The 69445-nt window shown below is 35.8% G+C and overlaps 1 protein-coding gene across 1 annotated transcript; it reads left to right on the forward strand.

Annotated features, from left to right (window-relative positions):
* Window positions 1-3760: 3760 nt before the first annotated feature.
* HOOK1 (hook microtubule tethering protein 1) lies at window positions 3761-57175 on the forward strand (the record flags this gene model as incomplete). The annotated part of the gene is made up of 22 exons (XM_080690634.1): window positions 3761-3811; window positions 10506-10591; window positions 17487-17559; window positions 19196-19246; window positions 20154-20286; window positions 22947-23014; window positions 24706-24768; window positions 25634-25717; window positions 34367-34533; window positions 36464-36604; window positions 37533-37734; window positions 38213-38323; window positions 42747-42834; window positions 42910-42970; window positions 44072-44212; window positions 46076-46169; window positions 47970-48004; window positions 48499-48581; window positions 49174-49274; window positions 52313-52414; window positions 55372-55440; window positions 57005-57175. 22 exons carry the CDS (start codon window positions 3761-3763, stop codon window positions 57173-57175), a joined length of 2175 nt encoding a protein of 724 aa, XP_080546760.1.
* Between the last annotated feature and the right edge of the window lie 12270 nt (window positions 57176-69445).

Genomic DNA, 69445 nt, shown 5'->3' on the forward strand with positions numbered 1-69445 from the left:
CCGTGAGGCAAGGCCAGTGCTGGGGCCTCTGAGGCTGGGATCGGAGCCTGCCAAGTGGTGAGGCTGATTCTGGGGTCAGTGAGGTGGGATCGGAGCAGGCCATGAGGCAAGGCCAGTGCTGCGGCCTCCGAGGCCAGGATCGGAGCCTGCCGAGGGGTGAGGCCGGTACTGGGGCCAGTGAGGCTGGGACTGAAGCCTTCTGTGAGGCAAGGCCAGTGGTGGGGCTTCCGTGGCCAGGATTGGAGCCTGCTAAAGGGTGAGACCAATGCTGGGGCCAGCGAGGCTGGGATTGGGGCCTGCCGTGAGGCAAGGCCGGAGCTGGGACTTCTGAGGCCGGGATCAAAGCCTGCCGAGGGGTGTGGTCGGTGCTGGGGCCAGCGAGGCTGGAATCGGGGCCTACCATGAGGCAAGGCTGGTACTGAGGCCTCTGAGGCCTGTATCGGAGACTGCTGAGGGGTGAGTCCAGAGCCAGGGCCAGTGTGACTGGGATTGGAGCCTGCTGTGAGGCAAGGCCAGTGCTGGGGCCTCCGAGGCCAGGATTGGAGCCTGCTAAAGGGTGAGGCTGATGCTGGGGCCAGCGAGGCTGGGATCAGAATATGCCGTGAGGCAAAGCCTGTGCTAGGGCCTCCGAGGTTGAATCAAAGTCTGCTGAGGGGTGAGGCCGGTGCTGGGGCCAGCGAGACCAGGACCAGAGCCTGCCCTGAGGCAAGGCCGGTGCAGGGTTCTCCAAGGCCGGGATCGGAGTCTGCCGAGGGGTGAGACTGGTGCTGGGGCCAGCCATGCTGGGATTGGAGCCTGCCATGAGGCAAGGTCAATTCTGGGGCCTCCAAGGCAAGGATCAGAGCCTGCTGTGAGGCAAGGCAGGTGCTGGGGCCTCTGAGGCCAGGATCTAAGCCTGCCAAGGGGTGAAGCCAGAGCTGGGGCCAGCGAGGCTGGGATCGGGACCTGCTATGAGGCAAGGCCGGTGCTTGAGCCAACAAGGCCGGGATTAGAGTCTGCATGGGGAGGGGGGCCAGGCTGGCGCCAGGGCCTTCAGGAGTGGGATAGGAACTTGCAATGCGGCATACATAGAGAAACATCATAGAAAATAGAAAGTCAGATGCTTTCCCTAATTTGCAAAAACTAGGAAGAAATGGGTAATGGGAGGAGATTTAGTTGGAGAAAGGGCCCCATGGAAGAGCAATTAAGGTGACCAATCAGAGGGGATGGAATAGGGGAAGATGGAATCTTTTTAAAATGCATGATATACGTAAACAAATGAATCAAATTTAATCCAAATCAAGCATGGGATCCAGGGAGGGGGAGGGAATGGGATATGGAGGGCATAAGGGCTAATTGGCTGATGTGTGCTTGTATACCCTCACAAATCTTATATTCCATTGTGATGTTTGACTACAATGCACCAATAAAAATATATACAAATAAAATAAAAATAAATACAAAAATATAAAAACCAACTCCAATTTAATATTTGGAAATTATAGTGAGTTTTTAAAATGTCTTTCCCCCTCTGATAAGAATGTAATAGAAGCTAATTGCCGAAAGATCAAGTGCCATAAAATATAACAGAAAATAATCACTTATCCATATGCAAACATAACATAGCTGTTTCATAAGCATTCCCTTGCCTTTGTGCTGTGTACATACTAAAATACATATTATTTACAATGTTAAAGTTACATACTTTTATTTATAAATTAAAAATTAAACATTGTGATACTTTTCTTGAGTTGTCATTTTCTAAAGCATATTTTAATAGATATTAATCTGCTATTGTTTTTAACTTATTTATTGGACATTTACTGACCAATGGAATAATATACTTTGCACTTTCTTGTTTTTGTCTGAGACTCATGTTTGTTTTCTTTCATATTTGTGTTTGAAATGTCTGTATTTCTCTTTTTTTCCCCCCTGAATTCTCTGATGACCTTCTCATATCTTTGGATCTACTATCATGAAGAGAATTGGGAATCCTTCCCTAAGGATTTACTCTTTATTTGCACAGCATGTAGAGAAAGATAACTCAGTTTTACCCTTGCCAGTTATTCTCAGTAAATAATTTATCTGAGTAGCTCAATATCTGTTGGTCTCAATGATAAATATTCTCATATGTTTCTAAGTATGTGTGATTACAGTAATTCATATTGGCAAAGTTTTCAATTTGCAACTTACGTTATCTTTACAATGCAAGTTTACATTTTAATTACAATGATCTCAAGAATGTAGAATTTGGGGGTCCACTGGAGAAAGCTAAGTTCAATAGCTAGTGGAGAAAAAAAGTCACAATTAGTATCATGCCTTCAATTTTTAGATTTTATTGCTGTCTTTAAGTCACATTATTAATGTTCCTAGTGTCCAGAATATAGTGACTCCAAACATGTTAAGAAAGTTCTGGGATAATGGTAAGAGAATCAATGGCAACTACATGGGTGGTATTTTTAGAATGAAACTGATTTACATTTGGGGGTACTTAATTACAGTCATCTATCAGTCTTCAACTTTCAGTGTTTAAATATAAAAACTCGGCAATTTAAATAAGCCAGCTGCTTTTACGCAGAGCATGCATTGATGAATTTATGAATGAGCAAAGTGATGAGAACCAACAACAGTAAGACTAAGAATATTCTAGCCCCTTTCAATAACCTAAGTCATCATCAGTACCTTGGAGAGCTTCCAATTTGCCACTACCCATCCCCAAGATTCTCAGAAAAGATTTTTAACCGCCAAAGAAAAATGCATACATTGACATCTTCATGATTTTCGAAAACTAAGCTATTTCATTTCCACTTTGCTACCTAAAATGGTTTTCCTTTTTTGCCTCATTTGAAGTGAAATTGCCTATGATATATATGATGGATTAAGAGTTTGACTTAAGCAATAACACACTTCTCTGCAACGCCTGCAAATTGAACCTTCCCTTTCCAATGAGCTCCTAAGGAGAAAACTCGTCTTTCCTCGAAAGGTTTTAGCCATAGGTCCACCTATTTCTGAAGAAACTGTGGAAGCAGAATGCATGGCTCTCCACACGTGTAGTAGCCAGGAGACTACTACTGAGAGACAGGACAGAAGATGCCTGCAGAGAGAAGATGCTACTGCTGAGAGACAGGAGGACAGAAGATGCCTGTACCCTCCTGGGGGCTCCAGGGCCCCTCCTGCCACTTGCTGTGCCCAGCTTCAGTGGCTCCAAGCCCTGCCGCGCAAGCGCGCCCTCCTTCCCGCCCACAACCTCCCGCCGCCGCCCTCACTGCACCTGCCAGGTCACAAACCTCTCCCTGCCCACACTTGCTCCCTCCAGGAGGATCAGGCTCGTCTCATGTTGATTGGTCGGAGCCCACGAGGGGCCGTCCAATCAGCATCCATTGCTGCCCAACCTATTCCCGCTCTTCCCGCCCCGCCCGCCCCTCCCGGGTCCCTTCCTTCTTTGTGACTGGTGGGCGCGCGGGTCACTCAGGGCGGCGGGCGAGGTGTGCCGGACCCGGGAGGCGGGGGCGGGGCGGGGCGGGGGCGGGGCTCAGGTGGCGCTCGGCGCGGCCCGGACCCGGCCGGGGGCGGGGACCAAGGTGGGGGCGAGACGGGGCGGTGAGGAGGGGGTCACGCCGGCGACGTCGGCAGCGTGAGGTGTCGCGCGTGAGCGGCGCGGGCGCGGGGCCTGGCTGCGAGCTTTCGGGGCCCGCGAGCAGGTCGTCGACGCCGGCTCCGGGTGGAGTCCGGGAGGAGGAAGGTGGCGGTGTCGGAGGCGTAGTGGACGGCGTCCTCGGCCATGGAGGAGGCGCAGCCCAAGCTGCCGCTCTGCGACAGCCTCATGATCTGGGTGAGTGAGGGCGCCGGGGCCTGGGAGGGAGCGCGGGCCATGTGGCTCCTGGCGCCCTAGCCGGGCTCGGGCTGCCACCTGCGGGCGCGGGCCGCGGGAGCGCGCTGTGCGGGTGGGGGTGGAGGAAGCCCCGGGGTCTGGGCTGGCCGAGCACCCCGGGCCCAGTGGCGCCAACTGTGACAGGAGCCAGGTGCCCATCCTCTTTTCCTCTCCCGCCCCATTCTCTCCTTCTGTCGGGCTCTCCAATCCCTGAACTTTCTAGATCACCTCCCATCTGCTCCCTTTAGGGACCTTGGCTTCTTTGGGGAAAAAAGATCCTCTTTCCAAAATCGAACCTTTAACCCCAACCACCTTTTTCCTTTTTGGACACAGGTGGCCAGGAAGTGGCTGTTTTAGTTTTCGGATTGGTGTTTTCTTTAGGACTCTAGGACGTCCGATTCTGTAGAAGCTGCTTAAAAGATGTTTCCAGGTTTTTCCTGTGAGGAGAAAAAGCTATGTTGGGAATAGGGGCTCTATATCCCGTTTTCTCACCGAGCCCCTTCCAAATAGCGCTTTTCTTTAAATAAAAGGACTTGGCATTTTTTTGTTTCCACTTCATCCATTTTTAGGATTTGTGTTTGTGTTGGGTTTGGACAGGTAGGATCTGTCCTCAGATTTTTCAGTATTCCAGTGAACTAAATAACTAACCCCTTAAGAGTTGTTGGCATCCAGGTGTGGTTAACACATATTGGGCAAGGGTGGTGTTTGGTGGCCCACAAAGTACTGTTGATGTTGCTCACCCCAAAACCAGTTGCTTAGTAATGTGTAGGGGAGCCTGTGCCGCATGGAATGTAAACAAACTGGGTCTGGAGGAGGCCTTAATTTGTTGATGAGATTCCTTGGCCGTCTTTTAAGACATGTAATTCCAAAGGACAAGAAATCTAAGAGACTTCTGAATTTGCACGAAGTATATTGGAAATAACCATATTTTAAAATAGCTTTTACACACTTTGGAAGTAAATAACTCTTTAAGTATAATGCAGATATTTAGGTTTCTGAGTTAAAAGAAGTTAGCTAACTGTTAATCTGTATTTTCATTTAAAATAGGTAGTGGAGTTTTGATGCCATATTTAAGACTGTCAGAAAACAAGGCCACATTACTTTTAATGATCTGTTGTTAAAACAAGTAGATAATTAAAGGGTATCCTAATCTGTTACATTGTGCTCTAAACATCACTTGACTGAAATAGTAGACTTAGTCTTTATGATGTCATTAACTTCAGTATGATGTGGTGAAGTGCAGGATTTTCTTGAACTGTGTTGTGATATTTTAAAATGTTATCTGACTATATCCATTCTCTTAACCAGTATTTACTGACTTCCTGCTTTGTGCTAGGTGCTGAGGAAGGCATATATCAGTTTTAATTAGAATAATGGGCGAAGCTGTATATAATTACAATGGGAGGCAAAATTCCTTGAAACCTGAAAAAATATTATGAGGCAGAAAAGGTATTGTAGATAAGAGAGTGCAAACAGTTACCACTACTACTGTTAGATTGCCAGATGTTTCTTTTGCCATAACCTTGAACAGCTTTATGAATAAGAATAACTAAACAGTTCTTAATTCATTTTAGCAAACCTTCATCAGTACTCTATGTGAGCCTGCAATCTGTCTTCCTCAGGTAAATGGCCACCTCCTCATCTCTGGCTCTGGCTTTAGGTTCTATTCTTTCCAACTCTTTTAGAACTTTGCTCTATCATTTATCCCCTTTCTGTATTTACAACTGTTTTCCTCCTTTATAGGCTTCTTCCTCCCTGTGCATAAACTTACTCAAATCTTCCCCATTTTTAAAAGAGCAAAGAGCCACCGTTCTACCTACTTCATATTAAAGCCACACTGTATTTCCCCTTCCTTTCCTAATAAAATTTCTTGATTTTTTAAAAAATACTTACCCTTTATACTTAAACTCCCATTAACTCCTTAGCCCCACTCCACTTGATTTTCTTTTCTCTAAGACTTTCCTTTCTTTGCCATTTTGTCAGATCCATTAACTACAATATTATCTTTTTTTGTGTTCCCTTCATGAAATTATCTTCTGTGTTGGTTTGTTTCTAGGCACCTCTCTCACTCGTTTTTTTGGCCTTTGCCAGCCACTGTGTTGTTGATCTTTCCACCTCCCCAACTTAGCCCAAATTCACCTCATGCTACACACCTCTGTGTCTACCATGCTGCATTGACTTTCTATTTATTGAAGAAACTAAGTTTATTGGTTTTTTGGGGTTTTTTTGTATATGCATACCCAGGATTTTTAACTTCTCTTCCCTCTACCTAGAATATTCTCTTAGAACCTTTAGTGTCTGGTTGCTTTTCACCATTCTGATGTTGGACTTGATGTTATCTTTCAGAGACTCTCTGTGACAATCCTTTCTAAAGTAGTGATCTACCTGTAGCCCACCTATCCCATTATAACGTGTTAACCTTTTTCTGTCCTATCTGTAACACTTAGCATCTTCTGAAGCCCTTGTGCTTGTTGTCTTTGACCTATTTTCTATACTATCCCTAGGAGAAAGAATACTGATTAGGGTAGCCAATACAACATTTAATCAAAGTTGTGGTAGTGAATATAATTGTCTTGGTCCTGACCTCAGAGACCAGTATTTTATCTTTAAGTATGATATAGATGTAGGTTTGTGTAAATACTTGGGAGTAAGTTTTTAAGTGGATCATAAAGGATTAATAGATTTTAGCAAGTAGAGTCAGGGAAATGTTTTCCAAACACAGAGGAGAGCCAATAAGGGTAATGGAGATGGTTTCATTTAGCTATAGATTGAAGGAAAGTAATGGAAAATACTTATTTGTCAGGATATTTCTGGTCTCCTAAAGTGTTAGTGATAAGTAATGTTATGTGTTGAGGAGAAATAGTGGAAGATATTTGACTTTAAAAATATGATAGGGCCAAATCAGAAAGATGAGAAGATAGTTGGAAGTAACTGTTCTTTTAGCTGTAGGAGGAAAGTAGAGCTGATCTTAACAGAATCAGAGAAGTTATCAAGAAAAGTTTACTATGTAGAGGGGTGCCTCTTTTGGTAATTTTTAAAGGTGTTTTTATGATTTTTAGAACTTCTTAAGAGAATTAGTTCTTAGAATATATTGCTACCTAGAAAATTCAGGGCTAAATGTGGCCATAATTTATATTAGGGTGTAGGAGAGTTTGAAGAAGTATTTTCATGAAGATCAATTTAATGCTGTTTCTTGTCTCTGTGATGTTGGAAATTTATTTATTACCTTTGGGCTTTATTTTCACCAATAAAATAATGAAATTGGATCAAATGTTTTAATAATTCTCTTGATTCTTGCACTCTTGACAGGCAGATAAAGGAAAAATAAAAATATAAATGCTGATTCAGAAAATTATTAAAGACTGAATTGTTTTTATGAAAATCTTCAAACTCAAAACAGTGTCTTTCTGAAACAAGGAGCTAGAGGAAGAAGGTATGAAGAGAGGATTAATCTAAGATTGAGTTTTTCTTGGCTATCAGTTCTTTTTTTCCTTAATGTTTGTGATGCTTACATTGAAGCAGTTTGGGGACAGCATTTCTACATTTCAGATTAATTGCTTTATTTGAAAATATAAATGTAAGGTGATTGTCTTGATGAACACCCTTCAAAGCTCTGTCTGGCCTCTGGGTCACTTATTAAAGATACTTTTGTTTCTTGCCTCCATGAAGACTAGTCCCTTTGCTTTGGCTTTACTCCTCATACTGAGCTTTTAAATTCACTATTACTGGTTTATAAAGTCTTTCATTTTAGCCAAATAAAATTACATTCTCTGCTATCTAAGTTACTTTGCAGCTATTTTTAGAACATCATGGAGACACTCTAATGACAATAAAGAGAAATTGATCTTAAGCTGAACATAGTGGCCAAGGAGGCAGCTCCTTAGAATAAGTATTCCTTATAGATTTCTCTTTACTATTTGTGTGTGTGTGTGTGTGTGTGTGTGTGTGTGTGTGTGTGTGTGGTACTGGGGGTGGAACACAGAGGCTTTTCTACCTCTGGGCTATACTCTCAGACCTACTTTATACTTTATTTGGAAACAGGGTCTCACTAAATTGCTGAGAGCCTCACTAAGTAGCTGAGGCTGGCTTCGAACTTGTGTGATCCTCTTGTCTCAGCCTCCCAAGCACTGGGATTACAGGCGTGTGCCACCATGCCTGGCTTCTCGTTACTATTTTGCCTAATGTTTTGTGCCTCTGGAATTGTCTTTTTAAAATCACCAATCATACCCATTTTGTAAAATATTAATAACAAAACTTTTTCTTATACTTTAAAAGTTACTGAGTAAGTAGGAAGGGTTGTAAAAAATGGGATCTGCAGCTTATTCTCTTTTAAAAGACTATCTAAGCTGGGGATGGTGGTACATGCCAGTAATCCCAGTACTTAGGAGGCTGATACAGGAGGATCACAGTTTCAGAGCTAGCCTCAGCAACTTAATGAGGTCCTCTGCAACTTAAGGAGACCCTGTTTCAAACTACAAATAAAATAGGGCTGACGGTATATCTCAGAGGTAGAATGTCTCTGGGTTCAATCCAAATATCCCCTTCCCCCCATACACATGGATGTTCCAAGCCCTGAGGTTTCTGGTCCTTCTATTTCTACCTACTTGCAAAATACTTCTTATTTTCTATAATTATAATTCTTATTTTCTATGAATAATATTCTATATATTCATCCTATTCTTTCAGTCAACATTATATTCATTTCCTTTATCCATTTATTAACAGAACTATTGAAGAAATTTTTTGAGCTCCTTGACTCAAGCAAAGCTACTACAGCTCTCCAAAATATACTAAGATGTCACTGTCTTATTTACTATTCTCAGTGATTCTTCATCACCTAGAACAGTGGTTCTCAAAAATTCATATATGTAAGAATCATTTGGAGATTTTCTGATTTAATATATCTGAAGATTCTGGTACATATTTTTTCTAAACCCCACGTACTTTTAGAAACCCTAGTTCATAGCTAATATGCAGAAAACTGTTTAGGTTATAAGACATGCCATACATGATCTGTTTTTTATTTCATTAATTCTCTCAACTGTATTGTGAGATAGAAACTGTTGTACTTAACATTACTAAGGATAAAGTAAGTCTTTAAGCTTCTTATCTTAGCCTTCGAGCATACTGACCCCTGCTGGCCTCTTTAATTAACCTCTCTTCCCCCATCCTTCTTTGTATTGTATATCCAGTATATAGAAATACGTGTTCTCTAAAAATACTGTCTTTTTATGTATCTGAATTTTATCATATTCCTATTTCTAGATGCTTTCCCTGCCCCCTTCTTTACTTAGAAAATATGCTACTCCGCCGGGCGTGGTGGCGCACGCTTGTAATCCCCGTGCTTGGGAGGCGGAGACAGGAGGATCGCGCAGGTTCGAAGCCAGCCGTGCTGGCGTAAGAGACCCTGTTTCAAAAATATAAAATAGGTCTGGGAGTGTAGCCCGGAGGAAGAAGGGCTTCCAGGAATCCCAGTACCACCAAAAAAAAAAAAAAAAAGAAAATATGCTACTCATCCCTCATGATCTTCCATCCAGGAAACATCTTTAAGAAGTCTCTTAAATATAAACCCTATTAAATTAACTGACTACTATTTATTTTAAAACATTTTGTGTATACTGCAATCATTTGTATTGACGTATCTTTTTATCCTCTCCTTAACTCTTGACTGAAGCTACTTCAAGGTTGAAACCTGATGATTTTCCTTTGTAACCCCATACCAGTTCTGCATAGAGTACAGGCTCTATGTATTTTGAAAGTAACTTCTGTCTATAGTCTGCCTATGTCATTCTTCTGTCTCGTATTAGAATAATAGAGACAGATTTGTAGAATCGCAAAATACATAGAACCAATAACAGTAAATTGTGGTAGGAAAGAATTCTAAATTCTACTAGACTGTGGTAGTTAATCAGTAAACTTAGGAATTATGAATGGTGAAGGAATTGATATGTATGGGGGGGAAGAATCATATGTTTAAGATATGGGCTTAGATTAGATTGATAGAAAGTATATGATCTGTTTTGCCTCTGTTGTAATATTTGTTCTAGAAGTTTTTCTATCTTTTATTTGCTTTTTTTCAAAAATATTACAACATTCGACTTCCCCTCTTAATGTGTGTGTGAATGTTTAGCAAATAGAGGTTTCAAGAGTCAGTAATATCTAAAGCCACACTGGACAGAAACAACTTGGTGTGATGGGTGGGCCCTTAATTCCTTATGCCTTTATGTTGTTGGGTAGGGACCAGAGTCCTATCTGATTATAGAGTCATGAATAAGCCATAAGTAGTTTTAGCTTGACATCTAGCCTATATTTTCCTATCAAATGATATGATTGGAGCTTTAATTTGCAAATGTGGGTTATGGCAAAATTTTTTTCCCTAAAAGTAGCAAAAAGAAAAGACTAATTATATTCTTGGCTTTGTATTATTCAGAATTTTTGAATTACTTCATATATGTCATCTATGTCTTTTACTATGTTAGTCATGATTTTATAAATTGTTTATTTTTATAAAAGTAATATACAGTCCTCTAAACTTATTTTGTTTGTCAGGGCTTAGTTGCTTTGACAGCATTTAGTGGTTTTAAATTATTTATTCTGTGACACTATCCTCTAGGAATAATGAAGCAGTGAGGTCATTTGCTCTATGTTGTTTTAGCTGCAGACATTTAAGACTGCCTCGCCTTGTCAAGATGTCAAACAGCTGACTAACGGAGTTGCCATGGCACAAGTTCTTCATCAAATGTGAGTAATAATCAGACCCTTTCTGGAAAGAATTGTAAAGCCAATGCTCGGGAAGAGCACTTACACTTGTACACTAAAGGTTATTGAAATGTTATTCCATTCGTTGATGTATTCAGATACCTGCCCCCGAGGTATCTTGAAAACCAGGGAACAGTTGTGTCCACACTGCTCAGTGCTTACTCATGGAAAAACAACTTAATAAAATATCAGGGTACTTGTTTATTAAAGGGATTTTGTTTTAAGCTTGCTCTGGGAATGTTCACAACATAATCATCACTATACTATAAAAAGGCTAATGAATGATATACTTGCATGTAGTACCCACAGTTGTACTATTGTCATTTTTAAGGTATCATTACACAGAGATTGTTATCTTAGAAATTATTGAAGCATACAATACTGGGTTTGGAGAAATATTAAATTTTAAAATCCATTTCTGAATTACTGCTAATAATTTATGAGTCCACTAGTAGTGAAATGATGAAACTTGAATTTATACAAGCTTGGCAGTCTCAACTAGAAAGGTGATTTTTGTATGGGTTATACCCGTTTTACATAACGTTATCAGAATTTTCTAAGTATTATTTAGTATTTGCCACACATAGGGGTTAGGTATTTAGGATATAGTATGAACTGTTCCTTAATAGGAACAAATAGGGCCAAATTAACTGATGATTATAATGACTTTGTATTGGCTTATTTTGAGACCAGAATTCTATCTCTGATCATTGTCTCATGGTCAGATTGTTTACCATCTTGTGAAGGTTGATACAATGAACATTGAAAGGCCTTTAAAACTGAATTTTTTAGAAAGCACTTAATTGCATTTTGTTTTGGTATTGTATTTTTTCAGTAAAGTAAATATACTAAGTGTGAACTGGATTTTATTGCTAAGCTCCAGGAAGCAATCATTTTAGGTAAGGTTAAACCCCCAGTAAAATTGCCACATTGCACATCTTAATGAAGTTTGAATGTTAAATAAATTGTATATTCACTTAAAAATAGACATTGACAACTTTGTAGATGAGTTTGCAAAACAATATGTTATTCTTAGAAAAATAATTTAAAATGATACCAAAATCCTAGTTAATTGGAATCTTCAGAATGATCTAATTTGAAAGCTGGGCATGGTGGCACATGCTTGTAATTCCAGCATTTGAGAGGCTGAGACCTGAGGATTGAGGTTGAGGGATAGCCTCAGCTAGTGAAGCTCTTTGCAACTCTGTGAGACCCTGTTTCAAAATAAAGAATAAAAAATAGGGCTGGAGGTGTAGCTTGAGGTAGAATGCCCCTGGGTTCCATCCCCTGGACTGCCAAAAAAAAAAAAAAAAAAGAGGGATCTAATTTGAATAGACAGATTTTTATAGTTATAATTAATACTTTAAAAGACAAATTTATAAGCTGTGCGTGGTGGCACATGCCTATAATCCCAGTACTTGGGAGGCTGAGACAGGAGGATCACAGGTTCAAGGACATCCTGGGGAAGTAGTGAGGCTCTTGACAACCTACTGATACCCTGTTTCAAAATAAAAATAAAACAGCTGGGGATGTTGCTGTGGAGGCAGAATGCTCCTGGGTTCAATCCCTGTTACCACACATACACACATATACACACATACAAAAAAAGTTAAAACTTAGCCTGTTTTTTCATGAGAAAGAGAAGCAGTCATTCTAAAATTGGTCTGACTGTCCTGTCCTGCTTTCTTAAAAATATTTCTTAAATGTCTAATTTAAAATTGGTTTTAAAATTATTCGGTTGATCAGAGCCAGGCATTTTGAACATGGTCCTTTCTTGGTGATTTGGGAAAGTCGTCATTACTTTTTGTTGTCACAGTGTACACCTTACCTCATAGTGTAATATGTTGTGGGTGGTATGAATGTAGGACTGATGTTTGTTCACTCGTTTCAATACACCCAAAGAGATCATTTTTGTATATATTTGTTGGTGCACTTTAGTAGCTTTATGCCATAAGATAAGAGATCTGTTTTTACTATGATATGTATATGGCTCTTTGACGTCCTTTTCTCTTTAGCACTATACTTGATGTTTAGAGTAGTAGAGTAGATCAGGTAAATTTCATCTCAACTGCATCTTTTATCAACAACTCATTTCAATCCACCGGGTTCTGCTATTACTGCCAATCCTTTTTTTTTTCTGCTTTTTCTTTTTTTTTTTCTGTCTTTTGTCACTTCCTGTCTTCTAATATCTTTTGGCAAGAAAAAAAATAAGTCAACTAATCAGAAAACTTTATTAGGCAATAGACCAGTGACCTAAAATTGGGAATGAGATGTGTGGGCATGAGCTTTCTCTTTCTCTCTCTTTCTTTTGGCTTCATTTGACTGTTTTTAGGTGTTCTTAGGTGTCTAAGCTTTTTTATTGTCCAAGAGCCACTTTTAATTAATTTAATTTTTATTTCCTTTCCATTTTGGAGCTTTTCAGGAATCTTGACTCTGGGTAGTGAGATTTAAAGCATACATTTTCCCCTAGTATCATATTCCTGTTAAAATGGCTAAATTTACCATATTTCTTTGAGCATTTAAAAGTACATTTAAAAATGTAAGTATATGTTACAATTAATAATAAATTTTATTGATGGTTTGCACCAGATCACATTAAAGTTTTTACTAAAGGTGAGAAGAGAAAACCTTAAGGAAGTAGCAAAGTTTTAGTTAATCATTTTTCTGATGCTTTAGAATCATATAAATGCTATATCATTTAGATATATTTTTAAATAATCTTGAGGAGTACTGTCCAGACTACTAAGACTTAGATATGGAGAATCATAGGGTTTCTGCTAGGGTTCTGCAGTTCCTTAATGATTGATTACCTTGAGTTTGAGTATGTAATAAGTGCCTCTTTTTAAAAAATGCATGTAGAAGTTCTGTTATTTAAACAACACATGGAGAAGAACTTTGTAACCATAAATTGTGTTAGTTTCTCAGGACTGCTTTAACAAAGCACCACAGACTAGGAGTCATAGAACTACAAAGTAATTTTCTAGCATTCTCAAGGATGGAAGGACTGTCAAGGTATTGTCTTGGCCACTCACTTGCCCTCCTTTCTAGAAGATCCTTTTAGTCCCACTAAGGATAGCCCTAGACTAAGTCCTTGATTTGTGGCAGTGTCACTGGAACCTCAGCTTCTGTCCTCATGTGGCCATCTTCTGTCTCTGTTCTTCTGTTCTCATGTCTCTTCTCTATTAAGGGCGGCAGTCATGTTGGTTTAGGAGGCCCATCCTAATTTAACATGACCTCATCTTGCCTTAATTGTACCTCTGAAGATACTATTTCCATACAAGGTCATGTTCAGAGATATCAGGACTTAGAACTTAAACATATCTTTTATGGAGATTTGGTTCTTCCTAAAGTAGCTATAAAAAATGCCAGTCAGCCAGGTGTGGTGGTGCATGCTTGTAACCCCAGCATTTGGGAGGATGAGACAGGAGAATCACAAGTTTTGAGCCAGCCTCAGCTACTTCTTAGGCCCTTCGCAACTTAGTGAGATCCTGTTTCAAAATAAAGAATAAAAAACCGAACTAGGGGTGTAGCTTGGAGGTAGAATGCCCCTGGGCTCCATTCCCAGTGGTGGAAAAAAAAATGCCACCCACTTTCCCCCCAAAAAGACCCAGCTTTGTCCCTTTAACCTCAGGTAACCTCTCTGCTCGTTTCTATTGTCTTTGGTTATGTTTGCTAGAGAGAGAAGAAATAAGAATGAAACACAAGATATAGAATATTCAGAAACCATAAGCATCATTTGTTCATTCAGCAGATATTTGAGCATTTAAAATGATTATTTATGATAACCAACATTTGAGTGTTTTCTAAATACATCTTTGTATACTCAATTAGAATAGGGTATTTCGTTTAATTTTTACTACTCTATATAGGTAGATATTATTTTTATCCTCATTTTATACATGAGAGCAGAAGTGGAATTGATGTTGGAAAATCAAATAAATTGTTAAGCTTGGGTTTGTGTCATCAGTTTGGACTGACTGTGAAGCCAGTGCTCTCAATCAGCTGTGATACTTGAAATCTAGTACCCCTTCCACCAGACTCTTAATTTGGGATTTTAATAGAATGAAAATCTGGGTGTACATGTCTAAAATATACTTAACATTTTGATTGTTATGCACAGAAGGCTTTTTTGATTTTCAAGGAAAATAGTTTCAGGGTATCCATTGAAGAAACACAACTTTTATAGTAACCAGTAGGTATTAATTACTACCTGAATTTAGTTGGTAAAATTGCTGAAGACAGATACCAGGAATGGAGTTAAACATAATTCTATAGTGAATTTTATTTAAATTTTTGGAAAGTAATTGGAGCATGTCTTGCTTAATTATTTCATTGTCTCTTTTCTTATGTGATATTCCTTGAGTGTCATTGAAATTCTAAGAAAAGGAAATAATTGTAGGGGAGTTAAGAGTCGAGTTAAGGCATATAGATATGGCAATATAATATGTATATTATATTATATATCTACCTTCAGAGATTTCTGGGTTTATATATTCAGTTTAATGACAGGAAATATTGGTTGCCATGGTAAATGTTTGAGAAAGTAAATTTTTTTATAATAAAAAACAATTAGGTTCATACAGAGAAGTTAAAAACTATTTCTTGGGGCCAAAGTTGGTTTGGGATGGAAAGTACAAGGAGGAATACAAGACGAAAGGAGAACTACCTTGAAAAACTTAGGTAACAAGAATAGATTAGCTGGGCATGGTGGCACACACTTGTAATCTCAGCATTTGGGAGGCTGAGACGGTTTGTGGACAGCCTTAGCTACCTAGTAAGGTCTTTTGCAACTCAGTGAAGGCTCTGTTTCAAAATAAAGAATAAAAGCAGGGCTGGGGCTATAGCTCAGAGGTAGAATGCCCCTGGATTTCACCCCCAGTACTGCAAAAAAAAAAAAAAAAAAAGAATAGATTAATGTCTAGATACAGTTTTAATGTTGATTACAGCAGACTCATATACTCAGATCTTTTATTTTTCTGTGCCCAAAGACTGGTCTAGTAATCAGGATTCTACAGAGAAGCAGAATCAATTAGGTGTGTGTTTACACACAAGTACTTTCACAGGTACTCATTTTAAGGGAGTGGTTCATGCAGTTGTGAAGGTTTGCAGTTGTGAAGGCTTGCATCTCTACAATTTTCAGGGTAGGCTAGCAGGCTGGAAAGCTAGAGAAGAGCAACCCCAACCCCAGCCAGTAGGCACTTGGCTGCAGGGTTTGCTCTTCCTTGCATAGAGGTCAGTCTTTTCTGTTAGGCCTTCAACTAACTGACTGGACAAGATACACTCACAATATGGAGGATAATCTGCTTTTCTCAGTCTACTGTAATCTTAAAACAAAACAAAACAAAGCAAAGCTACCTCACAGCAACATCTAGATGTGATCGACCAATTATCTGAGTACTGTGGTCTAGTCAAGTTGACACAAAAATTAGTTCTTACATCTGGATTACCTCTTGTGTATGCTTACTTAATCTGATGTAAAAGGAAAGTAAATTTACTTTGACAATTTTGACTCATTAGATAAATCTGATCAGCAATTCAGCATTTTTACATTTGGCTAACTTGTTTTGATAATTGTGGTCTTAGCATCTGATAAAAACTGAATACAATTAACATAAATTTACTCAAAAGAAAATGGTTATAAATTCCAAAGAAAGAAATTAAAAATAGTGAAGCCAGTTTTTTATTACCTTTGCTGGAGTGATATCTTCTGTATGAGAACATCTGAAGCAGAATGATTTCAGTAAGTTTAAGCAGTGTGTTGTAGTTTTAATTTTGCATGTTTAAATTTAAGACACAACCTTGGAAAAGAATTTTTATGGCTAATACAAAAAGCAAAAATTTGGATGCGATTTTAGCCTCTTTAGTGCTAACATTCTGTGATTTTGTGATTGTTTACCACCATTTACAATAGCATTTATTACATTCTTCTTTGAGTGTACTTATTTGTATTTCTTACTTTCTTCCTTAAATAGCTATTTATTTGGGACAAAATAATTATTCATCTTCACATTAATCATTCCTCACTCTCAGTAAGCTCCAGTATTTGTTCAGAATATAGTCTGTTAGCACAGTGTACCACATATGGTCAAATGTTATTCTTCAAAACCTTAATAAGTAAAAAAATGTAATGGCAGTTGTCATATCTTTGCTTTCAGTATCAGTATGGGATTTTACTTCTAATTAAAATAAACCTATCTTTGTGGATTTCTCAAACTCTTTTTACCGTGTTCTACTCAACCATATAGACTCATTTTGGGCATTATGATGTATTAGTATTGTGTCACCCACCACAAATTACTTAGCCTTTCTCATATCAATTCCTTGAGTAGAAGGCTTGAGGATAATAATATATCTTTTGCCACATTACTATGATGTTGAAATGAAATAACAGGCACAGTGGTTGCTACATAGTAGGTAACTCATTAAAATGTTATTTTTCTTGTTATCCCTTTAGGGTTGATACTTTTATATCTTCCTGTTATCAGGGCCTATTTTTAAGTATTGAAATACTTAGGAATTAAAACAATTCAATAACTTCATTTAAATATTTACTGATTTTAGCCGGGTGTGGTGGCACACGCTTGTATTCCCTGCACTTGGAAGGCAGAAACAGGAGGATCGCGCAGGTTTGAAGTCAGCTGCACTGGCTTAAGAGACCCTGTTTCCAAATTGAAAGTATAAAAATAGGTCTGGGAGTGTAGCCCGGAGGTAGAAGGGTTCCCAGGAACCCCAGTACCACCACCAAAAAAAAAAAAAAAAAAAATTACTGATTTTATCAATTATAAGTCTTAAACTATAAAGTAACTTTTTATATAGATTCTATTTGATATTTTCATGTAATAAAAGTTAATGTTTCGCATTTATATTTTTGTTTTAGTGATGTAGCTTGGTTCAACGAATCTTGGTTAAACCGAATTAAAGAAGATGTTGGGGAAAACTGGAGAATAAAGGTATGCAGAACGAATAGGAATAGCTCTTGGTCCAAATAGTGATACTAAAATTAGCAATAAGCTCAATTAAATATTTTTTAAAAAATTAACTTTTGGCTGGGCGTGGTGGTGCATGCTTGTAATCCCCGCGTTTGGGAGGCAGAGACAGGAGGATCGGATCATGCAGGTTTGAAGCCAGCTGCGCGCACTGGCTTAGGAGACCCTGTTTTCCAGTACCACCAAAAAAAAAAAAAAATTTACTTGTGAACAGTCAAGTTATGGAACTAACCTAGGTGTCCATCAACAGATGAGTGGATTAAAAAAATGTGATATATATACACAAAATGGAATTTTACTTAGCCATAAAAAATGAACTTATGTTATTTGTTAAAAATGGTTGGAAATGGAGAACATCATTCTAAGTGAGGTCAGCCAGACTCAGAACATTAAGAGTCATATGTTCTCTCTCATATGTGGAGCTAGAGAGAGAAAAGGGAAGAAACAGGACCTCCTGAAAACTTAAGGGAGAGACCAGTAGGGTATTGGAAGGGGGATTGGGGCAGGGAGGAACAGAAAAAGAAGAGAGGTTTGGGGAAGGGAAAAAGCAAATAATGCCATATGCATATATAAACATATCACTCAATCTCACTATCATGTACAATTAATATATTCTAATTAGTTTTTAAAATTTATACATATACATATAATAAATCATATGCATATATATATTTCAGTTTACTGTTTTATTTAATTGATTTCTTCTTTGATATTTTGTATTTTATTCCTTTTCTTGCTTCATAAGGTAGAAGCTTAAGCCATATCCAATGTATTTTGGCATACTATGCTCTTATTTTGATTCAGTCCAAAATATTTGGTAACTTCCTTTGTGATTTCTCTTTTAATCTGTAAATTGGAAGTAGATAATGCTTATAAGTAACTTTTTGTTTATTGACTTCTAATTTGATGCCAATTATTTGAGAATGTACTTGCACTGAGAAATTATTTTCCATTTACTGATTATTTATTGGGACTGAACATTGAATCCAGGGACATCCTAGGTCTGAGCTGCAACCCCAACCCTTATTATTTTATGTTTTGAAGCCAAGTTCAAAACAAAAAATAAAAGGTTGCTTAGAGTCTCACTAAAATTCCAAGGCTGGACTCAAACCTGCCATCTTCCTGTCTCAGCGTTTCAAGTACTGGGATTACAGGTGTACACCATGCCTGACCTGAAACTTATTTTATGTTCTAACTATTCTCTCTTTTGGAGAATGTTCCATGTGCTCTTCAATGCATGTATTCTGTAGTTGTTTTATAAATGTAAATTATGTCAAATTTGTTGATACTGCTATGTATATCTTTTATGTCTTGATCAGTTTTTTTCCATGTAGTTATTCTATCAGCTACAGAAGGTAGAGTTCTTAAATCTCTAACATTAACTATGGTTTTGTTCATTTCTCCATCCAATTTTTACATTATATATTTTGAAATTCTATTATTAGATTTATTGCATATTTTTATATCTTTATGAAGAACTCTGCTTCAGTGTTTTGTTATTTTTAATGGGAAAATTTTTGTTATCATTTACCTTGGCACAAATTTTCTTTCATTTTAATATGAAACAAGAATTTATTTTTTGTTCTTTTTTTCATTTTAGGCTAGTAACTTAAAGAAGGTCCTTCAAGGAATTATGAGTTATTACCATGAAGTAAGAAAAACATCTGACTTTAAATATAAAATGCTGTGCTATTGACACTGAAAAATGATATGACTTTTTGTTTATAACATTTTATTGTAACGTAATTATTATTTTTATATATTGCATTATTGCAACTTTTAGAGTACTCTGTTTATGAAAACAATTAAATTTAAGGTTTAAATATATTGAATTGCTTATAAAAGCAAAAATGGCTTTTATAATTGTTGCTTATGTATTGATACTCTTCAAATTGATTGCTTTCTCAAATAGAATTTCTTTAATTATTGCTTAATGATTGGCAATTTTAAATTGATTTTGACATTAAGGAATTTTTGTTTCTATGTTTTAAGGTAGTCACAAGATTAAATTTATAGTTCTTCCAAAACATTTTAATACTCTAAATTTTTTAAATTAAATTCCTGAAACTCATTTTAAAGTTTTTTTTTCCAGTCTCAAGAAGCTTTTCAAATAAGCTTACAAAAGAAAGTTTAAGATGAGGAATAATTAAGATTTATTGTTCCTTTGTAAAAGCAATAGTTTATATCGTAGTTCATGTTCCTTGATTACATATAAAATATAAATAGCTTTTGGCTGAACCTAAACTTGTTTTTAATTAAATGGGAAGGCATAAGTTTTGTCATAATTAGTAGATCAGATCAGGTGCTTCTTAAACTAATCTTTCTCCGACAATGGGATTAAATCAAAAGCACATATAGTTGTTTACAGTCGGTTATATTTTGATATTGAAAGGTTGTCTGAACATTTGTAACTGGTTTTAACAAATAGTGATTTTTTCATTTGTAAATATCTGAGTTTTATGAACCTAATTATAATTAATTTTTCTTTCAGTAATTAAATGTAAATTATTTATAACTTAAATAAATGAGTGATTTATCTTATTATTTTGATGCTGCAGTTTTTGGGGCAGCAGATTTCTGAAGAACTTATTCCTGATTTAAACCAAATAACTGAATGCTCAGATCCTGTGGAGCTTGGGAGGTTGCTCCAGCTTATTTTAGGCTGTGCTGTTAACTGTGAAAAGAAGCAAGGTAAGTGAATGTAAATCAATTGAGGATCTTTACTTTCTGGAAACTAGTATTATAATGAAACATTAAAATTTACTATTGCATTTTGGCAGAAAGCACCCTGAAATGTAAACTAAAGGTTTTAAATTCTAGCACTTCACTGCCATTAAAAAGCTGCATATCTTGAATTGTACCTGAACTCTGATATTCAGTGGCTAATTTTTTAGTATATTTTAGTGTAACTTATTTATATAGTACATAGGACTTAATGTGTATTGAACACATTGTATTTTAATGATTGGATAGGTTATCTATTTTGTATGTAAGAACCTTAGGTTGATTCATTTCTTTCATATTCAGCTACTAAATTATAATCCAGAATTTTTCAGATAATATTCTGCCCTTTCTAGAAGAATCCTTATCCATTTCCATTTTATCCTGATCAGTGAGTGGTTTAATAATATGAATGAAATTGGTACATTATATTAGTGTATCTAAACATCTTGGTCCATATCCTACTTAATACAAAAAGATCATTTTTTGGTTGTGTGTAACAAATAAAATTATGAACCAAGCAGCTTCAGTTCTCCTTTCCTTGGGGGCTGTATCGGCCTGGGTGTTAAGAGGTTTGCTCCTTTTTTTCCTCAGTTCTTTTTTTTTTTTTTTAACATGATTTATTCTGACTTGGTCTTAGTATGTGACTTTTATAAAAGAATTTTAGTTGCTTAGTTTTGCAAAGTATTTCAAATTAGGACCTTAGAACCATATTCAATATGATCTAACCAATAAAGCAAGGATAGAAGACAGGGTAAAAAAAAAGTGAAAAAAGGATTGAGTATATTGTCTGGGTCTTTCAGAAACAAATATTAAAGTCCAGAAAAATATTCCCATGAAGCTGGGTGTGGTGGCGCATGCTTGTAATCCCCACACTTGGGAGGCGGAGACAGGAAGATCGTGCTAGTTTGAAGCCAGCCTCACTGGCTTAGGAGACCCTGTTTCCAAATAAAAAATATAAAAATAGGTCTGGGAGTGTAGCCCAGAGGTAGAAGGGTTTCCAGGAACCCCAGTACCACCAAAAAAAAAGAAAAAAGAAAAATTTCCATGAAATTGGGATGTTGAATTCCAAAAAGACTAAACTTCAAGAGTAAGGATAGCCAATAAATAAATGAAAAATATTCAACATCATCGGCAATCAGAGAAATGCAAATCAAAACTATACTGAGACTCTAACTCCAGTTAGAATGAAAATCATCAAAAACACAAACAACAATAAATGCTGGCAAGAATGTAAATAAATAGAAACTCTTATACACTGTAGGACTGTAAACTCATACAGCTGCTGTGAAGATCAATGTCAAGATTTCTCAGAAGATTGGGAATAGAACCAACATATGACCCAGTGATACTGCTTCTGGGCATCTTTACAAAGGAACTGAAGTCAAAATATTATAGCACTACATGCATATCCATGTTTATAGCAGCATAATTTGCAGTAGCCAAATTATGAACCAAGCCTAAGAGTCCATCCGCAGATAAATGAGTCACAAAACTGTGGCTTATACATGTAATATGCACACATGATGACATTTTACTGAGCCATAAAGAAAAACAAAATTATGTTATTTGCAGGAAAATAGATGGAATTCCAGAATATTTTGCTAAATGAGATTAGCCAGTTTCAAAAAAAATCAAATAGTTGTATGTTTTCTCTTATATGTGGAAACTAGATAAAAATTGGGAAACAAGGGTATATCAGATAGAAGAGCAGAAACTCCAGTGAAGTAATGGAGAAGTTTAGGGGAGTGAGATAGGGGATGGAGATTGGAAGAATGTAACAGTTGAAATAATGTCATGTATGTATGGAAAAATTAGCTATTCCAAACTTAAAACATGTACAGGAAGGGAGAGGGGGTGAGACCCAGAGGTGAGCGTTTTAAGAGTTGTGTTCATATATGTTTCTTTCAAGCTATAACTCAGTATTATGTATAACTACAATGCAACAAATAAAAATATATGTATTAAAAAAAAGACAGGGTAAATTCAATAAGAACACTCAAAGAATTAAAATAAATTCATACTTTATCAGTTTAAAAAAAGGCCAGGAATTGGCTATCAGACTACTTTCATGTTATAGTGCATTTCTATCATTAAGTATATGTTTTTTTCTAGGGCAAGTAAGTACCTAATTTGTAGACTTATTTATAGAGAAAGTAAAAAATCTATATAAGCTGGGTATGGTGGTATACTCCTTTAGTCCCTATACTTTAGAGGCTGAGACAGGAGGTGTTTATAGGAGGCTGTGCAAGTCCTTTGGAAAGCATTTTATGAGTCTAAAACCAAATAACAATTGTCATAATTATTTTAAGATTAATTACAGTTTATTTCTTATAAGAAAATTTGAGGGTTTCTTTAGGAAAAAAGAAAACATTTAAAAATATTAGTATTATTCTGCTTGTTTCCAATAAAAGTATTAGAAAATAAATCCTAAAATTTCAGGATAGCTGTTTTAGCTGTGTTCATATATGGTTGCTATTATTTATATGGTAATACATATTAGAAGAAATATAATGTATTTGCATAGAGGATTATTTGTAGTAAATAAATTTTTATTTCTATTTATTGAATGGTTAAGGTACTATGAATAAAGAGTAGATTTTTTCAGATTGAATTTTTTTTAATCACAGAACATATTAAAAATATAATGACACTGGAAGAGTCTGTTCAACATGTGGTCATGACTGCTATTCAAGAGGTAAGTTACATCACATTAACATAAATATGAAAATTTTGGACCAAATTATAGAAAACTTATATAAACTTTGTGGATTTTTGTTTTTTTCTCTGTATAAACTTCCTCTTTGGAGTGGGCTTGCTCTTCTTTAGCTATTGAGCCCCCCCCGCCCCCCGCCAAATATACCTTAAGCGACCTTTACGCCTAGTTTTAGTCTCCAATTATAAAAGTGCATTGGCAAGTTAATAATGTCAAGTTCTTTAAAATAACTTTAACTAATAAAGAAAAACAGGATAAACAACCTTTGTGCTGGGCGTGGTGGCACACCCAGCATTTGGAGGCAGAGACCAGAGGATTGCAAGACCCAGTTTCAAAATAAAGAATAAAAAATAGGGCTTGAGGTGTAGCTCAGAGGTAGAATGCCCCTGGGTTCTATCCAGTACTGAAAAACAAACAACCTTTGTGCAGATGGAAATTTTAATTTTTTCTCCTTTTTTCTGCCAACTAGTGTAATCCTTCCTGGTGCTGTAGTTTATATATAGTGTCTGTACTTTTAGAATGTTAGATCTGTGAACAGATATGGTGATTGATTTTGGAGCTAAGTAGTCTGGATTTAAGCTCTTCAATCATCTCAGGAGATAAGGTCAGAACTTGTGGGTACAGTGTCCTCTTAATATCAGGCTAACAAGCTCAGCTGCAGTGGAGTACAGAGGAGACCAAAGAAAAGAGAGGGCAAACAAGCTTTGGAAGAGGCATGATTTAGAGGGAGACATCCCTCTATATAGGTCTGTGTTATTCTGCAGATCAGAGTTTGCATAAATAAACTCTGCCTTTCATATGCAAAAAGGTATTTTTTTGCAGGACCCTTTTATTTTCTTTGTTATACTGGGGATGGAACCCAGGCATATTCTACTTCTTGAGCTACAACCCCAGCCTTCTTTTATTTCTTTTATTTGGAAATAGGCTCTTGCTAAGTTGCTGAGAGCCTCACTAAGTTTCTGAGGCAGGCTTCAAACCTGCAATCCTGTTGCAGCCTCCCAAGTACTTGGATTACAAGCGTGTACCACCATGCTGGTCTCTCTTTTTCCTTTTAAAATGACTTCTCAAGTTAGAAATTTTACCATATCACTAATTTAAGGCTGGATTTTAATTAGTTAATTTAGGCTATATAAGAATTTATTTTTTAAAAGTTCATTGATGTGTTCAATTTTATTTAGCAATAACTTTGGATTATAACTTTTCAGTATACAATTACTTTGAATATATCTACATACATATTTCAAGCATGATTTACCTTTTTTTTTTTTTTTTTTTTTGGTATTGGGAGTTGAACCCAGGGACATTCTACCTCTGAGCTACTCTCCCAGACCTATTTTTCATTCTTTATTTCGAAACAAGGTCTCACTAAGTTGTAGAGTGCCTCACTAAGTAGCTGAGAACTGGCTGCGAACCTGTAATCCTGTCTCAGCCTCCCAAATACTGCATGTGCCACCACGTCCTGCTCAACTTACTCTTAATGACCTCACTAGTATACTTGAACATTGTTATTTAGGTTAAACCTCCAATAATTTTTTTTATTTGAATAGGGTTCTAAAAATAATTAAATTAAGGCAAAGAAAAACTACATGTAAATCTTACTAATTTAAGTATGTATATTTTCACTTTATAAACATCACATTATTATACTTAATTTTACTATTTTAATTTCTTAGTTGATGAGTAAAGAAATTGTGAGCTCTCCTGCAAATGATGCTGTTGGAGAATTAGAGCAACAGGTGAGTACTTCACAAACAGTAATATGGTTCCTTTGCCAATTACCTTCATAAGGCATATGCAGTAGAGAGTATAGAAGGATATTTTCTTCCGTGAAACTGAGTTTATTTTGCTATAAGATTCCAGTTGAGTATTATTATGCATTCCTTCATGAATGTAAGTAATGGTGGTCTCTAGAGTTTTTTGTGATCATGTTCCAAGAGTTGGCTAGCATTGAACATTCCTCCTGACACTTATAAATACATATTTGCTCCAATAGATAGTGATATTTAAATAGCAAGCAATCTAAAAGAGTTGTAAGTTTTAATAAAAAGGTAACATAATTTTTGTTAGGCTTGCTATTCTCTTTTCTGATATTGAAGAAATATTTCAAAGACTTGGTGTTCTGTGACAGAACTGTTTTATCTGGGGCAAAAACTACTCTCTCCCCATGTATCACCCAATCTGAGTTGTGGGAGACAGGATAAGCAGAGAAGCAGTTGTAGCTTTAGACATCTGTATTATTTTTAGACATCTGAGTCTTTTTTAATGTGTATTATCAGTCACAGAAGTATTTCTAATAATTTTTGTTAAACGTTTGTCTAAATGTAAATATGCTGTGTTCTATTTAAAATGTCTCTGTGATGAAATCTCAGAGTAAATATTTTCAATAATTTTTAAAATATTTCACAGGGATTTAGACAATTTTATTTCTGTGGGACCGTATCCTTAAATGTTAATGAGAATATGTAAATATTACACGTAGACAACACAAATATAACCTAGTTGTTAGATAAATCTTTAAAACCATTTTTAGCATTTTTTGTATCAGTGTTCATTGTGAGAATATATTTTTCTATTTTTTAAGAATTATGTTTTATATTATAGCTTAAAAGTGCTTTGGAAGAACTTCAGGAAGCACTAGCAGAAAAAGAAGAACTGAAGCAAAGATGCCAAGAACTGGATATGCAGGTATGGACAAGAAAACTAACTAAAGAAGAGCTTCCTTTTGATTTTAAGTAATCAAGTGGCCACACATTTTAGAGGATGGGTTTCAATTCATGGCAGAAATATTAAAAATCCAAACATGAATTTCATAAGTATTTTTCTCTGAGAGTTAAAAATTGCTGGCCCAACTCTTTGAGAAAAATTATTGTGCTAATTGGAGGATTTCATTTATTTAGATGAAGACTCAGTTTTGTCTTTTATAAATGGAAAAATTAAGTTATCTACTTTATATTTGTTGATGAATATTAAATGAGGTAACTTATGGAAGTGCCTGACCTCCATTAAAATAAGGTGCATACTTTTTAATATCATCGATATACACTTAATATAGTAGCTATTATATATAATAGCTCATGCTTTGTTTTGTTCAAATGTACATGTATGTGAATATATCTATATGTACTTCTAGTATTTATAACCTTGGCATGAGCAACAGTAGTTACTGGTTAAGAGGGTAGACTGTCAGCCAGGCCAGCTATGTACAGAACTGGCCACATTGCTAGCTGGTTGTGTGTATCAAGCAAGTTACTTCATTTCTCTACACTTCAGTTTTCTCTTTTGAGAAACAGAGTCATGGTTATCTTTGTTTCCATAGTGCGCTCAAGGATTAAATGGGTACATATCCTAACACAGAAGTGCTGTATGTTTGCCTATTGCTAGTCTGTGAAAATACAAATGTGAAAATTATGCAGTAAGTCTAGAAAAAAAAGTATAGAAAAGGTTAATTGAACCTTCATAGCATGTCGTATGTAAGCTGAAATTTTAGTTCAAGCAATGAACTAAATAAGTAATTGAATTGAAAAGTAAAAGGAAAGGAAACAAGGTTGTGTCAGCATTATCTTTGCTAGATGAAGTAAATACCTAAAGTGATAGTGTTCAATAGTACTTTTTTTTTTTGTACTGGGGATAGAACCCAGGGGCATTTTACCTTCGAGCTACACTCCCAGCCCTAGGTTTTAGTCTTTTTATTTTTGAAACAGGGTCTCACTGAGTTGCTAAGTGCCTTACTAAGTAGCTGTGGCTGTCTGCAAACCACCGTCCTCCGGTCTCTGCCTCCCGAATGCTGGTAATACAAGTGTGCGCCGTCACACCTGGCTTTGGATAGTACTTTTAACTCTCAATGGATTACATATAAGGAGGAGTGAAGTGACTTACAGTGACTATTTAAAATAATGGCAGCAGAATTTAGGCCTAATAATGCCATCTTTTAAAAAAAAAAAAGTCCTCTATATTTGAATGAAGAAAGAATTTTACCTATAAGGTGAATTCTATTTTTTCTCCTTTGCATCTTTCTTAATGAACACATTGTACCTAAAACCCACACCCATACCCACCTGCAAAGCATCTGAAATGTGTTGTTTTTAATTAGGATCATACTTACCTATAGAAATATCTTATATAAAGAATGAAGGATTGAGCCATTCTGGTTAATATTTTGATTTGAGTTGGAAATTTTAGAAAATCCAGAGAAGGACAGAGGCAGGTGCAGAGTGAATCTAAAAGATGTATCACCATGGGCACTTGTTACGAGATGCATAGATCTCCTCCCAACATTCCAAGTCATGGGTCTGGGATGAGCCCACAGGATTGAGTACTCCCTTGCTCTCAAGTTTGTGTTGGAGGTGGCTGTGGAACCACACCTAACAGATGGATAGGGAAAAGGTTAGTTTCTTACCAATTGTTAAAACTAAAATTTGGCTTTGTTTCTCTTCCTACCCAGTGTGGAGGACTGAAAACATGGTTTCTCTTCTAGCTAAAATTTTGTGACAACTCTTGCCCTCAAGCTTGAATGAGGTACTAAGCTGAGAACCACTAATCTTAAAATTCAGGATCTGAAATGATCCAAAATCTAAAACGTTTTAAACACTGACAGTAGACATTTCCATACCTGTCCTCATGTGATAGCTCACAATCAAAATAGATTTACACACACAGTTTAGTGTCCTCAAGAGAAAAAGACCATCCTATTTCCTATCCCCTATCAGCTATGATGAATTTTCTCCCGCTCCTGATTCCCCATGCAAGCACCATCACAAAGGGTGATAAAATGCCACATTAGTAGGCTAGACACAATAATGGCAGGTTCTTCATAATGCCCACATGGGGCTCAGACATGTGTAAAGTAAATGGTTAAGTACACTATTTTTTGCTCTCTTGTATAAAAATATTGTTGAAAATATCCAAAAGCCCTACAGACTTCCCTATTGGTAACAGTGATAGCAAAAGAGGAAGTATTTACATTTATAGAACAAAAACCAAGTTGCTAGAAAAACTAAAGAGTGGTGTAAGTGTGGAACATCTGGGAGACAGTGGTGTAGGAATGACTGCCAAAGAAACAAAAGGAGAAAGTGCTGAAATTCTATGCTAAAGTGTAAAAATTAGTGCAAAGTAGAAAAGCACTGATAAAGCTAAATTCAAACATGTATTCAAAGAATGGCTCAATCACTATCACAGTTACTACATCTTCAGTTAACAGTATGCTGATCATGAAACAAGCAAAAATCTATCATGGTAAAATGAAAGTTAAGGGACACTGAATATTCAACAAATTTGTTGCAGAAATTTAAGAAAAGATAGTTAAATATTTAAAGCTTTGTGGTGATAAAGCACCCACTGATTACAAAGCAGCAGAGAAATGCACTGATGAGTTTGCCAAGGCCATTGCTGGTGGAAATCTGGTGCCAGAGCAAGTAATGCTGATGAAACGTCATTGGTGTTTTCTTTTTGTTGTGTGTGTGTGTGTGTGTTATTTGTCCAGAAACACTACAGCTGATGAGCCAGCCCCATAGGAATTAAGGATGGCAAGGACAGAATAACTGTGTTGGGGATACGCTTAGTGTAGGGCATGCAGAAGTATAAATGTACTGTGATAAGCAAACTTGTGTCCTTGTTATTTTGAAGGAATGAATTTCTTCCTGGTCCATTATTATCCTAACTAGTCATGGATCCACAGGGACATTGGTTCTGATTGGTTCTCAAATGTTTTGTTAAGAGCACTTGTGCTTAACACAGGGAAGCTGGGCTTTATGACTACAAGATTTTGTTACTCCTTGACAGCTGTTCTCATCTTCCAGATAAAATTCTTATAAAAAATAATGCTTATGCCATGTGCTTTTTCATCAAATGTGACTTTATTAATTTATCCATGTGACCAGGCTAAACTTTGATAAATGGAGAGTAAATATGAAGACATCTTCTTGAACAACATGTTAGCATCAGTAAACAGAGGCATGAATGTGAAAGTTGTTGTGTATGCTGTTGCCAGTGCTTGAAACACAGTGAATAAAGACATAGTTATGTATGCCTGGCACAATCTCTGACCTATAAATATTTTTGGTGGTTATTTTGAAGGATTCTATGTGTCAAGCGAGAAAAAAATGATATCTAGCCTCCTTACATAGGCAAAAAAATATAGTTTTAGAGTGTCATCGAGCTGAAAGAGGTAGATATAGAAGGGTGTGTGTGCGTATACACATTTGGTGCTGCGATTTAAGCCTAGGGCCTTGTGTATGCTAAGTGTGCACTTTTTAATATCAGTAATGAGGTTCCATTTGTTCATTCATTGACTGATGGTGAAGTATAAAAATGGTTTTGAATGAAGGTGATCACGATAATAGTGACAACAAAGACATTGTTAACACTATAGAAACATGCCTATAGATGACACAGTGAAAATGTGAAATGGCCTTACTGAAGGACTAGAGCAGTGTGTGTGTGTAACAAAACAAGAAATCATGTCAGCTTATGAGAGCACAGACTTCAAGACAAAAGCTCTTGATGTGAAGGCAGATGACTAAAGGAAACATTGTGAGGAATAGATTTTGATGCCAAATAGCCACAGATTGTCCACAGGGGCGACTGAGAAAGTTACACCTTTCCCTTCAGTTCATTCAGTGTACACAAACTTGATCTTATGCACAGATTACTTAAATGTTATATTGTTACCTCTAGGCTGTATGTATAAGGTATGTATAAAGCATAAATGAATTTTCTTTTACACTTAGATCTTATCCCCAAGTTACTTCATTGCATATGTGCAAGTATTCTAAACTCTGAAAACTTCTGAGTCCAAGAATTTTAGATAAGAGATACATTCCTTTATTTGCGCTCTACTCCCACCCTATAGTGGCTTTTATTAAAGCATCTTCCATAGCTCTTAGGTAGTTATTTACATTTTAATTGTAAGAGTCTTAAGAGTAAATACTGTAGTTTGTATCTGTATCACTTAGAATTATACATGACATAATAATCACTGAACTGCTTTACATGATGAGCATGGCTACATGCATTGAATTTGGAAGCATACAGTTATATCTTTACATTGTCCTTCTAGGAACAGTTTCCCAGCCTGTTTTTGTATTTCTCCTTTGAAGATGTTAAAGCGTAAACTGAGTCACAATAAAATTTTAAGGAATTTATTTAAGTCATTGATAAGCCATTCCAAACCAGAAGCAGTTTAGGATTTTCCGTGAAGAAACTTAAAGAGGAGGCATTTATAGTGCGGCCACAGCACTAAAGCAAAACAACTGCTTGTCTTATTTGGTTGGAAGTCCTAGTTGTATAATTTCAAGCTTGTTGGCTGTTTGATTTTGTTTGCGTCTAAGTTCTGATTCCCTTAATAATAACATTTATAAGAAATAGCTTAAGCAAAGTTTTACTTAAACTTGCAAATTAAGCACAATTTAGATCACTTACTGAGGCCTAACTGGTTTTGCCTGCTTCAGGATTCTTCAGGTGTTGTCTCCATTTTAATTTTTTGTAACAAAGGGCAGTGTTTGTAAGTTAACTCTACTGTGTTCAAGGCAATTACTTGATATTAGCTTCCTGTTCACTTATCCAAATGCAGTCTCATTTTGTGGAATTAATTTATACCTATTGGAAAAATAGCAAACTTGTGCATTAATTTTGTGGATATTGTAGTAAGATAGCTTTTATAAAACAAGTTCTTAGTGAAATCATGTATAATCTTCTGATCTTAGGAAAGGTCAGCTATTGCTGTAAGTTTTTAACTAGAAAAGAGATAGAATCAAAGGAGCACAACATGCTTGTTTTAAAGTGTTACTAAGAAGATGGCGACCGAGAAAAGCGGGGCTTAAGAGCCCCGCTAACAACAAATCTCCATTACCACAAAATTAGCACCTTTCAAAGCCAGAAAACAACATCACCAGAGAAACAAAAAAAAAATCAACAGGCTCCAGAGAGAAAGCAGACTGAGAACAGAGCCACGGAGGAGATCCTCACGCCCGAGGACGTGGCTTCAGGCCTGAGGACGCGGCAGCAGCGCCATACTGCCAGCAACAGCGGCGAGTTCACGGGACGGCCACAGCAAGCTGAGGGGAGCCGCTGCGGAACAGCCAGGCGGGATTTCTCGGCGCAGAGGGCATCTAAAGCTCCCAGTGGCTGAGCTCAGCACACGCTGCAGGGATCCAGAGTGGAAATCAAAACCAAGAAAAAAAAACGCCAGCCCCATAGCCGAGGGCGTAGCAGCGGCGCCATATTGCCACCAGCGGCAACAGCACCGAATTCACCGAATGCAGTAGAGCTACATCTGCATACTCAAGAACAGTGAGTCAAATTGTGGGCCACAGCGGAGAAATCCCAGTACTGTACTCACTGGGATTTGACCCAGTGGGAGAGGGGCGGTGGCAGAGATATCACACCATAGGAGAACGTGCAACCTGGCACCCTCCACATTCTAAAGCAGCCTCTATCGACTCTCTGGGTCGGAGACTCTGTGATACAACCCAGTAAAGGAGTAGTGGGGTCTGAGATACTACTGACTCGAGATCCAGAGCACTTTAAGTGAAGTCATAGTAACCCAAGGGAAGAACCCAGAGAAGGCACAAACTTCCAAAATCATGGGAAAGAGGAATAATACTGGAGCAGTGAATGCTCACAACCCCACAACATCAGAACCCGATAAAACAGAAATTCAGAGATTTCTAGAAGATCAAATCAGGAAAATAACTGTAGAAATAATAGAGGTGCTTCGAAAAGAACTCAGAGAGAGCCAAAAAGAGATAAAGGATGCAATTAATGAAGTAAAGGCCTCAATTCAAAGCACAAACAACCGTTTAGAACACATGGAGAACAGAATCTCGCTCTTAGAAGATGATCATTCCAAAAATGAACGCACAGTTTCTAATCTAGAAAAAAATATCCGACAGCAGGAATCTGATATTGAAGAAATATGGGCCCATTTTAAGAGAGGTAACCTAAGAATAATTGGAATAGAGGAGGGAAAAGAAAGTGAAACCAAAGGGATCAACAATCTCTTCAAGAAAGTAATAGCAGAAAATTTTCCAGACATAGAGCAAGAGGTCGATACGCAGGTCCAGGAAACGTATAGAACTCCCTTTAGACAGGATCGGAGAAGAGGATCCCCACGCCACATAATTGTCAAAATGACCAATGTGGAAGCCAAGCAGAGAATCTTAAAGGCAACAAAAGCAAAGGGCCAAGTGACATTCAGAGGCAAGCCAATTAGAATCACTCCAGACTTCCCAAACCAAGTCATGAGAGCCAGAAGGGCTTGGAGTAACATATTCCAAACTCTGAAAGAAAACAACTTCCAGGCAAAAATTTCCTACCCAGCAAAACTTTCTATCAAATTAGATGGAGAAATAAGAAGCTTCCATGACAAACAGAAACTGAAGGAATTTATGTCTTCAAAACCAGCACTAGAGAAAATACTCAAAGAGATTAACTACAAAGAAGAAATAGGTAACACACATCAGAACTAGAGAAACAAGATTTTCCATTCAACAGACAACTAAGATTGGTTATCTGTGGAGATTCATTACTTATGTTAGTCTTTTACCTATCTCTAAATGGTATTGTTTGCCTTTATTGTTGTTAATTTTTAGAATTTCTAGTTGGAATATTAATATACCTTCAGATATAGCATTTGGAAATATTTTATCCCATTCTATTAGTAACTGTTAACTCTGTTTACATTGTTTTTGGATATACAATATGTTTTTTATTTTTTAGGGAGTTTGTATACTCTTCTGTTGCCTGTGCCATTGAAATCATAACCAAGAAATCACTGCCAATTTCAATGTTGTGAGGCTTTATGACCCAGATTTTCTCCTAAAAGTTTATAGTCTTAAGATTTATATTTAGGTCTTTTATCTATTTTGAGTTAATATTTGTATATGGGATTAGGTAAGGGTCCAACTTTATTCTTTTCCATGTAATTATTATGTTTCAACAATATTTAGTTAAAAGATTATTATTTATACCACCAAATGTTCGTGGAAACCTTGTCAAAAATAACTTGACAATATAGGGAAGAATTTAGCTCTAGGCTTTTATTTAACTCCAATGGTTTATATATCTGCCTTTAGAATAGTACTACACTGTTTCAATTATTGTAGCTTTGTATGGTTTGAAATCAGAAAATATACATCTTCTAGCTTTGTTCTTTTTCAAGATCGTTGTGGGTACCTAGAGTCCATATTCCATATTAGGATAGATTTTTTTTCTGAAAAATAAATATATAAATATATGATAGTTTCACCTAAAAAATAGAAAAAATAGATTCTCTGGTAAGAAAGAAAGCAAAAAGAAATATTGAAATATTATCTTTAAGTCATCAAAAGCTTGGTATCAGACAAATGAAACTGTTATGTGAGATTATCATTTTTAATTTTTGATAAATTGCTATAATACTAGATGTTAATCACTAAGCCAAGCATGGGAGGGAGGGATAGGGAGAGAATGGGGTGGGGATCGGGTGGGGGCTGACTGGGCAATGTGTGCATGTATGTCTACAAAAGTATGTATCCCACTATGATGTATGAATACAGTGCACCAATTAAAAATTAAAAAAAAAAATAAAGTGTTACTAAAAAGAAAGATCATCATGTTTTTTGAAATACCTACTTTATTTATTTATTTATTTATTTATTTATTTTTGGTGGTGCTGGGGATGGAACCTAGGGGCTTTCTACCTCCGGGCTATACTCCCAGACCTATTTTATACTTTATTTGGAAACAGGGTCTCACTAAATTGTTGAGAACCTCACTCAGTAGCTGAGGCTGGCTTCAAACCCGTGCTATCCTCCTGTCTCAGCCTCCCAAGCACGGGGATTACAAGCGTGTGCCACCATGCACGGCTGAAATACCTACTTTAAATCATAAGCAGTTCCCTTGTCTAAATGGAATCAATTTATCTCTTTGTTGTTATCAACCAAATATGCTTGTTCCCTGAATATGTGACATCAGACTGGTAGTTTTCTACTATAAATGGTGCTTCGGCTTACTAGGTGATAGCATTCTGGAAATTAGTTTATACATAACTAAAAGGGGGGACAAATTAGTTTTTAACTTCAGTTCATGCATTACATTTTAGGTATTTAGAAACATTTTCTTCTCAAAACTAAGGTAGGTATAACATTTTAAAGGCATTCTTACTGATATATATATTGATTTGTTTTTCTTTGTTTGACCCTAACCTCTTGGACTCAGAATTCTAGAGTTGGAAAAATCCTTTGAGATCAACTAGTCTGATTGACCACACTCTTTTCATGTTCTCATTAAAATTAGATTCAAGAACTCCTGATTCTGAAGTTTTGTATCATTACTTATAAGTGTGTATTTGCTTCTCAGGTGACTGCACTTCAGGATGAGAAGAATTCGCTGGTTTCAGAGAATGAGATGATGAATGAGAAACTTGACCAGTTGGATGGCTCCTTTGATGATCCAAATACAATGGTTGCAAAAAAGTATTTTCATGCACAGTTACAACTAGAACAATTACAGGAAGAAAACTTCAGGTAGCATTTTTAGTAGAAATTATTTTAAAGAATGCTGTCTATTAAGCCAGTAGCTAAAAAAACCCCATAATATCAACAATTAATTATTAAGTATTGTTAAATATGTTTAGGATGTATTTTAAGCTACTAAAAATGCCAACTATTGTAAATGGTTTCTGCCTGAAAGGGCTTATCATCCATTTAAGCAAGCAGTATATGGACATAAAAATAAACAGCTTAAAATAAAAGGAAAAATGAAGGCCATAGGCAAAACAATAAGGGAGTTCAAGGGAATCATTGAGGAGGAATAGGGAGCTTCTCACATAGTAGAGGTGACCTGGTTATAAATGGAAAAACTGTTAAGTTTTAAGTTACAAAGATGTCTCTTACTTTAATATTTATGTTACTTTTATAAAAGAGTCATAATGTTTGGGGCTGAGGATATAGCTCAGTGGTAGAGTACTTGCCTAGCATGTGGAAAGCCCCAGGTTGGATACCCAGCACCACAAAAACATGACAAAAAAAGTCATAGTTCTTACCTTTAAGGACCATTCATTGTCTCTTTTGTGCTTACCTCTTGAGTTCTTGTACCATAAGACCTTGAAAGCAGGCATTTTAATTGTGTTATGCATCTTTTATATCATTTTAAGCTTGCAAAAGAAGTTATAAGAATACTATAATACCTTTTGCAATGTGTGTGTGTGTGTGTGTGTGTGTGTGTGTGTGTGTGTGTGGTGCAGGTGATTGAACCTAGTGGTGGTGATGTTTTACCACTCAGTTATACCCCAGCTCTTTTTATTTTTAATTTTTTCTCACTTACTAAGTGCTGGCCTAGAAACTAAGATCCTTCTGTCTCAGCTTCCCAAATACTGGGATTTACAGGCATGCACTACCATGCCTGACTTTTTACAATGTTTTATAGGTTTTTATTTTCTTTATTAGTTTCTCTAGTCATGTTAGATGCACATTTTTTTAATGAACCATTGAGACTAAATTGGAGACACGCTACTCCTCCTTTATACTTTGGTGTATAGTTCCTAAAATCAAGGACATTATTTTATATAACACAGTATAGGAAATTTATCATCAATGGAATATTATCTAATCCATAGACCATATTCATATTTCATCAGGTTTTTTTCTGCTTCAAAATCTAATTCAGGATCATGCATTGTACTTAGAAGTGGATTTTTATTCAATGGGCTGTATAAATCTATTCTCTTATCATTTATTTTGATGCTCAGATTTTCCTAGATTTTGCCAGTAGGAAGTTTTCAATTGGACCTTATGTTCTTTCAACATGTTATCTTTCTTTGAGCACTTTCTCACTTTCTGGCACCACAAAATGTCCCACCCATTTTACTTAACTTATTAGTCTATTTAGAGTTAATATTTTACTTCTTTGTATGCTGTTTATTTTTAAAATTTTATGTTTATTCCATATATTTTCTGTTTTTGAAATTAAAATTTTTATTACAAACTAAAGTTAACTAAGTAATGTTCAGAAATAAAAATGAAAATTGAAGCCGGGCGTGGTGGCGCACACTTGTAATCCCAGCATTCGGGAGGCTGAGACCAGAGGATCATGGTTCGCGGACAGCCTCAGCTACTTAGGCCCTCTGCAACTCAGTGAGATGCAGTTTCAAAATAAAGAATAAAAAATAGGGCAGGGGGTGTAGTTTGGAGGTCAAATGCCCCTGGGTTCCATCCCCAGACCCGCAAAAAAAAAAAAAAAAAAAAAAGAAAAAAGAAAATTGAGAACAAGTTAAGAACTAAAAGATGCCTTATTTTTCAGTCTTTGCTATTTCATTCTGCTTATTCCTTCAGTCTTTGAATGTGGAATTCCAGTGTGTCACACTAAGGTCATATTTTAGTATGAAGATAAATTATGGAAATTATAATTCTTGTAAACGATAAGTTGTTAATATATAACTTGTTTCCTTTGTGTAAGGCTTGAAGCTGCAAAAGATGATTACCGTGTTCATTGTGAAGAACTTGAAAAACAACTAATTGAATTTCAGCATAGGAATGATGAATTGACCAGTCTTGCTGAAGAAACAAGGGCCCTGAAAGATGAAATAGATGTTCTTAGGTATGGCGTGGCTAATTATTATATGCCTAATAATAATTAGAGATTATTAGGATCATCTCTGTGTATCACATATATTTAAAGGTTTTGAGTGTTCACTTCTTTTTTAATATTGACATTGCAGTCTAAGGACAATATTCAGTTTCAAGTAGTTTCACATTAGAGTGCAGAAACTGCAAATTGGCCTGTTCCTTAAAAATTTTTAAATGATACATTTAACTTGACATGGTACCCATTATTATAGTTTGTGAATTTTTCATGTTAGGAAATATATTTCACAATCTGTATTTTAGTATATGATAAAATATAAATAAGAATACTAAGTTATTTTTGGGAAGATTGTCTTGTACAATATAAAATTTATATTTGGCTTTTGCTTATGAAATAATTACCTACTACATAAACTATTTATATGTTCCTTTTTATATTTTTCTTAATTACCTTTCTTTTTACGTTTTAAAACAAAATCTGTACAGTCATTACTTTGTACTTAGCTGTGTTGATGTGATTTTGTTTACTTATCTTTGTTCCAGGCCAGTTTAGTCAGATAAGTGCAATTCAAAGAGCTTTGCCAGACAAATTATATATTGAGATATCTTCCTAAATATATCAAACACATAGAATAAAAGTATGTTAAATGATACATACAAAGCAGAGTTTTCTTATAAACTGAAGAATGGCTCATAATTGTTCAACTGTATATACAAACCCATTATTTTTTATACAGTGAGCTAAAAATGGTTTGATAAAGAAACATGTTTGAAATATTTTTATTTTCTTTACCTTTTTAAGAAAAAGATTGAACTTTAAATTGTTTTAGGTCCAAGTCTTTGTTATAGCAGAGAAGATTCATTTTATAGCCAGAATAATATTGTTATATGTATGTACATACTCCTTTTTGCACAGTAAACCTTGGTCTTTATTATTATAGGGCTACCTCTGATAAAGCAAATAAACTGGAATCGACAGTAGAGATATATCGTCAGAAGCTACAAGATCTTAATGACCTTCGCAAGCAGGTGAAAACTTTACAGGAAACAAACATGATGTACATGCATAACACAGTCAGCTTAGAAGAAGAATTAAAGAAGGCAAATGCAGCACGCACACAATTAGAAACATACAAAAGGCAGGTAAGAAATTATCTTTTAATTCATAATACCCAGAGTTCAACTTTGTTCTTCCATTTCATCATAAAAGTTAAGTGTTTTATGCAACAATCCTTCTATCTCTAATTTTAATACAAAGGTTGATAAGGGAATTTGACTTCTCTAGGTCTTTCACCTTCTTATTACCTTCTGACTTGTTTGTTTTGGGGATTTTATTGTTTGTTATCCTTTTTGATAATCAGTGGTAATGCCTAGAGGATGGTAGAGAATAGAGCTGTAACCTAAGATACCTGTTCAACTACTTATCAAATAACCTAGAAAAGCATTAGAAGGCTGATTTTTAAAACTTTTGTGCTTAATTATTGAGTATTTTGAATTTTATGTTCTTTTTTATCTTCATACTGTTTTACAAATAATTGGGTTATTTAATATAAACATCTTATTTTCAATCAATTCTCTCATTTGCTCAATTCTGAAAGACTATACATTTTTCTGACAACAGGTTCAGGACCTTCACGTTAAACTTTCCTCTGAATCTAAAAGGGCAGATACACTAGCATTTGAAATGAAGCGGCTTGAAGAAAAACATGAAGCTCTACTTAAGGAAAAAGAGGTAATCATAAATATACTGATAAAGCATATGTCATTCTTTTGGCCTTTAAGCTACACTTGTTCTTTTTAGAATAAGGGTGGTGATTTCTATTAGTTTTTGCTTTCTTAAAATTGAAATTGAAATTGTAGATATAAAAGAAAGTCTTGTAAAAATTATCACTTCAATTTTTAAGTAAATTTTACTTTTGATTAATATGTTCTAAAATGTACATATCAGTGGGGTCCAGTGTGACATTTCAACACATATGTACACTAGTCACATACAGCTAGAGCTTCTCTCTATCTACCTCTCTTTGTCCCAACTTACTTTGACCATTCAGGATATTCTGCATTCAGGCTGATTGTTTTAGCTTCTACATATGAGGGAGGACATGCAGTACGTGTCTTTGTCTGGTGTATTTTACTTAAAATAGTAAGTTCTAGTTTCATCCATTTTGCTACAAATGAGATTCATCTCTATGACTGAATAATATTCTATTGTGTGTGTGTGTGTGTGTGTGTGTGTGTGTGTGTGTATGTCATAAATATGTATGACATATATGTCATACTTTTAAAAAGCTTTTCATCTGTTAATGGGCACCTAGGTTAACTTCATAAGCTACATCTTTGTTATGTTATTTCCATTGACTACTCAGAAGTGAAATAGCTGTCATATGGCAGATCTATTATTATTTCATTGAGGAGCCTCTATACTGTTCTCTATAATGACTATACCAATTTACATTTCCACCAAAAGTGTATGAAAGTTACTTTTTCTCACATCCTTACCTTAGTATTTCTTTTCTTTTTTTTTTTTTTTTTTTTTTTTTTTTTTTTTTTTTTAGTGGTACTGGGGATGGAACCCAGGGGACTTCTACCTCTGGGCTACACTCCCAGACCTATGTTATATTTTTATTTGGAAACAGGGTCTCTTAAGCCAGCTGAAGCTCGCTTCGAACCTGTGCAATCCTCCTGTCTCAGCCTCCCAAGCGCGGGGATTACAAGCGTGCGCCACCACGCTCGGCTAGTATATCTTTGTAAAGCCAATGTGCTAATGACAAATTCCTTATTTTGTTTTATATTTTTATCTAATTTGGGAACATTTATAGTTTATCCTTCATATTCAAAGGATGTTTTTCTGGTTATCAACTTCTTGTTTTATATTCCTTTTCTTTTAAAGCACTTTGGTATCTCACTGTATTCTGGACTTCACTCTGTGATGAGAACCAGCTGTTATAACTTATTGAGGGTTCCTTTTATGTGAAGTCTCATCTTTTGGCTACTTTCAAGATTCTTTCTTCTCGACTTTGTGTACCTTGTGATCTGTCTACTAGGTGTGAATACCTTTCAGTGTACTTTACATTCACTGAACTTCTTGAATTTGTCAGGATTATTTTATATAAAATTTGGACATGTTTTAGCCATTTAATCAAAAATGTTTTTCTTTTTTAACTCTTCTCTGATTTTTTCATGTACATATATTGGTATACTTAGGGTGTGTCATAGGACTTCAAATTTTACTTGTTAAAATTTTGTTTTTGTTTTTTTTTTTTACGCTGGGCGTGGTGGATTGTGCAGGTTCGTAGTCAGCCTAGCTGGCTTAAGAGACCCTGTTTCCAAATAAATAAAAAACGGTTTGGAAGTGTAGCCCGGAGGGAGAAGGACTTCCAGGAACCCCAGTACCACCAAAAAAAAAAAAATAAAAAAAATTGTTTTTTTCCTGGGTTTAGTGGTGCACATCTATAATTCCAGTAACTTGGGAGGCTGAGACAAGAGAATCACAAGTTTAAGGCCAGCCTTATCAATTTTCAAGACCCTGCCCCTCTACCAAAAAAAGGCTAGGGATGTAGCTGAGTGGTAGAAAACCCCTGGGTCCAGTTCTCAATTACACACCACACACACACACACACACACACACACACACACACACACACACTGTAACACACAAACACAGAGTTTACCAGAAACCCCTGGGTCCAGTCCTCAGTTACACACACACACTTTACCAGAAACCCCTGGATCTAGTCCTCAATTACACACACACACACACACACACACACACTCTCTCTCTCTCTCTCTCTCTCTCTCTCTCTCTCTCTTACACACACACACACAGAGTTTACCAGAAACCCCTGGGTCCAGTCCTCAGTTACACACACACACACACACACACACACACACACACACACACACTTTACCAGACTCGATAATTTCAGTTAATTTATTTTCAAATTTCTCAACTTTCTATGGGCCTGACAAGATATTTCACTCCATATATCCATATATTAGACTTTTCAAGTCCAGAATTTCTAGTTCTTTTTATAATTTCTCTTTTCCTCTATTTGGTGAGGCATTGTAATTTCATTTAATTCTTTGTACATGGTTTGCTGTAGTTCTTTGAATGTAATTATATTAACCATTTAGTTTTGGTCTGTTGTCCACCCACTAGTTCCATCTCATTGGCTGCTTCATTTGATTGATTTTATCCTCCAGCTTATAGGCTACCCTTTTACTTTGTGTATTTTTGTTTAAAACCTAGCATTTGACATATTTCTCCCACCTTCAAGGTTTATTGTTGTTCTTTTTTTCTTCAGTGACATCATTGGACTAGTTCTGTAAGTCCTGTGCTCTTTGCAATTTGTGGCCACCGAAGTCTGTGGTCAGTTACCACTGTGGCCAGTGCATGGCTGGTCAGGGATCGCATAGATACTGTGAATCAACAGAGGTAGCAGAGTGGATAATTTCAATTACTATATTGAACTGGACTCAACTTAATTAGTCTGAGAGAGCTCAGCTTTTACCAAAGGACGAAGTATGTGTATTGAAAATCACTTTAAAGGCTCAAGCAGTTTAAAACTATGTATGCCTTTATGTCCTGTTTGCATAGATCTCAAGTTCCTCAAAAACTGGACATTGTTGCGGGGAGGGTGTCAGGTCTTTTCTTGGTGCCCAGCTCTGCACATGGCTTACTTTTCATCTCCAGGAACATGTCAGAGCTTTACATAGCCTCCTGTGGACTTCCTTTTTCTCAGATATTTCTTGTAAACTTGTGGTGTACCTAAACTCTTTCTGTTTATCCCCAGTGGTACCACAGACTTAAGCAGCTGTGGTGGTAAAGAGTTGCTTGTGATCACTTTTGATATATGCTTGGGAATATGGCTCTTCCTGCAGAGCAATTGCTAAATTGGGTCAAATAATGGAAATCTCTGAAAATGAGGCTTCTTCTGGGACCTGCAGGACAGGTCAAGTAGTGATAATTCTCTAAGGATAATGGAGCTCTTCAAGAGGAGCTTCTTGTCCAGTCTGCTTCTCTGGTGACTCCTAAAGCTCTTGGTTTCCACAGCTACAGTCATAGAGACGCTTCTAGTTTTCAGTTCTCCAGAGTTGAGGAGAGGAGATAGTAGTAAGGTGAGTTAAAAAAAAAAAAAAAAGCTCACCATTCTAATAAAGGATTTAGCAAGTTTTCTTTAATAAGTATGTCTCAGATTGCTGTAGGTCTTTGACTTATATCCAAAACACTGTAAAAGTTGAAAAAGACAAGAACAAATTTTCTAGTGTTCACACTGCATTTATGAAAGGGCAGTTTTATAGAAAGCCTCATGCCTGTATCTACTTATAATTTATAGGGCTCCCTATAGCACTTGTGGACTTCAACCTAAGGACCCCTGGAATCAGTTACTAATATGCTATTAGGTTGACTTCAATTACATAATGGAGTTTTATTTATTAATTTGGAACATAGAATTTGAGATATGATTTTATACTCAGAATTACTTTTCAGATTCTGGAAACATTTAAATGTGACTGTTTTATTCAAAACACAGAAGTTTCTCATTGGTGTAAGCTCAAATATAATATTAAGTGAAATTAAGTCCTTGTCATTGAGGAATGGTATTTTCCTACTGATTCATACTTCTATGATGTTACCTTACCACTTGTAGTATTTCACCACAGTGGTAAAAAAAATACTTAGTCTCTTACTTCTCTTACATTCTAGATACTTGAGTCTACCTTATTCATTATTCAAAACATTTGCAAGGGTTTATACATTTGTATTCCCATTTTGAAAATATAGGTATTAAAGACAAAAAGTTAAATAACTTGCCCAACATAAAATAGCTAGGAAGTTGAATTCCCTGGAATTCAAACAGTTTATTTTCCTCCAAAGTCCATGCTCTTTTTATTACCTATAGTATATTTACATGTGTACCCTGTTTCATAATTGCATTCATTTAGTTAAAAGATCTGATCTTTTATCTGGTGGGGAAATCAGAAACTATGTGTTGTAAAAAGGCATATTATCATGTGACTTATATACAAGAATATGACTCTCTTAAAACTAAAACATTTTAATAATTATCAAACTCACTTAAATTATTGTAAGCATAAAGAACATTTATTAGTAGAAGTAAATATTTTTGCTGATATTAACAATTCTTTCTTAGAGACTAATAGAGCAACGTGATACTTTGAAAGAAACGAATGAGGAGCTTCGATGTTCACAAGTACAGCAGGATCATCTGAACCAAACAGGTATATTTGGTTAGATTTACAAAAAAGTTTTTTAAATGGTTGAAATACTGAAATACAGGTCTATTTTTTATATAGATGCATCTGCTACTAAAAGTTATGAGAATCTTGCTGCTGAGATTATGCCAGTGGAATACAGGTAAACTTACTTCCATTGATTGATAGTCCATATTTAATATTAAAAATGTGATTCATTTTTTCTCTTGCAAATTGTTTATGCTTTGAAGCTTATTTTATGAGTTATAAAGCTGAAAATAGCCTGTTCTCAAATGCTTAAATTTCCTAAATCAGATTGTTATTACCATAGCAGTTTTAAAATCTCTTCAGAAGTAAAATTTTACAAAGTGGGAAAATAACATTGTAGTTTTTAAAATTTGACCTTTATTGTATTGAAATTACTTTTCCATTTTTTAACTCTGGAAATTTCTTTTGATACATGGCATTCAGATCCATGAAGGTGGGAAAGTAGATGAGTTGTCAATAATAGCAGAAGGATGAAGCAGAAGTTAAAATAGAAATGTAAAGGCTTCTCTCAATCCAGTTTTTATCTTGCTTTTTACTGCTATGTAAAAAAAGTACTTTGGGACTTTTGACTAATCTCGTATTCTTACCGTTTTTATTTTCCTCTTATGGCAGCAGTTTATTGCCTCAAACTCAATTTGTTCTTTTTATTTTATTTTTAAAAATTTGTATGTGTGCATTGTAGTCATACATCTTAATGGAGTAGAAGATAGTATAGGCATACATGTACACATCATTTAGCCCTTTTTAAAAATAGTTTCATTGAGATATCATTTATTCATTTAAAATATATAGTTCAGTGGTTTTTATTTTTATTTTTAATACTTTTATTAGTGTATACTTGTGATTATGTATCACAGTGAGATTAAAAATAGTTATCAGAGTTAGTGAGATTGTTATATAGCTATAACATTATTCCAACTGTTTCCTTCATCATCCTTTTGTAAATAGTTGCTAAATTACCAAAGCAAAATAATTTATGCTCTCTTGGGGATTTGCATTTAATAATATATAGGATAATTCTATACTGTTAACTTTAACAGTTTACTCTATTTTTGAGGCATAATACTTTAGTTCACATAATTTTAAAAAAAACTTTCAGAAGCTTTGATCGCCTTTTAAAATGATAGCAGTTGAGTCGAGAAGATTTTTCCTTCTAGAAAAAAATAGTGACCAATATTTTTTAAATTTTAAAAACAAATTTGCTTTTGAACAATAGGGAGGTATTTATTCGGCTACAACATGAAAACAAGATGCTTCGCTTACAGCAGGAAGGTTCTGAGAATGAACGCATTGAAGAGCTACAGGAGCAGCTAGAGCAGAAGCACCGCAAGATGAACGAATTGGAAACAGAACAAAGGTGACTGACTCCTTCTTTGTACCCTGAAGTCACAGTGGTCCACTTGCCCAGCCATGAGACATTGATTCACAAGTGGAAACTGCTGCTCTAAAGAAATTACATTATCTAGAAGTCATTTGGTATTTTTTTCATATTCTTTCACCACTATAAATTTTACTCAGTGAAAGAAGTGAGGTGATTCACTTCAGTCATTTATTGCAACACATGTGGATTCTTGAGTTTCGTTTAGCTATCATCACAGTTGATAGAGAATTCAACAAATGAATCAGTGGCATTTCTGCTGTTTGTACAGTCTGCTGAGTACCTGGGGGCAGGGATTGCCTAGCCAAATCTGAGTCCCACTTCTGTTAAAACCTACCAATTGTTTCTGCAAGTTACTTAAACTTAGACTCATTTTCTTCAGCTGTAAATATGGTTGTTAGGCAGATTACAGATGATGTATTTGAAGCAAATGGTGCACTTATTTGGTACCAATGAGGTGCTCAAACCTTATAATATATATAAGTATTTGTATATATATACTTACTGCATACCAGGTAGCTTTTTAAGTCTAAGCACTCTTTTTGTTATTAACTCAAATAGAGCCCACCCTTAACTATGTGAAGTAGTGACTATAAATGACTTTTCCATGGATGAGGCAGAGATACAGAGAGGTTAACTTAGCTGCAGTTATACAGCTTCTAAGTTATAGATTCTACATTTGAAGTTTTTGTCAATATATTTTCTGACTTCCTACTCATAACCATGCTGCTAACCTGCTACCTATTAATCAGGCATTTGAATTTATTTATCCAACCTTTATTGGATCTTAACACCAGAAATTTTAGAGACACTTGAACTTCCTCTTTCTCAAACTTGTATGTATACTGTCTCATATTAAAAGAAGAGCCAAGCATGGTGGCACATGCTTCTAATCCCAGTACATCGGAGTCTGAGACAGGAGGATTGCAGGTTTATGGCCAGCCTCAGCTACTTACTGAGGCCCTCCGCAACTTAGTGAGACCCTGTCTCAAAATAAAGAATAAAAAATATGGCTGGGGGTGTCGCTCAGAGGTATAAAAGCTCCTGGGTTCTATTCCTGATACAGAAAACAAAACAAAAATCTATGGTTAAAAGAGGAGTAACATTTTAACTTTCTGAAGAGACCTTTAGTGTTTTCTATCTTGTTAATACTAGCGATACTAAGTTTTAGATTTAAGAAAATTCAAAAAGGATTACAGACATGTTAATATTCTCATTAATGATAACTGCAACAAGAGTGTATCATATGTATGTATTCCTATGTGTGTGCCTGTGTTTATAAAGAAAGATGGAGAGATACGCATTCTTGCTGGAAACTTTAGTGAAGGTAATTTTTAAGCAGTTTTAAAGAATGGAATTTTTCCAAGTTAAATTATATACTAGTCATTAATGCAAATCTGTTAAATTTAAATAAAAAGCCTTAAATAAATGATTAGAAAATGGTGACCTTTCTCTTCTCCCAATACACTGAAATCTGAAACAGAAAAAGAAAACCTACCGTTCATTAAAAATACAACTGTAGGAAATTGAGCTGGTATTCTACTTTTCTGCCCATGAGTACATTGCAGAAGGGTTATGTTTTTGCCATTGACATATAAGTACCTTAAATTTTAAAATGTGAGCATGAATGCTTTCAGAAAGAAAAAGTCTTTTTCTAAGTATTTTTTTAGAAGTAGCCTTCTGATTTGTGTACTATACATAGTCATATATAGTTGTTCTACATGTTGTTGCTATCAAATGCATATTTTAAATTAAATTGAACAAATGCACCTCTGTAGACCAACCACTTAGACTTTAAATATAAAGAGATAATATGATTGTATATGACTGATCTTACATTAGGCTGAGTAAAGAGCGCATCCGAGAGTTGCAGCAGCAGATTGAGGACCTCCAGAAGTCTCTTCAGGAACACGGTTCCAAGTCTGAAGGCGAAAGTGTAAGTAATTTAGAAATGATAATAATTCTGTTGTGCATGTGTTCACTCTAGTAGCTCCTCATGCTCCAATTAATGTTGTTTTTAAACTGCCACCCTTATCATTGAGGGTACACTTAAATACCGTATATATCTGCATAACAGATGCAGTGATTTTGCCAACTTGGAGTCTATTAATTGATCATAATGTTGTAAGGTGATTTCTATCTGTCCTACTTTAACAGCTGCACCCAAGTTCATAATAATTCTTGATTTGAAAGCATGCTATACTTGAAGTCTTCACCATTCTGCTGGGATTCCATCAGGGTTGTCATGAAACAAAATTCAAATGAGAACAATCAGCAGTCAGAGTGGGGAAACCGCCCAAGAGGAAAATAAAAAAGGAAGTTGGGCATGGTAGCAAATGCCTATAATTCAGTACCTGGGAAACTGAGACAGGATGATTACAGGTTTGAGGTCAGCCTCATCAACTTAGACCATCAGCAACTTAGTAAAACCCTGTTTCAAAGTAAAATTTTAAAAAAGGGCTAGGGGTATAGCTTTGAGGTAAAATTTCCCCTGGGTTCAATCCCCATCACACACAAAAAAATCAGTGAGTAAAATATTTATTCAAGAAATGGATATACTGCCCTCTGGAGGACAAAGGCCTGAACGCAGTCTCGAGGACATCACCTTTCACAGTGACCTTACCATTTTTTACTGGATGGCAGATAGTGTTAGGGCAGAGATAAGAAGATTTTAAAAAGAGCTCCAGTTAACATGTCTAGCAGTTTTTCTATAGTTTATTTCTTTATGTGGAGAGAAATAGTATTGAGAGTTGGTTGTGTATTTAACAAATACAAAAATAAGGCAAAATAACAACAATAAAAAAAGTAGGATGGGATATAGCTAGAGAGGTATTGATTGAGATTAGATAGGATGTTAAGTGATCATTCCTATGTTGGGGGAGGAAACTGAAGAGTAGGTAGAGATGGAAAGGGATTGAAAGGGTTGTGTTTCCTTTCTGTCTTTTATGTACTTTATATGATTTTTTCTTTTTTCCCTGGGGGCTTGGAAAATAGAAATCGGCTCATGCATGGCGGCATCTCATATGTGCATATATACGGTATCGTACTCTCTCTAATACAAATATTCTTAAATTTCAGGGAATACTTCTTAAATGGGATATTTTTGGGGGAGTACATTTTGGATTGCAGTGCTATAGAGATTTTAAATTTCTTTTTTATTTGTATTCAAATTATATTTCAGATTATACATTTTAAACTCTGCAACTATTCAGTTGATGAAGAACTACTATTATAGTTTAGAGTACTATTTTTAAGAGAAAATTTTATTTTAAAATGTTTTATAAAATCTTTAATTTCATTGTTAATATTATTAAAGTGCTTACATTTATAGTGATACAATCTTAAAATTTATATTTAAAATAATAGTCTATAATAAAGATACTATAATAAAGATACTATAAAAGATCCTTTAAAATGTTTGATACTCCTTGCTATATCACATTCAGTTTTTATTTGCTACTTTTCTTCAAGTTCAAATTTAATTTTATTATGTTCAGAAATGTGGCATTTTTCCTTTACCATACTCTTCCTTATTTCCTATTTCTATTTTGATGTAAAAAACATGCTTAAAATCTTATGTTTTTAAAAGTATGTTACCAGAAATGCAAATTATAAGATCATGTACAATTTTACATGTTAATATACCTTCAAAAGGTGATAAAATGATTTCGATGTCTGGAAAATTTATCTTTTCAAGATAGTCATCTTACAGCAACTTTTTTTTTTAATTTTATAGTCCAGCAAACTAAAGCAGAAGTTGGAAGCTCATATGTAAGTAAAACTGGCATTTTATTTCCAGTATGAGAAAGGAATTGTTGTAGAAGCTTTCTATACGTTAATTTCCTTTTCTGATTTGGTAAATAAAAGCAAACAGTCTGCTGCTGATTAAATATTCACCACTGCCACCAAAAAGTAAAAAGAAAAACATTCTAAAAGGCTGATCCTGCCTGGAAACCATCTCAAACTCCTACCTGTTTTCATTGCTAATGTCATTTGAAAAATGTTATGGATATTTAACCTATCACATATTTCCTAGGCAGTGAGAGTGCCAAGGGAAACACATTTTTGGCATCTACCATGTGCCAGGCAGTCTCCATCCTCTTAGCAACCCCCTAGAGTTAGACAGGTACTGTTCCCACTTCACAGCTGAGGAAAGTAAGGACCAGAAAGTGGCTTGACAAAACATAACACATGTTATATGCAGAGATCAGTTTTCATCCTCAGGTCTGTTTGACTTCTGGCTGAGTCCTCTTTCTACTACTTAGGGAAAAACTAACAGAGGTCCATGAGGAATTACAGAAGAAACAGGAGCTCATTGAAGATCTTCAGCCAGATTTAAACCAAAATGGTAGGTATTTATAAAAATTTGGTTCGGACTCTAAGGATTTGCCCTTTTTAGTTGAAGAATATAAGAACTGTGTTTAAGTCTATAAAATGTGCAGATATATACATATATTATAAATAAGAACTATGATGATTTTAGTGTTGCATAAGATATGATCTAATCTCAAAGGAAAAAGTAAATCTAATAATATGAACTGGTTGATATATATAGGAGTATCAAACATTAAAAATGTAATATAATTAATACTCTAGAAATGTTTCAAATAAAATAATTTCAAATTGGATAAAATGAACTTTAAAACATTGTATATAAATAATGCCTTATATTTTCTTTATATATGATTTTCTTAAATTAAAAAGTATAGTTTATTGAAATATTTGGTAGAAAATAGAAAAATAACTAGATTGCAGATAATGATTGAGGATGTATTGGTAGTAGTTCAAAAGTTTTAGATGAGAACTCACTATAAACAAGAAATAAAAATATTTATAAGATTTTTTTATCAGTCTTCAGAAAATAACTTTGATCAATAAAATTTTGTGTGTGAGGGTGAAAGGCAATAATTAGTCATGTTTCATTTTATTTTTACTAATAGTGCAAAAGATCAGTGAACTTGAAGCTGCTCTTCAGAAGAAAGATGAAGATATGAAAGCAATGGAGGAAAGATATAAAATGTACTTGGAGAAAGCCAGAAATGTGAGTGAGTTACCTTTCTGAGTCCGAGCCTTTTTGGCCCATCTTCTTATTAATCCGGTTTCTCCTAGTTTTACTCATGCTTTTGCGTCTGTATCCAGTCTCTGCTCTCTGCTGCTTGCCTTGGCTGCTGGGTTACTCAGTGTCTCCATGTCAGTCCTCACACTCAGCTCTGTCACACTAACATCAGATGGAATAAACACATAATTTATAGGAATACATGTGGAGCATTGTGGTGACCTCATTAGAGAAAGTGACTGCTAGGATGTATGCAGTCTTTAGCTCTTAGCAAAATGAGCCTAAAAAGGTTGTTTGCTAGAGTTTTAACTCATTTTTCAAAAGTAAAATTTGCCAGAATTTTAACACAATTAACATTTTAACTTTTGTGAAAAAACAGCTTTTTAGACTGAAATTTATAATTGCTTCAGCATTTAGTCTAAATTAGACAAATACTATTCTAATGTTCACAAGAAAATTTTTGCTTTATTTTGTACTTTTACTAAATGTCATTATTGTTTTCATAAAAAAATTTTTTCTTGAATACCGTTATGTATTCTTTTTCAGAGAATATTAATATATTTTTCACTTACTGCTAAAAGAAGGAAATTTTATGATGCCACATTAAAATAGTGGTAACAGGTGTGTCTACCTTTTTATATATAATATTTGCTAATTAAGGTTTCAGTAATATTAGCAGCAAAAGATTAATCCATGTTCTTGAGGCTTGACATAAAACTAATTTTCTTCCTGATCACATGGAGTCCTGTCATGAGTAGGGAAGGAACTCTGCTCCATGAAGTCATTCAGAGGCCTAAGCTGACAGACATTCAATCTTCTTCAACACAGGGGTCCCAGGATCCCTTGACCTTATCCAGCTGGTCAACAAGGAAAGAGGAGATTGGCTAGTAGATAGGGTCAGGCTAGGAAGCAGCAAAAATGACTTTGATTCCAATTTCAGTGTCCACACTCAACTTCTAGGGATACAGAGAAGCATAGCTGTGCTAGGAAGAGGAAATAGGCTTGGTGAACATACAGGCAGTCTCCCATAGTTGTTTCTTCAGTTATAGAAGTATAAATGCCTAGTGTATAAAATATGGAAAAGTACAATTGTTACTAACATTTTGGCATATTTTCTTAGCTGTAATTTTTTATTGTGGTACCAGGAATTGAACCCAGGGACATTCTACCTACCTACAAGCTACATCCCTAGCTCTATTTTATTCTTTATTTTGAAAAAGGGTCTCACTAAGTTGCAGAGTACCTCACAGGTTTCTCAGGCTGGCTGTGAACCTGCTATCCTCCTGTCTCAGCCTCCCAAGTACTGAGATTACAAGTGTGCACCGCCACACCTGGCAGCCAAATTTTCTTGTTACAAATATTCTTCATAACTTGTATTCATAACAACATGTAACATGTTATAAATAAATTTATATTTTAAACTTAACCTCGTTTCTTTAGGTTATATAAATACACTTTAATATTTATTGAGTACCTACTACTATGCCAAGAACTGGGAATATAGCAGTGAGCAAGACAGCACTGTACTATAGGAAAAGACTTTGCACAAGTCAAATACCTGCATAGAACTCAGATTTGTGGAGTGTGTCGTAGTGTCCTTGATCACTGTCTCATGACTGAGGATAGTTTGTTTTCATTTCATTTTTTGCTCCTAGAAATAAAATAACATAATTTTACAGAAAGTTTTTCCACTATTTTGGTTTATTTTCTTAACTTTGTTTTCTGGAAATAGAATTATTGGGTATGAAGATAAGACCATTTTAATAAGATACTTGATATACATTTCTAAATGACATTCTAAAAGGATTATAACTACTTGAAAAAAAAACAGAATGAATACATTATTCTCACCATTACTGAGTATTATTATTTGAAAGATACTTGATTGCTTTGAGAAACATGATTTTTTTTCTTATTTTATCTGGAAGGAAAGGTTAAAGTAATGATTAAAATAACTTAAGACCATTGTATAAAATTCAGAAAATACTAAAATGTTACAGCCACACTCTTTATCATTTGCAGATAAATTCTAATTTGTTCTTTGTAGTTAAATTATAATTTCTAGTAGTATTTTTGATTTATCATGTGAACTTTATGAGGATATCATATCCATGTTTCTCTCAACTTGCTGGACCCCCGTCTCCCACAGTGTCTGCCACTTAGTCAGCACTCAGAAAATGGTGTCGAGTGCATTAACCCTCATTGCAATTGGTGTCATCTTCTAGGCATCTTGCTTTACCTTTAAGTGTACATGACATCTTCCTACCTTGTTAATTTTAAACTTTAAAAATTATACTTTTAATTACTTCAACAGATTTCCTTCTCATTTATAGTTTTTGCTTCTAATTTTTTTTTTTTTTTTCTGTGCCAGGAATCAAACCCAAGGCCTAGAGCATGCTAGGCAAGAGAGCACTACTACTCAGGCATACCCTTTGCCTTGCTTATAATTTACACCTGATTTTTCAAATTGTTTTCCTAACAGAATGATATCTATATATAACTATGTTTTGATCAGATACCTATTTTTAACCTAACTTTTAGAAATTTACATAAATGAGATGGAATATCCTACCATTTGCAGATAAAATTATCAGGTCAATTATAAGTAACTGATATACTGAATTACATTTCACTAGATAATGATAGTAAATAAGATAATTACTAAGACTCTCTTTTATACCCGTTGAGTTCATTTTGATTTTTTTTGTTTACATTCAGATTAATAAGGAAAGGATTATTTCAAGATCTCAATGCTCAGAATTTGAGCAAGAAAAATACTAAGTAACTATTTATGAGTACTGAGCCTTGGAGAAAGGAAATTGGATTTGGGGATAGGGATCCTGCCATTTTTGTACTGAACTGTTAAACTGTTTCCTGCGTCTAACATCAATTAAACAAGCTATAGCTAGCTCCTGGATTACTTTGTGGATAATTTTCTACTTTATTTACAGTTTTATTAGAATTTTTTATATTTTCAATAGTTTAAAAGATAAAATAGACATGATTTTTTTTTCTTTAAACAGGTAATAAAAACTTTAGATCCCAAATTAAATCCAGCATCAGCTGAAATAATGCTACTTAGAAAGCAGTTGGCAGAGAAGGAGAGAAGAATTGAGATTTTAGAGGTAAAATTTCCATTTTTACTCATTTCCTTTAATTCCGTAGACTCCTAGTAATTAACTCCTGTAACATATTTTGCTCTAATAATCATTTTCACAAAAGGATAGAAACAAAATGAGGTAGGACTTGGCATGTCTCATGATGCCTCTCCCTGCCCTTTTTTTTTTTTTTTTTTTTGGTGGTACTGGGGATGGAACCCAGGGGCCTTCTACCTCTGGGCTATACTCCCAGACCTATTTTATATTTTGTTGGAAACAGAGTCTTTTAAACCAGCAAGGCTGGCTTCGAACCTGCTCCATCCTCCTGTCTCTGCCTCCCAAGCGCGGGGATTACAAGCGTGCGCCACCACATCTGGCTTCTTTTCCCTGCCCTCTTGATTGGTGCCTGGCAAGGATTACCCTTCCTTACCGCATTGGCAGGGTTTACAGAACCCTCCACCTCTGTAACAGACAGTCTTCTGGCTGTCCTTGACTGTCATGCTCCTTTTAAGGTTAACTGGCTATAATTTCTTTCAGAAAAACAAGAAGGAAAAACAAATCAAAAACGGAGCTTACCTTTTTCAGTTAACCAGATTCATCTCATTTTTTCTTGTTTCTCACCTGAACCTAAACAATATTAGTTGGAATTTCTGGGAGCAGAAGTATTACGAGAATACCAGACATTCCCTGAACTAAATTATTATTATCATATGAAGTTATATTATCAGTGGTATGAGTTCATTAATTAACTGAGTCTTTAAATATTAAAGATATTTTGTGCTAGTTATGTTATTTTCATGAGCTCAGGTAAGTATGTCAGTATGTACCATATATTCTTAGCTTTTATAATTAGTCATATTCTAGTTTCTTTTGCAAAGTGTTTTACAAAGTGATGATGTTCAATACTGTGACAAGATTTAATGCTATTCTTTTTTTTTTTTTTTAACCCGGTATTGGGTCAGTATATACTTTCTCCTAATATGTACATAATTGCAAATCCGTGTAAAGGTCTACATTCTGGCCTTGATGTTCTCATAAAGAAGGTTACATTTCAGAAAAACATGCTCTATTTATACACCCTTTTTTTTTTGGTAACATTTCTGAACAAGTAGGTAGACTGGGGTGAAAGTATTTTTGTTTGAAGGCATACCAACTTCAACATCCTCTTACATCCAGAGGGTACCAGTTGATGTGCACTTCCCATCAGTGCTGGTCTGGACCATGTCGCTGTGTTGTAAAAAAATACTGGGAAAGGGGTGTTGGTAGGAAGGAATGCTAGTAATTCTTCAAGAGTCAACTCAGATGCCTCTTTTTTTTTTTTTATAACACTTTCCCTGTATTGCTTATCCATAGTCCATATTATTTAAATTTATAAATTTATTGCACAGCAGCATTGGTTTTCTTTTTGGCATATGTTGAGGTATCTTGAAAGCAAAGACTGTGTCTTTTGTTTCTATATCCCAGCATTAAACAGTATATCAGTCAGAGGCCAGGGATATAGCTTTATTGATAATTTAGTCATCTCCTCTCTTCTCTGGTCCTCAGTCTCTACTTCTCCAAAATAATGAGGACTTGGCTAGAGAATCTTTCACATCTCTGGTGCTGTTTACTTTTTTACTGAAAGCCAGTGAGAATGTACACCATTGCTAATGCTTGAAGTAGGTCCCCCTAAAATACAGTGACAAAATGGTGTGTCTCACTATAGATCTCTGAGGAAAGGCTTCAGTTTTGGCATAGTATATGGATGTTTAATTCTTGTGTATCCATCTCTACACACACTGCAAAAAGAAAAAAGGAGAATCATGATATAAATTGCCCAGGCTGTTCATCCCTTCGAGGGTGTGGTGTCAGTGCCTGGAATGGCATGAGCAGAAGGGAGGGCGTCACCTCCCTCCTTGGGCTTGGTGCCCCGGTGCCTTTGCATCATGAGCAAATTCCCGAGGGAAAATATAAGTGTTACATGATTATAATTTGTCATATGAGCCAACTATATCTGATGCTCAATAGAATTAAAAGCTTAGCTGTATTAGAAAACAATGTGAGCCTTTACAGTGGTACATAAATAGGATGGCAGGGAATCTAATATATAGGCACTAAGAATTAAGAGAAAAAACTGAGCTAAGGATTATAGCTGATTTTAAAGAATTTTCCTGGATATATCTTACTGCCTCCCATTTCTTCTTAGTTTCAACTACACATAGCTGCAGTTCTATTTTGATACCTAAGACAGCTGCCTTTTCCCCAAGACATAGAGGACAGTAGCATAGGTTTACCTCAGGGTGTATATGTGTATGTGTGTGTGTATATTTGTCTTTTTTTTTTTCTATTTTTTGGTGGTACTGGGGGTGGAACCCAGAGGCTTTCTACCTCCGGGCTATACTCCCAGACCTTTTTTATATTTTATTTGGAAACAGGGTCTCACTAACTTGCTGGAAGCCTTACTGAGTAGCTGAGGCTGGTTTCAAACCCATGCTATCCTCCTGTCTCAGCCTCCCAAGCATGGGGATTACAAGCGTGCACCACCACGCCTGGCAAGTCATTTTTTTTCTATGAGTAAAACTCATGAAATAAAGATTAGTCTCAGATCTTCACCTCTCCTAAAAGAAATGCACAGACTTCTCCATGATTCAGTTCATATTTGACTACTTTATGGCCTCAAAACTTAAAAGTTCTGGCTGGGCATGGTGGTGCACACTTGTAATCCCCGCGCTTGGGAGGTGGAGACAGGAGGATCGCGCAGGTTCGAAGGCAGCTTTGCTGGCTTAAGAGACCCTGTTTCCAAATAAAAATATAAAAATAGGTCTGGGAGTGTAGCCTGGAGGTAGAAGGGTTTCCAGGAACCCCAGTGCCACCAAAAAAACAACAACAAAAAAATGTAAAAGTTCTCTCAACAGTGAGATTGTGAAGAAAGTGTTCTGTGTTTTTTAATTTGGGCCATTTCTGAGATTATAATTGTTTAATTGAGATTTTAATTTTTTTTCCAGAGTGAATGTAAAGTAGCAAAATTCCGTGATTATGAAGAAAAACTCATTGTTTCTGCTTGGTATAATAAGGTGAGTTGAGTTGAGAAAAAGGGACATAGGAGGCACTTTAGACAAAGGAGGAAAAATCTGAGATGAGCAAATAAGGTGATGTAACTGAGGATGATGGGGGTGGGAGAAACTCCCTGATGTGCATGGTGTCCATTCACAAACATATCAAAGATACTCACCAAGCTAAACATGAGAAGGAGGGGGGGTGTGGAGAAGACGGGCTGAGAAGGGGAGAAGGGCTAAATGAGTAATGTGTGTGCATGTATGCCTCTACCTTCTTGCACCCCATTAAGATGTATGACTACAATGCACCAATTTAAAAAAAATTAAAAAGAGGGCTGGGAGTGTAGCTCAGAGGTAGATTTCCCCCTGGTTCAATCCCCAGTACCATAAATAATAAAAATAATGATGATGATGGTGATAATGTGAGTTGAAATTTAGCCAATTGTTAAATGTTTAGAATTTATCAAACTTCATTTGGCTAGGAACAGTTAGAAGGAATATTTTATACAATAAGTTACCTTGACTATACAGTACACTGTAGTACTGCACTGAGCTATTTTCTTTCTTTGCTCTTTTAAATGTTGGTCATAATTCTCCAAATTGATTTCATAACTCATCAGCCTTTAGCTAATATACATTAAGCATGAGAATAACAATAAATATTTTTTAAATTGGTTTATTCAAGCTGAAACGTTTAATTTATACTCATCAAGGCCTTCTGAAGAAAGAAGTGTGAATATCTGTATAATGCAGAATTCTTTAGGCAATACTCTGATAATTGTCTATTCTACCAAGGAGAAAATAGCATAGAATGATAAATGTGTTTTATTTTGTCATCCTTAATACAAGTGAGATGCTTCAGGAGTAACATTTCTTTATGTATAAGGTTCTTTTGAACTCTTCTTATCAGCTAGAATAGATAGTAATTTAGCCATTTTCTACCCTTATCATATTATTTGACATGAGACCATATTAATTTATAGACACCCTAATATGTATACATGATGCTTTACCACATTGTTGTCCTTCCATAATTAATCATTGAAAATATTAGAGACAAATAATATATTTATCTCTTTTTCAGCCTATATTTGTTGAACATCTGCTGTATTTCATGTACTCATTAGCCATTATTGATCCTAAGTTAAAAAAAAGATTGAGGTCTAGTGAGAGAGTATGCCTTTTATAAGACACCCAACAGCCAAAATTATGGTAACTTGTCACCTATCAATATATCCAGGGACCACACTTCAAGAACCATGAAGTACTTTTTTGTGTTATATGTCTGCTCATAGTTGGAATGACAGCCCAACACAAAAATTTGCTTTGGAATTTTTCCCTTTTGTCTAATTCCAGCATGTTATTTTAAATTATTTCAATTTGAGTGGGTTAAAATAGAAAAACTTGAGTTTTCTGCTTTTTTATTAGCATTACCATGTACAGATTAATCAGCTTTTAAATCTTTATTTTCTTTTATAAAAATAAGAAAAGCTTTAGCTTTCTAGGATTGTTTTGAGGATTGACTATGTGAAAAATACTTTGCACACGCTAAATGTTTATATTTATCTGTTTTTTGGTTCAGAGTCTAGCGTTCCAGAAACTAGGAATGGAATCTAGGCTTGTGAGTGGCGGGAGTGCTTGCAAAGAAGCCGGTGCATGTACTCCTGCAAGGTCTTTTCTAGCACAGCAGCGGCACATCACCAACACCCGAAGAAATCTCTCTGTTAAAGTTCCTGCTACAACATCTGATTAAACTGCAAACAAAACATAAACAGAAGTGCCCTTAAAATGTTTTATATCTTTGAACTCACTGCCAATTGAAAAAGATTTTGATGCTTGATACCAGCTAATTTAAATCAAAGTGCATCAAATTAATTTTGCCAGCTGACTTTGAAAACAAAGTAGAGAATTAGCTATCTCTTAAGGGAGCACATTTGAATAATTGGAAGGTGTAATTAGGCACACATCCAAACAAACGTTTGTCTTTTGAGAGTATTATAATTTTAAATTTACTATATTTTTTGTATAGCATCTTCATTTGTACAAGTAACCTGATTAATTTGCAACATGTAACCAGTAATATGTAATGTTAAAATGTATCTAGTTTTATGGTTTAGATCCAAATAAAAATTATCTTGAAGTATGTATATGGAGAACCGTACAAGCATTATTTCCTTTATTTGATATATACAAGGTTTTACTTCTGGATGTGTTTTGTCATGCCATCAAAAATGTAATATTTGGAAGATTTGACTATTGGAAAAACGTTGCCATAGTAAAAGAGAATAACTGGAAAGTGTAAATTCTTAAAGTCAACAGTTCTCAGATGTATCTATTCTATCTGGAGAGCTTGGTGGAAATGCTAGGGTTGAGACAAAAGTGACATTTGTGTGAGGCACCTTTCTGATGGAAAGCAAGCTAAAATATATACTTGTAAGAAATGTCACACATTTTAATGTAATTAATGAGGATTTTAGTTATTGCATTAAAGCATAAAATTAGTCTGTTTGAACAAAAAATTCATCACAATAAAATATTTTTGTCATTGAAAAAAGATGATACAGTGATCAAACAACATAGAGTCAGTTTGACTCTTTTTTTCTTGCTGGTTAAGGAGTTTGTCTTAGGCTTTTGTTTTAGGCTTTGTTTTAGGAGTTTGTCTTGGGCATAGGTTTTTGGTATGCAGTTCATATCTGCACAAAGCAGAAATGTGTTCTTTTCTAATTTGGAGGTCATTTTTTAGAAGTCACAACTTCAGAATATTACTTGTGTTAAATCTGTGTTGTTCAATATTATCTTCATATGTAACAAATTAATTAAAATAAAAAGTTTGGTTCCTTGGTTGTACCACTGTCATCCCCAGTGCTCAGTAGCCATCTGTGGCTAATGGCTACTGGATCGGATAGTTCAGATAAAGGATGTTTCCATCATTACAGAGGGGACAATGCCATAGTGAATATTTTTTAAAACAACTTTGAAATATTCTTTGGTATTGCACCGCAAAAATAAAAAAGTATTAAAACTCTTTCAGATGTAAGAAGGAATTGAATTGTGACATGATTAGCACCTTGTATTTCATGTAATCGAGTATCATATGTTGGAACAGTGGTAGTCAGTCTTTCCAGTGCTGTTCAACAAATACAAAAACAATATATCAGCAGTATGTCTAGACCAGAGATCAGTGAGCTTAATGTAAAGGGACTGACAAATATTTTAGGCTTTGGAGGCTACACGGTCTCTGTCACAGGTACTCCGTTGCTACCCCTTAGAGAGTGAAAGAATCCATACATAGCATGTAAACAAAACGGGCATGGCTATAGCTTAGTAAAACTTTTTACAGCAACAAGTAAGTCACATTTCGCTGCCTGGCTGTAGATCTGTGGTTTGGCTTTTATTCTTATCCCTCTTTTTCCCCCCAAATAGGAGTATTGTTCCATTCACAGTATTTTTTATTTAGATAACTTTTAAATTTTTGCCCAATAATTTTTTAATCACTGAAAATACAAGAATTTCATACTACATTTGAGTCTTTTTGAATAGGGAGTATCTATCAAGATATTTTGTTTTATCAGGGTAACTTCTGTTGACTACCTCTTAGAGTTTGATGTTTTTTATTATCAGTACAATTATATTGTTGGTTTGCAGTTTTCTGTAGTCTTGTAGTGTCTGCTTGCTTGTGACTTTTAGTGAAATGAAGTGAGACTTTGAAAATATTTTGGCATGCTATTTAAAATTTTCTAAATATTATGATGTCTTGGTATATTATAGTCATGAAGGCATCTGCACACTGGTGTTTTTAGTTACGTATAATTTTTTACAAGCCCTTCAAGCTCCCCTTTAATGGAATTTATTATTAAATATTAACCTCAATAAATTAATATTTTCCAGTTCAATTGCTAATACATTTTCAATTATTGCACTTGGAATTTCTAATCAGTTTATTCAATTTCTGAATTAAGGACATAGATTAGATTTTTTTCCTTAAATTGAGAAGCAGCAAGTTTTTTGATTTAGCATATTTTCTAGTTAATAAGCCAAATTTAAAATGTTTGCTATATAAATATTTATAGAAGATTAATGTAAAGTCCTGTATTATTTGATTAATTATACAGAAATTCAGGAACTGATCAGAAGTGAGATGCTTTCCCACATCTGGTTGATGTAGTGAGACTGACACCCTGTGGGTGTTAAAGCATTATATAATTGTTTCCTCATGAACTGTGATTGATTATATACCTGTGCTGTAAAGGAGGCTTGAATACACATGCCATGGAAGAGAGACACAGCATTAACGTATTTGATAATGTAATGTCACAGTGATTATGAATAAAACCACAGACCAATTGGGAAAAGTCTTTCATTTTGAGCATTTGCTCTATCATTATTCTTTCTCTTCTTAAAGTATATACATATGATGGTGATGGTTATTCTGAAGTTAATGTATTGAGAAATATTTGAACTTTATTTTTTCAATGACTGAAGCTGATGATTTAGCATAGATTTAGAGTGTCTTGTCTAGAAATAGTAAGCTGACTATCCCTCATTCAGATGGCATCATCTTCGATAGAGTTCTAATTTGAATGTTATATAATGCTTCCACAAACAAACCTGTTTCCATGTAGTGGCATAGCTAGCCCTTTGGTGTGGTGGTGGGGCTTCTAAGCCACATACCTGTCTGTATTGGGTTCTCTATGTGTATATTTAATGAGAAACATTCCTATGTAAAGATGTGAGTATTTGGTTGTATGCATACATTCTTATTGTGAACCTGTAAATCACAAACAAGTAGCCTGGAAATATGTAAAGCACAAACCATAAAAGAAAATAGTGTGCAGTTATTAAACTTGAGGTAGCTTAATTGTAATGTCTAGTTTATAAAAGGTCCTTTCTATTTTCTAAGGCAAAGACTTTGACACTTGAAAAATAGAAGCAATATTTGATTTATTTTTGTAAGTATTTAGAATATTATTTTAAATAAATGTCCAATAATAATATAATTATTGTGAAATGTTTTAAGTAAATAAAATTTCTGCTTCTGTGTCTTTTGGTTGCACAGTTTTTAATGAACACAAATGCACATGTATTTGCTGTTTTAAATAAAGGACTGGAAATGTTTAGATTGGTAAAGAAAAAGTAATTGCATTAATTCAGTTTTTGTTTTTTCTTTGAATTTTTCATGGGTGAAAGATGTATAGTTTTTTTTTAGCCAAGCGTAGTGGTGCATGCTTGAAATCCCAGTACTTGGGAGGCTGAGGCAGAAGGATTGCAGGTTTGTGACAGCCTCAGCTACTTAGTGAGGCTCTCTGCAACTTAATGAGACCCAGTTTCAAAAGAAAGAATTAAAAAATAGGGCTGAGGATGTACCTCAGAGGTAGAATGCCCTTGGGTTCCATCCCCAGTATCACACACTCAAAAAAAGTAAATTTTTATGTGTCTTTTTTTTTTTTTTCGTACCCAGGCTAATGCCTTTGCGCTATGCTCCCAGCCCTATTTTATTTTGAAACAGAGTCGCACTAGGTTGATGAGAGTCTCACTACTTGCTAAGGCTGTACTGGAACCTGTGATCCTCCTGTATCAGCCTTCCAAGTACTGAGGTTGAAAGCTTGATGTCCTTTAATGTCTCAGAATTTTTACCACTAGAACATAGATGTCTTGTATTAATGTGGAATCTAGAAGAACTCTGAGCAATATAATTTCAGAGACTGCTACTTATTCCTCAATATCCATTTCACTTTCTTCCTTTAGTAATAGAACATCGTATTTTATTGTGTTACATTATTATCCAAGGGAAAAAAAAAAGAATCCTCCCAACTCTACTTTGTGGACTCCAATAGTTATGTCTAGGTGGGGCCATTCAACTAAGTTCTGGATGATAGATGTAAATAGTCATACCTACATACTAAAAGAATGGACATGCTTTTCCTAGTTCTTTGACTCCCAGTCTAACATCATATGCCTGAGAAGTCCTTAGGAATAGCTGCACAATAAGGAAGAATCCCAGACATCACCATTTAATCATATCAGCTGTGACCTCCCAGCCCAGGTTTCTCTTCTTTAACTCTTATATTTTTAAGCTAGTTTATTTTGGGATTTCCTTTTTCTATCCTCTTAACATTTCCAAATCTCTGCATCTTTGTCAAAATGAGTTGATAAGTTGATTTTTAGAGAAGCACTGGTATTCCATGTTCTTAGCCCACATCTTGGCAAGCTTAATTCTGTTGCTAATGGCTGTTCAATTGTTGTTTAATGATCACATGAAGTTAATAATGTTCCAGATATACTAGAATGGAGACAAAAATGAAGTCCTGTCTCACTTTAGGTAGGGCCCCATAATTTTATGAGTTTAACTTTCCAAACCATACAATACGTACGCCTCTACTAAGATCTTTTTGTTTTGTGGCTTGTTGACTAAAAATAATTCAAGGTTCTAGACTTGCTATGACCAATGTGGTAACCGTTAACCATACTGAATATTGAAGTGTAAATTTTAGTTAAAATTGTATCCCCTCAGATGTAGCCATATTTGAAATGCTTCATAGATATGCTTAGTTATGTGGCTACAATGTTGGACAGTGCAGATATAGGCCATTCCTATTATCTCTATTAAGGCGGCTTCAACTAAAAAAACAAACTCTGCTTTAAAAGAAATAGTTATTCTGAGTAAAAAAATAAGTGACCAAGGTCCTGGAACATGGGCTCAGGTTGCCCTATATGACAAGCTCCCAAGTGGATAGGTTATGTGAACCTTTAAAGCCAAAGAACAAAGAAAGTTGTAAATCAATACAATTATATAAGTTCCATTGGTGGGAACATTAGGTAGGTGGCCTACAAAGTGGAAATATCTCTTCTATAGGTTCCAGATACTGTATTGCAGCATTCTCAGTTGTGGGATTGGTGGAGACAAGTGGTCTGCTAAGCTTAACAATACATTCTCAACAATGCATAGTCATGTGAATATTAGGCATAGTATTCCCCCTGATAAGGGGCAGAGGTTTCCTTAAATATCTTGATCTGATGAATCTCAACCTTTCTCCAAGCACTCTGTGTGAGTAGGGTTACACCTCCAGCACTGGAGCAGGTAGCATTTAGGTCTATCCTGGCCTCAACTTCCTCCTTACACACACCTCTGACATCGACAAAGATGAGAGCTGAGGGCTTTCTCAGATCTTTTTCTGGGCATGTGCATGGCCTTCTAGATTCCTGGGAATTTGTTGGCGCTTCTGAAGCACCAGTGAAATCTCCCCAGCTGTTCCTTTCAGTCTTCTCGTTAATACCAACCAGTATTGCCTCCTTGGGTTACTGCAGCATTTTACAGGCCTCGGGGCCTCATTTCTACACACCCCACAGGATGGTTCACATAGTGTTTGCCATGAGTCAAATCCACTTCCTGAGAATGCTTTTCAAGGACCTTCTAGAAATCATATACGGGAAAATTTTCTGGAGATAGGGCCTTTGCAGTGCTCCAAACCCATTTTTACTCTCTGCTTGGAGGCCAGTATTTCCACCATAGAGAGGAGGGAGGTGCTTTTCTGAGCTATTTCAGACCCAGAAGAAGAGGATGGGCAGGGCAGGTTAAATTAAGATAGCTCTCCATTCTTACCAAGACTTGGCTCTTACTCTTCTAAAGAAATGCTCAGATCGTTGTGAGACATCCATTAATTTTCAGAGCCCTGGAAATACTGATTTTTCACTATTTTTGCTTATTCTCAGTGCTCTTGAAGGAGGAAATTTTGGAAGCCATAATCTACAATTTTGGAAGTTCTCACTATAAGTCAGATTTTTTTTTTTCTTTTTCACAGTACTGGGGATGGAACCCAGGGGCATTCTATCTCCTAGCTACACCCCCAGCCTTATATATTTTTTTTCTTTATTTTGAAACAGGGTCTCACTGAGTTGCAAAAGGCCTCACTAAGTAGCTGAGGCTGTCTGCAAACCACGATCCTCCCGTCTCAGCCTCCCAAATGCTGGGATTATGAATGTGCACCACCATGCTTGGCTCATAAGTCAGATATTTTTAAAAGTAAAAACGACCTTAATAATCAATGTTTTAAGTCCTTATTTTTCCAGAATGTAAGGTGACAAAAATTCTGTATTGCACACTGCAGGGTTTGAGACACTTGGCTGCTTGCTCCATAGCTCCCACCATGTATTCCACAAACCTGCTGAGTATCTCTTGTGCATGATGTACTAAGTACCAAATCTCAGGGCTGTCTCAGGGTTCCAGGGATCCAGGCATAATTGCCTCTAAAAAGTTCAGTATAATTGAATTTTTGTAACTAAGCTCTCAGAAAAAGGAGCTGGGCATGGTAGTGCACACCTGTGATCAAAGCACTTGAGATGCTGAGACTGGAGAATCTCAGATTTGAGGTCAGCATACTATAACTTAGCAAGACCCTGTTTCAAAATTAAAAAAACAAAAAATAGGATTGGAGGTGTAGTTCAGAGGCAGAATGTCCCTAGGTTCAATCCCCAGTACACATACACCACACACACACACACACACACACACACACACACACTCATGCACACAATCTCAGGACATGGGGAAGAGGACAAATAAAGTCAGGGAAAATGCATCAGGAGTTGACATGTCAGTGGCCTTGACAGAATGAATAGGAATCTGCCAGATGAAATTAGACATGTCTTGCAGAAGAAAAAAAAGAGCTTATATAAAGACCTGGAGATGATAAAAGATCTAGCATATCCAGGAAACCAATAGTTTAGTAGCCTGGCAGGAAAAGTACTAAGAGGCCTAAGTGAAGAGATGAGCACATTTCATGTCACACACACACAATGCCCTGTGTTGAGCGGAGGAGCAGGCCTGCATTGCAGGCTGTGTTGTTCTGGGAAGTCCACCTGCAGAGCCCCACTTGCCCAAGTGGCCAGTGAGTGGCAGCCTGGATGGTAGTGTTGCAGCCTTGCTAAAGAATTTCTAGTTATACTGTGGTCAAGAAGGAGAAAAATATGTTGTTGTGAGAACCCAGTGAGGAAAAGATCAAATTGCCTAGAGAAACTGGAAAAAAATGGTATGGAAATAAGTCCTCCAAAGTTTCAACAGTATAACTGGAGACTTGTTTGAAACAAATCCAGCAGTACTGATATATAACTTATTATTTGGTAGGCACACTATATTACTTTGATCGTATCTTAATTCCTCAGAAACAGGACAAGGCAGGAATATCAGACAGCTTAGGGTAAGATCTGCTGCAGTAACAATCCCTAAATCTCAGTGACTGACAACAAAACATGTATTCCTCACATCATATGTCTATAAACTATGGCTCTGCTTCATGTCTTTGTCTCACTGAACATAGGGTAAAAGACCACCCTTAATAGGGACATTACTAGTCTTAGGACAGAAGAGAATTATGTTGAACTATTAGCTGGCTCTTAAGCACTCAGAGATGACTCATGGAACTTTTGCTCTCATTTTATTGACCAAAGCCAATCACATGGCCATTCCTGCATTTATCAGGGTGGTTATATAAAATCAGAGAGGAATATCACAAGAACAGGTACCCCAGAGAGGGATAATAGATCTTTTGACCAATCATATTATCTATCACAGCAGATATTATTTATTCTGTTTTTGCAGATTAGCAAATGAGTTCAGGAAAGCAAGGTATCTTGCTTAATTCACAAGCAAAAAGTAATAAATCATAACATTTGGAACTGAACTCAGGGTAGCTTAGCCACAAAGTTCTGACTTCCAGTTCATCTGACTCCCCACGCTACCCCCTTGGAGTCTTTTAATGTACTTTTATGTGCATGATAGCCCTGTAACAATTTTGAGGCCCTTAATATATCTGGGTAAAGAGAAGCCTCTGTTCTGACCCTAATAGTTTTAAGAGACATCCAGTGGTTTAGTGCCAGCCCTTGAAAGAGACCCATGGGTCTTTCTTCTTGTTTAATTTCTTATCTTCTTCAAAAGGAAAAGGAAAAGTTCTTAGTTTTCCAGAACAGAACAAAGAATGCATGGTGATACACAAAAGCCCAGTGTGACCCAAAAGTACAAAATATCCATCCAGGACACCCACCTGTGCTCCAGAAACAAGCCTAGACAAACAGACCTCATGTCAAACACCAGCTGGGAAATGGAACCGAAACAGAGGCAAGACCAAGCCTGTGCTCCTTCATGATGCTCTTTGAGGGATTAGAATAGAAGTGAGTGCCCAAACCTGGAAATAGGTTATTGGAATGAAATGACAAGGACAAAAGAGTAGTGGTAGAGATCAGACTCTGGCAATAGGTCCAATCTAGCATGAGGCCATAATCATTGTACCTGCTTTGCTCACTAACTCACTGCTCATTCAGCCCTTACCTACTGTGTTCCAGGCATTGCACTTGGTAGGGCAGACACAGAACTGAGCAAGACAAATACTGTTCCTGCTCTCAAGGGTGTATTAGCTAATGCTGTGTAATAATTCACCCCAAAGCTTAGTGGCTGAATGCAGTACTCCCTTGTCTGACTCAATGGATCTCAGTTTGGAAATGTAGGCTGGTTCATTTGGAAAGTTCTTCACTCAGCTGGGCTCACTCTCGCATGTGAAGTTTCTTTCTTTGTGTCCTTGGACCCAGTTAATGTCAGCCTTACGTAGAGCTCTAACCAGCCATCTGTCTATGAGGGTGATGCATCAATGACTAGGCCACCTATTTCTTATCCTCCAAAAGGACAACATGGGTTAGTTTAAAAATTCTAAAAGAGGAAGCAGAAATATACATTCTCTTGTGTCCTAGACTCTGGAAAGACATTTCTTCACATTCTGTTGGTCAAAACTGATCACTCTGGCATGAAGGGAACTGTAAATAAATTCTATCTTCGGAAAAGAGGATTTGTCATACTGTAAAGGGTAGAGATACAAGAAAAAAAATTATTTTCAGCTAGTCTTGAGTTCCATTAAAAAAAGGCTTTATAGTGGTCAATGAGACTTCTGTTTTATGCTATAGCTACAACTGGACTAGTCCTTCTAACACAACCAGAAATATGGACAAAATACGTACACGAGTTTTCTGGCTTTGGGAAACTGCGGAACTGGGATTCCTAAGAGAAAGGACAAATACAATGAACTTCAAAATCTTCATTTTCTTTCTGGAGGTATTACAGGACCCAATTACAATAAGGAAGAAAAAACCTGAGCACAATAGGCTTGGTGAGAAATATAGATTGGGGTTTAGGGTGATGGACATAGTTGGAATCTGTAGGGCAGAGAAAGGAGCAAGCTACTCCAAGAAAGAGATCCATAAATCTTCAGAGAGGTTTATTCTGTCTATGTAGAGACTCCATTGAGTTTCCACTGATGAAAGAGAGGTATGAGCTTAACAATTGCCATGACCTTTGCTGGGATGGAAATATTGAATGTTCAACAGAGTGGAGAGACCACACTGAACACAAAAGTAACGAACCCAGAAAGGTCACTGTGAGGGCCCCAGAATAAAGGCTACTCCAGACCCATTCTACCAAAGCTTTGTTTTATTTATTTTTATTTTTTATTTTTGGGCAGTACTGGGGATGGAATTTAGGGGCATTCTACCTCCGAGCTACACCCTCAGCCCTTTTTTTATTCTTTATTTTGAAACAGGGTCTCACTGAGTCGCAAACAACCTAAGTAGCTGAAGCTGTCTGAGAACCGTGATCTTCCTGTCTCAGCCTCCCAAATGTGGGATCACAAACATGTGCCACCACACCCAGTTACCAAAGCTTTAAAACAAACTTGACATGATACTAAGAAGACCCAAAAAACTCAACAAAAAGACTTATAAAACTTATCAACAAATTCAGCAAAGTGTTTGGATACAAATCAATCTTAAAAAATCAGAAGTTTTTCTTTATAACAACCATAAATCCAACAAAAAAGAAATCCAGAAAACACTCCCACTCAGGATTTCCCACAAAAAAATACTTAGGAATAAACTTAACCAAGGAGGAAAAGGCCTCTATAAAGAAAATTATAAAACTGAAAAAAGAAATTGAAGAAGACCTTAGAAGATGGAAAGAGCTTTCATGTTTATGGATCGGCAGAATAAATATCAAATGGCCATCCTTCCAAAAGTGATCTACAGATTCAAAGCAATACCAACTAAATTACCAAGATCATTCCTCACAGACATAGAAAAATTAGTCATTAAATTCGCTTAGAAGAACTAAACCCAGAGTAGCCAAAGTAGTGCTCAGCAACAAAGAACATGCAGGAGGAACTACAATCCCTGACTTTACACTATACTACAAAGCCATAGTAATAAAAACATCATGGTACTGGCACAAAAACAGATACATAGACCAATAGAGCAGAATAGAAGACTCAGAAACAAAACCACACACAGCCAACTAATTTTTGACAAAGGGGCCAAAAACATACGCTGGAAAAAAGATAGCCTGTTCAGCAAGTGGTATTGGCAAAAATGGTTAACCATATACAGAAAAATGGAAATAAATCCCACTTTCTCACCCTGCACAAGAGTCAGTTCAAGATGAATCAAAGACTTGGAAATTAGACCAGAGACCTTGAAGCTCCTTGAACAGGGCATAGGTCCAACACTGCAACACATAGGCACAGATAAAATCTTTCTCAACAAGACACCAAAGGCACAAGAAACTAAAAAGTGAATAAATATGTGGGATTGCATTAAACTGAAGTGCTTCTGTACAGCAAAGGAAACTGTCAAGAACCTCAACAGAGAGCCAACAGAATCGGAGAAGATTTTTGCCAACTACTCATCCAATTAAGGACTAAAATGTAGAATATACAGTTAACTCAAGAAACTTAGCACTAAGAAAATAACCCAATCAAAAAATGAGCATGGGAACCAAATGGACACTTAATGAAGGAAGAAATTCAAATGGCCAATAAATGCATGAAAAAATGCTCAACATCATTAGCAATCAGAGAGATGCAAATCAAACCTACCCTGAGATGCCACCTAACTCCAACTAGAATGGCAATCATTCAAACACAAATAACAACAAATGCTGGCGAGGATGTGGAGAAGTGGGAACTCTAATATATTGTTGATGTGATTGCAAATTAGTGCAACCACTTTGGAAAACAGTATGGAGGATCCTCAGAATAATGGGAATGAATTTAACATATGATCCAGCAATACCACTCCTGAGTATCTACCCAAAAGAAAGGAAACCAAATTACTGAACTAATGCACGTGTTCATAGTTGCACAATTCACCATTGCCAAACTATGGAACCAGCCAAGATGTCCATCAACAGATGAATGGATTTCAAAACTATGGTATATGTACACAATGGAATTTTACTCAGCCATAAAGGAAAACACAATTATATAATTTACAGGGAAATGGATGGAACTGGAGGACATTATGCTAAGTGAGGTTAGTCAGTTACAAAAAAAAAATAAGAATTTGGATGCTCTTCCTAATATGAGAAATCGAGGGAGAAAATGGGTCATAGGAGGAACTCCAGATATAAAAGGAGATTCTATAGATAAGCAAATAAGGTGACCTAACTTAGGAGATGGGAGGAGTGAGGAAGGAAATTCTCTAATGCACATGATAAACTTTAAAAAATTTATCAATGTTAATCACTAAGCCAAACATGAGAAGGAGGGAGAGGGAGGGAATGGGGTGGCACCTGGGTAAAGGCTATTTGGGTGATGTGTGCATGTATGTCTCCACCATCTTGCATCCCATTAAGATGTATGAATACAATGCACCAGTAAAAATTTAAAAAAGGAAACTTCAAAAAGATCAAGTTGTTCTACACATTTATTAACTGCTTATCAAATCAAAATTCTACACTTTTTAAGGGAAAACAACATAATCCAAATGTTCAACAATGAAAAATTTATAGTTAACCCATAATTATGAAAAATATGTAAAAAGAGGGAATATGCTGATGATGATATGCAAGAGAAAAATCAGTTTGTAGAAACAGACATAAAAATTATAGAAATGATATAAATATCAGACAAGGACTTTACATGGGCAGTATAAATCAAGTCAAGGCTTTAATGGAAAACATGCATATAATTGAGAGAAATGTAAAGTATAATTA

This window comes from Muscardinus avellanarius (assembly GCF_963383645.1).
Source record: "Muscardinus avellanarius genome assembly, chromosome: 3".
Taxonomy (NCBI): domain Eukaryota; kingdom Metazoa; phylum Chordata; class Mammalia; order Rodentia; family Gliridae; genus Muscardinus; species Muscardinus avellanarius.